Source organism: Coregonus lavaretus (genome assembly GCF_964263955.1).
Source record: "Coregonus lavaretus genome assembly, chromosome: 22".
Taxonomy (NCBI): Eukaryota; Metazoa; Chordata; class Actinopteri; order Salmoniformes; family Salmonidae; genus Coregonus; species Coregonus lavaretus.
The window spans coordinates 12,287,216-12,350,373 of NC_140009.1; the positions used below are offsets into that span (position 1 = coordinate 12,287,216).

At 42.2% G+C, this 63,158-nt stretch overlaps 3 protein-coding genes across 4 annotated transcripts in view; 2 read left to right on the forward strand and 1 right to left on the reverse strand.

Moving 5' to 3' along the window:
• LOC311150024 (sodium/potassium-transporting ATPase subunit beta-1-interacting protein 4-like) overlaps positions 1–7,757 on the forward strand; it is a gene marked incomplete at both ends in the record, with an annotated part of 99,230 nt that extends 91,473 nt beyond the window's left edge. The window contains one exon of the mRNA XM_084187267.1: positions 7,669–7,757. Within this exon, the coding sequence (XP_084043393.1) occupies positions 7,669–7,757 (89 nt within the window). The remainder of the gene's footprint in view (positions 1–7,668) is intronic.
• Positions 7,758–19,444: 11,687 nt separating this feature from the next.
• Positions 19,445–22,923, reverse strand: LOC311149513 (baculoviral IAP repeat-containing protein 7-like; the record flags this gene model as incomplete). The annotated part of the gene is made up of 7 exons (XM_084186698.1): positions 19,445–19,647; positions 19,720–19,785; positions 20,354–20,563; positions 21,273–21,318; positions 21,496–21,574; positions 21,689–21,788; positions 22,425–22,923. The coding sequence occupies 7 exons, from the start codon at positions 22,921–22,923 to the stop codon at positions 19,445–19,447; spliced, it is 1,203 nt and encodes a 400-aa protein (XP_084042824.1).
• A 4,158-nt stretch (positions 22,924–27,081) lies between these two features.
• LOC311150004 (YTH domain-containing family protein 1-like) lies at positions 27,082–40,473 on the forward strand. Of its 2 annotated transcripts, none has more exons than XM_084187241.1 (7): positions 27,082–27,439; positions 28,267–28,291; positions 33,824–33,921; positions 34,986–36,605; positions 37,140–37,187; positions 37,321–37,336; positions 37,605–40,473. In XM_084187241.1, the coding sequence occupies exons 1-7, from the start codon at positions 27,413–27,415 to the stop codon at positions 37,619–37,621; spliced, it is 1,851 nt and encodes a 616-aa protein (XP_084043367.1). In that variant the 5' UTR covers positions 27,082–27,412; the 3' UTR covers positions 37,622–40,473. The 2 variants fall into 2 exon arrangements, with proteins under 2 accessions (XP_084043367.1, XP_084043368.1); XM_084187242.1 differs by having other exon boundaries at positions 33,824–33,903.
• The last annotated feature ends 22,685 nt before the right edge of the window (positions 40,474–63,158 follow it).

Sequence of the window (63,158 nt, forward strand, 5' to 3'; positions counted from 1 at the left end):
CTGCCAGACTTCATCAGCATCGTTTTGCCAGCTCAAAGTTTTCCCTCTCTTTTCTCTCCATCCTTCTCCTCACTTCTTATCTTATTTTTCTCCTCTCCTACTCCTCCCTTCTCTCTTCATTTCCTCCTCGGTTCTTCTCTCTTGCATCTTTCCCCCTCTCATTCTCTAAGCAGGTGCATGGAATGATTATGTGTCAGGATCCATTTTATATCTGAAAATGTAAAGGGATCTATCTCTGGCTCTCTCTAATCAAATCAAATTAAATCAAATTTTATTTGCCACATGTGCCGAATACAACAGGTGTAGACATTACCGTGAAATGCTTACTTACTGCCCTTAACCAACAATGCATTTATTTTTTAATAAAGAAGTAAAATAAAACAACAACAACAAAAAAGTGTTGAGAAAAAAGGCTATATACAGTGGGGTACCGGTGCAGAGTCAATGTGCGGGGGCACCGGCTAGTTGAGGTAATATGTACATGTGGGTAGAGTTAAAGTGACAATGCATAAATAATTAACAGAGTAGCAGCAGCGTAAAAAGATGGGGTGGGGGTGGGGGGGCAGTGCAAGTAGTTCGGGTAGCCATGATTAGCTGTTCAGGAGTCTTATGGGTAGCAGCTGTTGAGAAGCCTTTTGGACCTAGACTTGGTGCTCCGGTACCGCTTGCCGTGCGGTAGCAGAGAGAACAGTCTATGACTAGGGTGGCTGGAGTCTTTGACAATTTTGAGGGCCTTCCTCTGACACCGCCTGGTATAGAGGTCCTGGATGGCAGGAAGCTTGGCCCCAGTGATGTACTGGGCCGTACGCACTACCCTCTGTAGTGCCTTGCAGTCGGAGGCTGAGCAGTTGCCATATCAGGCGGTGATGCAACCAGTCAGGATGCTCTCGATGGTGCAGCTGTATAACTTTTTGAGGATCTGAGGACCCATGCCAAATCTTTTCAGTCTCCTGAGGGGAAATAGGCTTTGTCGTGCCCTCTTCACGACTGTCTTGGTGTGTTTGGACCATGATAGTTTGTTGGTGATGTGGACACCAAGGAACTTGAAGCTCTCAACCTGTTCCACTACAGCCCCGTCGATGAGAATGGGGGTGTGCTCAGTCCTCTTTTTTTTCCTGTAGTCCACAATCATCTCCTTTGTCTTGGTCACTCTCTCTTTTTCTCTCTCTGTTTTTCTTTCTTTCTTTCTCTCTCTCTCTTTCTTTCTCTCTCTGTCTCTATCTCTCTATTTGTCTCCCTCTCTGTGTGTAGTTATTGAAGGCAGGGTGAATAAGTTTGAGGTCTCTGGTTATTCCTAGCTGCCTCATTAAGCCAGGCTCTGGTTGATAAATATTCAGGCTCTGTATACCTCACCCACAAAGGAGAGGTGGGATACCTCACCCAAACAGGAGAGGTGGAATACCTCACCCATACAGGAGAGGTGGAATACCTCACCCATACAGGAGAGGTGGAGTACCTCACCCATACAGGAGAGGTGGAATACCTCACCCAAACAGGAGAGGTGGAGTACCTCACCCATACAGGAGAGGTGGAATACCTCACCCATACAGGAGAGGTGGAATACCTCACCCATACAGGAGAGGTGGAATACCTCACCCAAACAGGAGAGGTGGAGCACCTCACCCATACAGGAGAGGTGGAATACCTCACCCATACAGGAGAGGGGGGGAGCGGAAGATGAATGGAGGAAAGAGGAGGACAGGAGAGAGAGCAGAAATACTCAGATACTTACCGCACCTGAGGACACACAGACACACACAAACGCACACACACAGACACACACGCACACACACACACACACACACACACACACACACACACACACACACACAGACACACACACACACACACACACACACATACAGACACTCACACACAGACACACACACACACAGACACACACACACACACACAGACACATACAGACACACACACACACACAGATACATACAGACACACACACACACAGACACACACACACACACACAGAGACACACACACACACACACACTCACACACAGACACACACACACACAGACACACACACAGACACACACACAGACACACACACACACACACACACACACAGACACACACACACACACATACACTCACACACACAGACACACACACTCTCCGGCAAAGAAGAACCGGAAAGGACAGAACAGTGAGCATCACACTCGGCTCAAGGATCAGCTTTATTTCTCTCAGGCCTTACTGTATGTTCCTATTAGCATGAGCTGGAGTGCTGAGTGTGTGCATGTGTATGCGCGTCCAGTTATCAGCATAGAGCAGACACCCAGTCGGAGCGAGTGGAGGGGAAAAGCCTCTTTGGAAAGTAGGTCAGAGAGTTACCGCGTAGCATAAGCTTTATCCTAGCGTTAGCTTAGCATTAGCCTAGCGTGACGGCTAACTGTGGCGCTCCTCTGTGCTGACTCACTGTCTCAGTAAATCCCCTGGAGTCAAATTAGAAAAAAGAAGGGAGGAAGAGAAAGGGAGATAAGTAAACAGAAAATTGATGGGGGGAATGGACCTGGGGTGCGATAGGGTGAGATAAAAATGGATGGTAGAGAAGGAGTCAGTGGGCAACAGAGAGAGAGAGAAGGGAAGGAAGGAGAGGTGACTGGATGGGTGTGTAGACCTGTGATGGGAGCAGGTAGAGCGACATGGTGTTAGCATGGGCCATACCCCACTGTGCTTAGTCACTGTCTCAGTAAAGACCATCACCATCACAACCAGAACTGGCTCACTGGGCAGGGAGGAGGGAGAGGGAGGGAGGTTGGGAGAGAGGGAGGGTGGGAGGGAGGGAGAGAGAGAGAGAGAGAGAGAGAGAGAGAGGAAGGAAGGAAGGAAGGCAGGCAGGAAGGAAGGAAGGAAGGAAGGAAGGAAGGAAGGAAGGAAGGAAGGAAGGAAGGAAGGAAGGAAGGAAGGAAGGAAGGAAGGAAGGAAGGAAGGAAGGAAGGAAGGAAGGAAGGAAGGAAGGAAGGAAGGAAGGAAGGAAGGAAGGAAGGGAGGGAGGGAGGGAGAGAGAGATGGAAAGAAAGAGGAGGGGGGGAGAGAGGGGAGGGGGTGAAAGTAAGTAACAGTGAGATGGATGGATGCGGGTAACAGAGCCAGAGAGAGAGAGAGAGAGAGAAAGAATGTGAGGGTAAAGTGGGAGACATTGGACGATGGCGGGAGGGAGTGTGCAAATAGTGAATGAGATGGAAAAATTGGGACACAGCCTTATGATGAATTCTCTTTAAAGCCAATGGTCTGTAGTGCAGTAGCTAAGTGGCAGCATATCCTTCATCATTAGTTTATTGGCACATGTCCGGTTTCCATGGCCGGTTTCCCTTTGTATAAACTTTGACACAGGGCCAGTTTCCATTGATATTAACTGTATTGGCAGGGGCCTGTTTCCATAGGGATTCTTTGTCAGTCGTCCCCAATGCATGGTGATCACTCTGTTACCACGGTGATGTGATGGGCAGCTTCATTCCCTCCTTCACTCTTTGTGCTGATGACAAAGTTAAAACACTTAAACACAAAACAACACTTACACACACTCACTCCCTCCCTCCCTCTACACACTGTAGAGAACATAGCATAGACTCTGATGCATGGCCAGGGAACCCCTCAGAAGTGCAGTCAGGCAGCAAATGTGTGTGTGTTTGAGCATGTGCATGCGTGGATCAGGCTCCAGCCATGACTGCGTTTTTGATCTTATCATGACCAGGTCCACCAGACAGACTCAGTGTCCAGCCCTGTCATTCTCTCCTCCCTTGTCTCTCTTTTGTTCCCCTCTTGTCCTCTAACAACTCTCCCCATCCATCTCTCTCCTGCCATGTTCTTTTTTATTTTTCCCTGTTCTTTATATCCTGCTTTCTCTGTGTTTATCTCTCCTTTATCTCAGTCTGTCTCCACCTCTCCTCTCTCTCTCCTCTCTCTCTCTCTCTCTCTCTCTCTCTCTCTCTCTCTCTCTCTCTCTCTCTCTCTCTCGCTCTCTTCCTCTCTCTCTCTTTCTCTCTCTCTATCTCTCTCTCGCCCTCTCCTTCCTCTCTCTCTCTCTCTCTCTCTCTCGCCCTCTCTTCCTCTCTCTCTCTCTCGCCCTCTTTCTTCCTCTCTCTCTCTTTCTCTCTCTCTATCTCTCTCTCGCCCCCTTCTCTTCCTCTCTCTCTCTCTCTCTCTCTCGCCCTCTTCTTCCTCTCTCTCTCTTTCTCTCTCTCTCTCTTTGCCCCCTTCTTCCTCTCTCTCTCTCTCCCTCTCGCCCTCTTCTTCCTCTCTCTCTCTCTCGCCCTCTTCTTCCTCTCTCTCTTTTTCCCCTCTTCTTCCTCTCTCCCTCTCCTCTCCCTCGTCTCCTCTCTCTCTCTCGCCCTCTCTCTCTCCCTCTCTCTTTCTCTCCTCTCCCTCGTCTCCCCCCCCTCTCTCTCTCTCTCTCTCTCTCTCTCTCCTCTCCTTCGTCTCCCTCTCTCTCCCCCTCTCTCCTCTCTCCTCGTCTCCCTCTCTCTCTCTCCCTCTCTCTGTCCTCCTCTCCCTCTCTTCCTCTCTCTCTCTCTCTCTCTCTCTCTCCTCTCTCTCTCTCTCTCTCTCTCTCTCTCTCTCTCTCTCTCTCTCTCTCTCTCTCTCTCTCTCTCTCAATTCAATTCAATTCAATTTGTGTTATTGGCATGACATAACAATGTACATATTGCCAAAGTGTACTTTGGATATTAAGTGATACATTTACAATGTTAACGTAACTTAAATTATAATAATCAAGACTGTCAATGGGACAACAGTAACAACAATAATCAAGGGTCAAAATAACCATACATTGAACAATAACAATAACAATGGTATAGAGGAATGTAGTGCGCTGCCAACCACAGCTCTCTGTGTCCTCCCCAGCAGGACGGGTAGCCTATTCTAATCAGAGAGGTCTTTGAAACCAGGAATAAGGTTTCAAATTTGGGGAAATTACACTCTCTAATTGTTTTATATTATTGACATTTTGTCAGGAAATGCAGCTCTGTCTCGGGTTCTGCTGTGGTGCAGTGGCTACATGGCCTTTCCTCTACAGGGAGCCAGGTTTTCCTCTCTCTCTCTCTCTCTCTCTCTCTCTCTCTCTCTCTCTCTCTCTCTCTCTCTCTCTCTCTCCTCTCTCTCTCTTTCTCTCTCTCTCTCTTTCTCTCTCTCTCAGAAAGGCAATGTGAGAGGTAGTTATAGACAGTTAGATAGATGGTCCATGTCTCTGTTAGTTAAACGTAACCCCTGTGACGTTAAACATTTCCTCTCCGTAGTAAAAACAGTAATCTCCCTACATTACTGCTTATTTATTTACTCCACATGAACTCATTGAGCCACATACCTGCCATATCTGGCATGCTTTCATGTAGAGGTGGTACGGTCAACTCTGCTCGCATGATGAGTAGCCTTACCTTGCTTGAAACCTGAAGACTTGGCCTTGGCTTTAGCTCAGTGGAATAACATCTGAGCAGTGAGGACGACCCAGATTCAATACTAGTGTGTAACGCTGGGATCCGTTCATTTTTCAAGACTGCTCTGCACACCACACTAAATCTACAGTAGGTGAACACCTTCAGTTGATTAAAGATATACAGCACTGGGAGAGATTACTTCTCACATTCAATATAAAACCTATTTCCTGGTCGCTACTCTACACTGCCACAAAGGTTAGTACATGTATCACTGGAACAGCATGAAAACAGCTGTATTTGAACCATATTTAGTTCAAATTCATTTACACATCACAATTATATCACAACCCCTGTCTACCAGCTCTCACGTCAGAATTAGATGTTGGTCCATGTTTCTCAAACGTCAAATTTCGAAGTGTTTAAGGTTAAGTTTAGGCATTAATTCTTAATTTCTAAGGTTAGGGTTAAGTTCAGGCATTAACTCCAAATTCTTAAGGTTAGGCATTAACTTTGAATGGTTAAGGTAAGGGTTAAGGTTTGGGATAGGCTTAAAACAAAAATATCAAAAACAACTTTCTATCGCTTGATTTGAATTTGAAGCCTTTGGAATCAGAAGCTGATGCTTACGCCCATTCACCATCCCCGTCCACAACACCCTAGCAAATCCGAAACCTGTGGTCCTCTGTAGCTCAGCTGGTAAAGCACGGCGCTTGTAACGCCAAGGTAGTGGGTTCGATCCCCGGGACCACCCATACACAAAAATGTATACACGCATGACTGTAAGTCGCTTTGGATAAAAGCGTCTGCTAAATGGCATATTATTATTATTATTACTTGAAGGTAACAGCGCTCACTGTTGCCCCCTAGTGGCTGGTTTCCACGTCATCTCATGACGTCCTCAGACATGGATGGACATCGAATACTGACTTGTATCACGGGTGACCTGGCTGGTCTGGCACAGTGTGGTTTTCACAGTCACTATCTCGCTCGATCTCTCCCATACCCTCTCTTTCTTTATCTCTCGTTCTCCCTTTTTTCTCTCTCGCTCTGTGTCTTGCTGTTCTGCTATGCAGGAGATCAGGGGGAGAGAAAATGACATCCATCATTATCTCTTAACCTTATTCTTCAGCACACTGCTTATCAAGGCAGGACATGGAACCCTGATTGCTTGTAATAAGAAAATCACTTGCCGTGTGCGTGCATGTGTGCGTGTGTGCATGCGTGCGCACGCGTGTGTGTGTTTAACCTTAGTTTGTGTCACTCACCTTACTGGAGCGGCCACTCAGCCTGTGTGTGATGGACCAACTCCAGTGGCTGGACTTGGGCTCTGTATATCGCAAACTGAGAATCCCAAGGAGCCGGAATGGAGACAGAGGAGAGGAGCATGTTAACTTGTCACTCCTCTTTTTGAATAATCTGCAGATAACTAGCCCCATCAGGAACTATAGTTAATGCAATGAACTTCAAATATTCTATTTGCCTATTTTTATTTCTTATAAAATAACTGTTCAAGAAAGTGGAGCCACTTCCGGATTAGTTATCTTCATGAAACACCACCAACATTACGATCCTGCTCTAACGATGTGTCAGATTCCCTGCATCCTGTTGTTTACTGGGCTCTTGTATCCATGGTGATAATAAATGCACATTCTGTTTTCACACACGCTCCTTTAACCTAATCTCATTGGCCCTGTGTCAGTCAGAGTGAAAAGCAAGTGAAGTATATCTCTTTCTCTTTCTGTCTCTCTGTCTCTCTCTCGCTCTCTCTCTCTCTCTCTCTCTCTCACTCTCACTGACTGTTTGCTCCGCTCTGTACTTCTCTTTTCTGAGTAAATAAACAGAGAGTTGGTCTCTCGGTCAGTCACTTAGTGGTCACCCTCTGTGTTTCCGCGATAAAGACCTTATTTTGACTCTCACCTCGTCCCCTACGCTCACAGAAGTGTGCCTCTGCCTCAGATAGTGCCACTAGTCAATAGAAATATGGAAAGTTTGTGTGTTTATGGAACATCAAAGAGCTAGCTGAAATGCCACCTCCATCTGTTTTTGGCATGCCAACACATTCTAACCTTTGACCCCTCTCATACTGTAGGTCTACCTCTCTGTTTTGTTTTCTCTTCACTTTCATTTGTTTTCTTCCATTCATTTATTTTGAGAATCCATTTTTGTCATTTGATGTCGTTTCATTTATATTTCTTTCTGCCCATCACTTTCTGTATGTCATGTTCTGATTTCATTTGTAATTTTTTGCATTTGATCCTTTTGTTTTCAGTTGATTTTGTTGGTGGATTTGACCCATTCCCCCTCTACCATGTCAATGAGAAACCATCCCATCTCCTCTTAAAGCCCATGTACCTGTAAGTACGTGTGTGTGTTTGGCCTGTGTGTGTTTCTCTGCGGCTAGTCTTTGATATTAATTAAGATGAAACTTCTCTTCGTTAACACAGCATTAATTGGAATAAGCCCTTAATTACTCCACTTTAATAAGCGTTTCAGCTTTTGCCTAACGAGCAAGTAATTAAAAATGACAGTGGATAGATGGTGCCATGGTGTGATGTCATAGGGTTCAAGGGCATTTTATATGGACCCAGAGAAAAGAGGACAGAACTATGGACTGTCTCAAATGGAACCCTATTCCCTAAAATATAGTACACTACTTTTGGCCAGTGATAAAGATATGTGGCTCTGGCAAAAAGTTGTGACATTTATGGGGAATAGGGTGTCATTTAGGACATGTTGGTAAGTGTTAGTACTTTTTCTTCGCGAACACGTTTATTCTCATGTTCTCTATCCCTCACTCCCAAAAAGAGCAGCCGTCTCCTGCTACTGTATGCCCACATAAGGCTCCTTTTCTGGGGGGTGGGAAATTTGAGAAGTAGGCTGGTGTGTGGAAGTCTAGAGTTTGGGTTTCCTGTCTGATCCTGTTAACCATACACTCAAAGACCTGAACATACCAGCTCAGGGTGTTTTCATTGAAGATTAGCCCATATCAAATTAATCAAGCTTTGAATTGTATAGGTTTATGTTATTGTGTCATGGCAGAATATTCTTCTGTGACTCGTATAAACTTTCTTTGTGTTTCTGCTAGCTCTGCTAGGGAGAATGAATAAGTCTGACTGGAGTAAACAACACTATTAAACCTGCTATATCCTGTCTGAGGGCTAAGGGGAATATGTAGGTTGGTCATGTGTGTGTGTGTGTCTGTGTGCACGTGCGAATGGTTACATGGGTGTGTGCGTGCATTTATGCACATAGACACACCACAGATTAGAGACTCTGCCTTTTAACCACCATCCCAACTTTCATTTGAATGATATATTAAATTATGCAGGAAGCGTCATAACAATATGTGCAGTGGTGGCAGCTAGCCTAACGGTTAAGAGCATTGGGCCAGTGACTGAAAAGTCGCTGGTTTGAATCCCTGAGCAGACCAGGTGAAAAATCTGTCTGTGCCCTTGAGCAAGGCATTTAACCCTAATTGTTCCAGGATCATCATCAATAATGGTTGATCCCTGGCCATGACTTCACTCTCCGAGGGTGTCTCTAAGGGAGTGGGATATGCATACAAATAATTTGCAATTTACACACGTGTGAAACAGGACAAATGTAAGCACCCACCTATTTATTATTATTTTGTATTATTAATTTTTTTGTTCCTGACCCAAATGGAAGTGAATATATTATTAGCCTGCAGGACACCTCTCCTGACAGCTTCATCAGCTCTGTTGCAAATAAAACGGCAAGAAAGTTTTACCCTCCTCTAACACTAGGGATATATAGCCTCGGTCTCAATAAATGTACCTGGTGTGTGTGTGGGAGTGTGTTTCTCACTGGTCACCCACTCACTGACTCCTGTGTTCTATCTCCTCCAGGTCTACGTAAATAGGGCGTGAGGCGACACCGTGGTTTCCCATGGAAACAAAATGGCTGCTCTGACTGACACAACAACAGTCCCAGAATGCACTGCAGCAGGCCAGACATTCCTCTGATTCTCTACTTCTCAATTTAATCTCTTCAGTACTTCAAACATGTAAATTACTGGTGTTCTGTGTAGTAATGGGATGGAGGGGATAGGATTAGGGTTGGGGGATGGGGAAGGAGGGAGGGAGGGGGCGGGGGTAATTACAGTGTAACATGGGCCTGAACTCTTTCTGTGTACTCAAATATCAATTATTTATCTAGAACTACAAACGGCAACCAACAACAGAGATTTACAGTACCTGCTGTTAATGGCTGTATTTCTGTCCATCGTTCAGAACTAGTGATCTACAGTATGTCAAGATCATAGCTACAGTTGAAGTCGGAAGTTTACATACACCTTAGCCAAATTTTTTAAACTCTGTTTTTCACAATTCCCTGTCTTAGGTCAGTTAGGATCACCACTTTACTTTAAGAATGTGAAATGTCAGAATAATAGTAGAGAGAATTATTTATTTCAGCTTTTATTTATTTAATCACATTCCCAGTGGGTCAGAAGTTTATATACACTCAATTAGTATTTGGTAGCATTGCCTTTAAATTGTTTATCTTGGGTCAAACATTTTGGGTATTCTTCCACAAGCTTCCCACAATGAGTTGGGTGAATTTTGGCCCATTCCTCCTGACATAGCTGGTGTAACTGAGTCAGGTTTGTAGGCCTCCTTGCTCGCACACGCTTTTTCAGTTCTGCCCACACATTTTCTATAGGATTGAGGTCAGGTCTTTGTGATGGCCACTCCAATACCTTGACTTTGTTGTCCTTAAGCCATTTTGCCACAACTTTGGAAGTATACTTGGGGTCATTGTCCATTTGGAAGACCCATTTGCGACCAAGCTTTAACTTCCTGACTGATGTTTTGAGATATTACTTCAATATATCCACATAATTTTCCTTCCTCATGATGCCATCTATTTTGTGAAGTGCACCAGTCCCTCCTGCAGCAAAGCACCCCCACAGCATGATGCTGCCACCCCCGTGCTTCACGATTAGGATGGTGTTCTTCGGCTTGCAAGCTTTTCCCTTTTTCCTCCAAACATAACGATGGTCATTATGGCCAAACAGTTCTATTTTTGTTTCATCAGACCAGAGGACATTTCTCAAAAAAGTACGATATTTGTCCCCATGTGCAGTTGCAAACCGTAGTCTGGCTTTTTTTATGGCGGTTTTGTTTTGTAGCAGTGGCTTCTTCCTTGCTGAGCGGCCTTTCAGGTTATGTCGATATAGAACTCGTTTACTGTGGATATAGATACTTTTGTACCTGTTACCTCCAGCATCTTCACAAGGTCCTTTGCTATTGTTCTGGGATTGATTTGCACTTTTCGCACGCTGCGTGGTCCCATGGTGTTTATACTTGCGTACTATTGTTTGTACGGATGAACGTGGTACCTTCAGGCATTTGGAAATTGCTCCCAAGGATGAACCAGACTTGTGGAGGTCTACAATTTTCTTTCTGAGGTCTTGGCTGATTTCTTTTGATTTTCCCATGATGTCAAGCAAAGAGGCACTGAGTTTGAAGGTAGGCCTTGAAATACATCCACAGGTACACCTCCAATTGACTCAAATTATGTCAATTAGCCTATCAGAAGCTTCTAAAGCCATGACATCATTTTCTGGAATTTTCCAAGTTGTTTAAAGGCACGGTAAACTTCTGACCCACTGGAATTGTGATTAAGTGAAATAATCTGTCTGTAAACAATTGTTGGAAAAATGACTTGTGTCATGCACAAAGTAGATGTTCTAACCGACTTTATAGTTAATTGTTAACAAGAAATTTGTGGAGTGGTTGGAAAACTAGTTTTAATGACTCCAAGTGTAAACTTCCGACATCAACTGTAAATATAATTACAGTACCAGTCAAATGTTTGGACACACCTACTCATTCCAGCGTTTTTCTTTATTTTTACTATTTTCTACATTGTAGAATAATAGTGAAGACATCAAAACTGTGAAATAACACATATGGAATCCTGTAGTAACCAAAAAGTGTTAATCAAATCAAAATATATTTTATATCTGAGATTCTTCAAAGTAGCCACCCTTTGCCTTTATGACAGCTTTGCACACTCTTGGCATTCTCTTAACCAGCTTCACCTGGAATGTTTTTCCAACCGTCTTGAAGAAGTTCCCACATATGCTGAGCACTTGTTGGCTGCTTTTCCTTCACCCTGCCGTCTGACTCATCCCAAACCATCTCAATTGGGTAGAGGTCGGGGGATTGTGGAGGAGAGGTCATCTGATGCAGCACTCCATCACTCTCCTTCTTGGTAAAATAGCCCTTACACAGCCTGGAGGTGTGTTGGGTCATTGTTTTGTTGAAAAACAAATGATAGTCCCACTTAGCCCAAACCAGATGGGATGCGTATCGCTGCAGAATGCTGTGGTAGCCATGCTGGTTAAGTGTGCCTTGAATTCTAAATAAATCACAGACAGTGTTACCATCAAAGCACCCCCACACCATAACACCTCTTCCTCCATGCTTTACGGTGGGAACTACACATGCAGAGTTCATCCGTTCACCCACACCGCATCTCACAAAGACATGGCGGTTGGAACCAAAAATCTCAAATTTGGACTCATGACCAAAGGACACATTTCCACCAATCTAATGTCCATTGCTCGTGTTTCTTGGCCCAAGCAGGTCTCTTCTTATTATTGGTGTCCTTTAGTAGTGTTTTCTTTGTAGCAATTTGACCATGAAGGCCTGATTCATACAGTCCCCTCTGAACAGTTGATGTTGAGATGTGTCTGTGACTTGAACTCCGTGAAGCATTTATTTGGGCTGCAATCTGAGGTGCAGTTAACTCTAATTAACTTATCCTCTGCAGCAGAGGTAACTCTGGGTCTTCCATTCCTGTGGCGGTCCTCATGAGAACCAGTTTCATCATAGCGCTTGATGGTTTTTGCGACTGCATTTGAAGAAACTTTCAAAGTTCTTGAAATGTTCTGTATTGACTGACCTTCATGTCTTAAAGTAATGATGGACTGTCGTTTCTCTTTGCTTATTTGAGCTGTTCTTGCCATAATATGGACTTGGTATTTTACCAAATAGGGCTATCTTCTGTATACCACCCTTACCTTGTCACAACACAACTGATTGGCTCAAACACATTAAGAAGGAAAGAAATTCCACAAATTAACTTTTAAGAAGGCACACCTGTTAATTGAAATGCATTCCAGGTGACTACCTCATGAAGCTGGTTGAGAGAACGACAAGAGTGTGCAAAGCTGTCATCAAGGCAAAGGTTGGCTATTTGAAGAATCTCAAATATAAAATATATTTTGATTTGTTTAACACTTATTATTCCATATGTGTTATTTCATAGTTTTGATGTCTCCACTATTATTCTACAATGTAACATACAGTAAAAATAAAGAAAAACCCTTGAATGAGTAGGTGTGTCCAAACTTTTGACTGGTAGTGGATATATATATATATACACTACCGTTCAAAAGTTTGGGGTCACTTAGAAATGTCCTTGTTTTCGAAGAAAATGCCATTTTTTTTGTCCATTAAATAACATCAAATTGATCAGAAATACAGTGTAGACATTGCTAATGTTGTAAATGGCTATTGTAGCTGGAAACGGCAGATTTTTTATGGAATATCTACATAGGCGTACAGAGGCCCATTATCAGCAACCATCAGTCCTGTGTTCCAATGACACGTTGTGTTTGCTAATCCAAGTTTATCATTTTAAAAGGCTAATTTATCATTAGAAAACCCTTTTGCAATTATATTAGCACAGCTGAAAACTGTTGTGCTGATTAAAGAAGCAATAAAACTGGCCTTCTTGAGACTAGTTGAGTATCTGGAGCATCAGCAATTGTGGTTTCGATTACAGGCTCAAAATGGCCAGAAACAAATAACTTTCTTTGCACAACTGAGCAAGAGGACAAATACATGAGTGTCTAGTTTGAGAAATAGACGCCTCACAGGTCCTCAACTGGCAGCTTCATTAAATAGTACCTGCAAAACACCAGTCTCAACGCCCATCTTAATCTTTTATTTTTATTGGCCAGTCTGAGATATGGCTTTTTCTTTGCAACTCTGCCTAGAAGGTCAGCATCCCGGAGTCGCCTCTTCACTGTTGACGTTGAGACTGGTGTTTTGCAGGTACTATTGAATGAAGCTGTCAGTTGAGGACCTGTGAGGCGTCTGTTTTTCAAACTAGACACTCTCATGTATTTGTCCTCTTGCTTAGTTGTGCAAAGAAAGTTATTTGTTTCTGGCCATTTTGAGCCTGTAATCGAACCCACAATTGCTGATGCTCCAGATACTCAACTAGTCTCAAGAGGGCCAGTTTTATTGCTTCTTTAATCATTAAAACAGTTTTCAGCTGTGCTAACATAATTGCAAAAGGGTTTTCTAATGATCAATTAGCCTTTTAAAATGATAAACTTGGATTAGCAAACACAACGTGCCATTGGAACACAGGACTGATGGTTGCTGATAATTGGCCTCTGTATGCCTATGTAGATATTCCACAAGAAATCAGCTGTTTCCAGCTACAATATCCATTTACAACATTAACAATGTCTACACTGTATTTCTGATCAATCTGATGTTATTTTAATGGACAAAAAAATTGATTTTCTTTCGAAAACAAGGACAAACTTTTGAACGGAGGTGTATATATTGTGCATTCGGAAAGTATTCAGACCCATTGACTTTTTCCACATTTTGTTACGTTACAGCCTTATTCTAAAATTGATTAACCCCCCCCCCCCCCCCCTCCCCCATAAATCTACACACAATACTCCATAATGACAAAGCAAAAACAGGTTTTTGGAAATATTTACACATGTATATATATATATATATATAAAAAAAAAATGAAATAACAAATTTACATAAGTATTCAGACCCTTTACTAAGTACTTTGATGAAGCACCTTTGTCAGCGATTACCGCCTCGAGTCTTCTTGGGTATGACGCTGCATGCTTGGCACACCTGTATTTGGGGAGTTTGTCCCATTCTTCTCTGCAGATCCTCTCAAGCTCTGTCAGGTTGGATGGGGAGCGTTGCTGCACAGCTATTTTCAGGTCTCTCCAGAGATGTTCAAGTCCGGGCTCTGGCTGGGCCACTCTAAGGACATTCAGAGACTTGTCCCGAAGCCACTCCTGCGTTGTTTTGGCTGTGTGCTTAGGGTCGTTGTCCTGTTGGAAGGTGAACCTTCGCCCCCAGTCTGAGGTCCTGAGCGCTCTGGAGCAAGTTTTCATCAAGGATCTCTCTGTACTTTGCTCCGTTCATCTTTCCCTCGATCCTGACTAGTCTCTCAGTCCTTGAGGCTGAAAAACATCCCCACAGCATGATGCTGCCAACACCATGCTTCAACGTAGGGATGGTGCCAGGTTTCCTCCAGATGTGACGCTTGGCATTCAGGCCAAAGAGTTCAATCTTGGTTTCATCTGACCAGAGAATCTTGTTTCTTATGGTCTGAGAGTCCTTTAGGTGCCTTTTGGCTAACTCCAAGCGGGCTATAATGTGCCTTTTACTGAGGAGTGGCTTCCGTCTGGCCACTCTACAATAAAGGCCTGATTGGTGGAGTGCTGCAGAGATGGTTGTCCTTCTGGAAGGTTCTCCATCTCCACAGAGGAACTCTGGAGCTCTGTCAGAGTGACCATGGGGTTCTTGGTCACCTCCCTGACCAAGGCCCTTCTCCCCCTATTGCTCGGGCGGCCAGGTCTAGGAAGAGTCTTGGTGGTTCTAAACTTCTTCCATTTAAGAATGATGGAGGCCACGGTGTTCTTGGGGACCTTCAATGCTGCAGACATTTTTTGGTACCCTTCCCCAGATCTGTTCCTCGACACAATCTTGTCTCGGAGCTCTACGGACAATTCCTTTGACGTAATGGCTTGGTTTTTGCTCTGACACTGTCAACTGTGGGACCTTATATAGACAGGCGTGTGCCTTTCCAAATCATGTCCATTCAATTGAATTTACCACAGGTGGCCTCCAATCAAGTTGCATAAACATCTCAAGGATGATCAATGGAAACAGGATGCACCTGAGCTCAATTTTGAGCCTCATAGCAAAAGGTCTGAATACTTATGTAAAAAAGGTATTTATGTTTTTTATGTTTAATACATTTGCTAAAATTTCTAAAGACCTAGTTTTCACTTTGTCATTATGGGGTATTGTGTGTAGATTGATGAGGAACATTTTTTATTTTATCCATTTTAGAATAAGGCTGTAATGTAACAAAATGTGGACAAAGTCAAGAGGTCTGAATACTTTCCGAATGCACTGTGTATGTATATATATATGTGTGTGTATATATATATATATATATATATATATATATATATATATATATATATACACACACACATACATAGACAGTTCGGCCTTCCCCTGGCCTCTGGTCTGAAAGACCACTGTCTGTGGGTTAGTGTGTTACTATGGCTCGGTGTCAGATCGTCAGTGTTGGGCTGAATTACAGTTGAGCCTGTGGAATGGAATGGGCTGTTGTGTTCTGACTGTTTACTTTAGGCCACGATCTGTGCACATAAATACACAGGCAAAGCAGAAAGGGGGAGAGGAGGGAACGGGGGAGAGGGGGAGGTAGTGAATGAACGGGGGAGAGGAGGGGGAGGGAAGGGGGGATAGGAGGTGGAGGTAGGGAAGGTGGGAGGGGAGGGGAAGGTAGGGGTGGTAGGTAGGGGAAAAAAGCTGCCAAACCTACAGGGGAATCTTTCAAAAATAGAACCAGAAAAAAAGAAAGATGGAAAAAAAGTTTGAGTCAGGGTTTTGAAATGCTTAAAGTTTTACAGTAAAAGCACACAGGCAATAATGTTTGAGTTTGAGTCTAATTTTTGTTAATCTTACTTACGGTGCTGTGACTGACTGACTCCTGTCCAAAGCAATTTTGGAAACCGCTGATATACAGTGTTTCAATAGACTGAATCCTAAAACTGTAGCGATGGGTGGAATGAAAGGAAATAAGCTTATTTTAATCTGGTTTTACAGTTGTTGGTGTGGAAGCTTGAGGTTTGTATCAGGAGTTAGATGTGTGTTAAAACCCCAGTCCAGAAACCCAACTGCCTCCAACTACTGTGAGGGTTGAGTGTAAGGTTGAGTGTTTGACAATTGATCATTAGTTATGCACACAGTGGCTGACTGTATCTTTTCAATCCTAAATAATGTGTGATATGAGAGGTAGTTTGACTACATTTCCCGTCCATGGTATACAAATATATTGAATGGAGTGTAAATGGTTTTAAATGTAAAAGTAGCACAAATATAGCAAAACAAGAAGACAGAAATATACACAACCTGTTTTTTGTATCATTCCATCTGTAGATCGATAATTCAACTGTAATCAATTTGAATGGTTTGTTTCATAGCATTTTTTTAGTTTTTTTTTAATGATAACTGTGGATATGCTGTATTATACGGTAATAACCTAGTGTATGTTTGGGTCTATGTGGGATTGGGGAACATTTATCCCACAATCCCAAAAGACAAACTTTAAGATGGGGGCTAGTTCTTGAGTATTTGGACCATAGAATTAGGAATTAGAATACTAGAATGGACATGAACCGTCTTATGATGGGATAAAGGTCAGCCATTTTGGTCAGGGAGTTGGTCAACCATGGTTTGCCAGTGCTGTGATAAGATAATGTGTAAAATAATGAATATGAAGAATTTTAGAGGAATGATTCCATAAATTTTTAAACTAACTGCCAATATCCCAACATTCAATTCAAACAATGCACTCAATCCACAGCCTTACACTGGCTGAAATCAGGTGATGATAAGACTTAGACAAGTTGGAAATGCAACAAGTACTGATATTGTATCATATAATAGCACTCTCAGCTTTACAAGAAAACAACAAAATGAGACATTTATGGTCTGTTTACATATATTTTAGAGGCTATTTATACAGAAAATGTGGTATAAAACCCGTATAAACTGTATTTATTTCTCCCTGACCAATATGGCTGCCATTTTCACCCCATTCTGGAACTTTGAGGGTTTAGCCCCTCTAGTAATTTAATAGGATCTCTATGATTTGGACTTTCTGTTGCAGATTGTGAAACTGCCTGGGTCTTTGGCTGTGTCCCTTTAGGAGTATGATGGAGTTGCCCTTAGACACTGATGTAAGCTCAGTTTTGTGTTTAATCTCTCATTAAGATTTGAAGAGGGGCGACTGATCCTAGATCTGTGTCTAAGAGCACCTTCTACCTGGCCCGTCCCCTTCTGACATGTTACTGTGTATCACTACTGCCACCTGCTGTTGAATGTGGTCATGTACACGTTATAAAATACTGCTGAATATGTTTGTGTTCTTGACTTGAACAAACCCCTCTGCTTTGTCATTTAGGGTTTCATGGCATATTGTTTATTGATAGCATACAAAAAAACAGTTTAGGCTATTTTCCATTTGCCTACTGGACACTGGAGCCCATAGGAAGGTCCAGTGTACTGCCCTGCATGGATGTACGTGTATATGACAGTATACTTTATCTCAATGTTATCCACTCAGTCTTATACTCGACATCATTCAGAAGAACAAATGCATTCCTTTGTCATTTCTGTAGCCTCTAAGTTCAATTATTATTTTTTAAATCATTTGTCTGGATGCAATTTGTCTTATCTGCTGTGACATGAATGCAATGATTTAACCTTCTTTTTTATCAAAGCTTGTTTTCTACTTAATCAAAAGAGCCTTGAACACAGAAAGACTTGAATTTGGTTCCATCTCTTTTGTTTCCTGCAGCAACTGATCAACATGTTCTTATCCCCATGTGGTATTGTGGGTTTGAAAAACAGGCTTCTCATTTGATGATATTGAAATCACAGCTCTCTCTCCAGTGAAATGGGCTTCATAGGAATTATATTGCAGAACGGTGGTGCAACAATAATGATTGTAAACCATGGACTGCGTCTCAAAAGACATCCTAAATTAGTGCACTATATAGGTAATAGGATATCATTATTTCATAAGAGTGCAATGTTAAAGAACATTCATATAGAGATGTGTTGTGCAGAATAGCCATTCTTCTGTCATAGATAATGCCAGCGCTATGCATTACATTTCTATCTGTAATATTGTATGTTGCACTCCAGTGAGTATACCCCAAGTTTATCAATACCAAGCCAGGCCTGTCTGTCAGTACTTATGAACATACTGTAAGATCAGCTACACTTTAATAACTGTAGCCAGGATCATTACCAGAAGTGAACACACACTGCACCTCATCTCTTGATAAAAAATGTATAGCGTGAAGACACCTAAAGTAATTTGATTTATGGGAACAGTTCTTCCTTTTAATGCAATACAGACTCTGCAACAGGGAATGGAAGAGCCATACCTGGCATTAGTTGGTTGGAGCCTATTGTGGAGGCGTAATGGATACCACAGATAATTCTGTTTCTTTGTATAGGAAAGTCAGGAAAAAAGCTTTTTGTATTTCTCTTCATTTTGTGTCCTCTGTAGTCCCCATCACATGTGACTCAATTATGTAATCCTATTTGTCCAAACCCGTGCTGTGTTCAAGAGTGTAAATAGAAGTTTGTTAATAAAACAATAGTGTACTTTTAATCATCGGATTCTGATTTATTTGTTTAAGGGATTATTCATCTTTTGTGCAAATATTCAAACTGTAATCTGATGTGCAGTTGGACTGATTAACTTGCTCTTCGAGTTGATCACTGTAAACATCAATAATGACAAAACACTGGCTATAGCATATGTGTTTATTGTAGTAATATAAATATATAAATTCAACAACTTCTATTACAGCCAAAAAGAGGCCACTTTTGGAGGGTATTTTGAGCAGGGCAAATCAACAGCATAGTGGTTTTGAGGTTGGAACAGTGGGTCAGATCTGTCAGGCATCCAAAATCCAGGGAACATTTTCAGAACGTTCTCACAGCACCTATAGAACAATGTGAGCTACTTCTAGGGTTCTAGAATTTTCTTCATTTGTCGAAGGTAAACAAAAGCCTAAAAGGGAAACAAGGAAATTGTGTATTGTTTCTCAGTGTATTAGGGATACTATAGGGTAATTGTGTCATACAAATATACACACAGGGGTCTCGTACTTGAGTGTGTGTCTCTCAGGACATGAATGCTCGGACACTGCCTCTGATGGTGGCTCTGCAGATGGGGCAGTGACGCAGGCTGGCAGCACAGTCGCTACACACCACCAGGTGACCACAGGGGATGAAGACGATGGAAACCCGCTTGTCCATACACACCTTACATGTCCGCTCCTCCTGCAGCTGACGCAGGAGCTCATCAGGGGTGGGGTCGCCCACTGCTGAAATACACACAGGAGTTTGGTCGTGTGGGTGGGTGGGTGGGTGGGTGTGTAATACACATGACCTCTGACCTTTTTCTGTGATGGGTGTCTGTGTCCTGACCCCTCCTGCACTGAGCCCCTGCCTCTCCACCGGCCCTGATGGGGACACAAAACACCAACAGTAAACAAGGGTGAGACATGGTTACTCACAGTAACATTATCTATTTACATCTTTAACAAGAGTCTCCATTTGTTGTTTCTCCGTGTCAATCCAGTCATTTCAGATGGACAAGAATATCAAAGGGTTGTGTTAAAATATGAACGTGGTCAACATCAGAGTTAAAGATACCAACATTGGTCCAGCAGGCTATTTTTAGGACTCCCCCAGAGGTCAAAGTGTAATTAGAGCCCTGTAGGTTCAAGTTATGGTATGTACCTCCGCTCTGTGGGCCCTTAGCCTCTACCCAGCCCATAACCATCTGCTGGTCCCTACCTCCAAACAAGTATCTATGGGTAGAAGCAGTGGGTTCTTTCACACAAGGCATATGTTTAGGACCCCTACTGACCCCTGTGAGCTATACCCAGGCAGGTGCTGCTACTGTACACCCTGGTAGTGGATGATGTGAATCCCCTCCCCTTACAATGTTAAGTGCTTTGAACATCAGGAAAGCTCTATGTAAATCTAATCCATCATCATTAATATAATCACCATCCTCACCCTGACCTCTGCTCTGCAGCCCCCTGGACCTGTCCTCCTCCTCAGCCGCCAGTATGTCAGTGACCAGGCCAGACACAGAGGTGTAGTGCTGGCTGTTCAGCAGGTACTTGGTCTGGACCAGACTCTCCACCAGGCCAGCCTCAAACCCCATCTGGAGCACGGTCTGGACCACAGGAGACATCATGGCCGAGGGCACGCCCAGACCACCCACCACATCTGGGGGAGGGGAGGGGAGGGGAGGGGAGGAGAGGGAGGGACGGGGAGAGAGAAAAAAAAAAAAACTGTTATTAAGCGGGAAGTTGGGAAAGAGACATAGTTATATAGAGAGAGTTTCACTGAAAACCAATAGCACTGCATTTTTTCTTCAGCGTTACCAAGATGATGTGTCTCTCCTTGAGATAAGCTAAAGCAATTACTTTTCTCTGCTTTATTCAGTGAAACTGATGAAAAAAGATGGATAGCAGATTAAGCAACAGTATGTGATGCTATTGTGCTATCATTTTATCATTTGATAAATGGCACAGTAGAGAGAGCAGTACCCCAGGGTGTGCGAGTGGAGAGAGTAGGCAACCCAGAGCCCCGCATCACCTCTCTGACACACATTAAACCACAGGAACAAATTGAATTTTCAATCTTGCTCTGATAGATATAGAGAAAAGCATCACTGAGGGATCCATCTGTTTCTCTGACTGTCCTCTAAAACAGCTGAAACAGACAGTATTTGTGATTATCTCGCTACACACACACACACACACACGATTAAGTGCCCACTTGTGAAATACTACATCCTCTTAGTCTGTATCCAGGGGGAAGCAGCGTATTGGTTTCCAAGGCAATCCATATTTATTGTGTTTGTTCTGCACAGGTTAACACATGGGGCGGATCACCCAGTGATTTCATTTAGAGAGGGGGGGGGGGGACTCACCATTTTCTGAGTTGATTTCTCTGGACACCGGAGTCTGTGATACACCCTGGAGAAAGAAATCAACACTGGGGATCTATTCTGTGAGTTCCCTAACACACTACAGTGACCACAGCGGTTATGTTGGCACATTACTAATATACAAATGATCCTGTCTTTTGGTATGACAGTGGAGGACAGTGAAGCACAACAGTGAGGGATGAATGTTAGGGATTAAGGTACTTACCACAGTCTCTCTGTGGAAGTGGGTATCCTGGATGTTGCTGACGTAGTCACGCCCTCTCGTCTGGATCAGGAAGTCACATCTGAGGAATGAAAGAAAGAAGTAACATATTGACACATCAGAACTGTGGACACAGGGTCAAATGCATTACAGATTGCATTTTGACAGGTTATGTGTGTTGTTGCTGTTGTGTTACCGTGGGAACCACTTGGCATGCTCCTGCCAGGGGTCATCTCCAGGTTCCCAGTTCCTCAGCCCTCCATCACAGTAGAAACATTTCACGTTGTCACCGTGTCCTAGGAGGAGGGACATAGACCAAGTATTATCACAGCACTTCTGACACAAAGACTTTACATGAAGATTAGACACACTAAAGGAACACCTTTTTTTTCCTCTCTCTTGCTCTCTCATACACCCCCCCCCCCACACACACACACACACACACAAATGCATACAGTACACACAGGCAGACACCCCAACATTCCTACTGTGAGAATGTGGATTGTGTTATTGCATTTCCAAAACTGAATTTCAAACAAAGGAAAAGTTGTTTCATTCTCTCTTATAGTCGTTTTATTTTCTAAGATTTTATGAACACAACAGTCTAAGCATAACAGCGATGTTCTCCTTTACGCAGTCCGAGTCCTGTCCAGCTTTTTCTGTCCACAAACACATGACTCAGCGTGACTATTGTCCCATGAACTCACACACAAAGACTGGAACCTGCTATTTCTGAATATCCAATAGCCAATTGCCAAGGCTTGTGTAACTTTGTCCAAAAGCTTCACTAAACATTAATGGGACTTTGGGGGAACCAAAAGAATGAAGCAAGTTATAAAATGTTCCCAACAGAATTTAGAAAAGTGGATATACACAACACACACTGATATCACAATAGGATTTCTCTCTCATCAACAAATACTATTGCGCACCTGTGTAGAAGAATCCTGCCCTCGCCAGAACATCGGGCTGGACCGCCGCACCGGTGGGCCAGTTGTGGAAGGTGGTGAGCCGGGATTCCTCTAACTCCATCTCGGGGTAAACAGCCTGCCCGGCCGCCTGGTCGTCCACAGTCATCCTCTGGAGCTGGCTCAACAGCTGACCGTCCACGGAGTCAGAAGGGGACCCGGGAACGACATAAAGTGGGATATTCCCAACGGCTCTACCCAGTACCAAACTACAAGTGGGGAAGTGTCTCTTGTGTTCGACGATAGGACTGTCCCCATGGACCCAATACCTCAGGATCCCTCCACAACAGAAACACTTGACCTTATCCTCGGGACCCAGAAAATAGAAGCCGGCTCTGGCTAGGTTGGTCGCGGTGACCGGTGCATCGCCCGGCCAGTTTTCAAAAGTTCGAAGCCTCTCCTCCTCGCCTCGCATCTGGGGCGTCTTCAGAATATACAGCATCTCGCTCCTGTCGTCCGTCATGCTGGTGGTTGTGGTCTCTTCTTTTTCCTTCGGTCCTGTGCCAGTCATCCCTTTTCCTTTCCATAGTGGACTGTGCGGGTGGGAGCGCGAAGCGCTCAGTGCTGGACATATATTCCCTGCAGCTGTAAGCACGGCTTGCGCAGTAGCCCACATCAGGCAGCGTTCCAGAACTCGCTCACTATATGCCAGAAGGCAGTCCCATGCGGTCAAAACATAGAGATAGATAGAGGAATCATCTTTAAATCTGTGCCATTATAGCATCTGTGACAGCATGGGCAGCGCCATTGAGGCTACAACCCATAGGATTCCCCACCCAGTTGACTAGTTTGACTACTTTAAAATTGCGGAATCATGGTGGAAGCCCTCAATGGCGCTAGCAATGCTAAATCGGCCTTTTGGCCACTAGAGGCCTCGATCATTCTCTATGGGTCAAACCTCGAATAGCAGAAAACACACTTCTGTTTCCCAGTGCTTTTCCAGACTGTTTGACGGGGATAGCCATCACCAAAAGAGGAACAGTGCATTAGTGACATGTGTCCAAACGGGAATCCACCAAGTTAAACTTGCTAAACCTACACATTAAATAATGTCGATTTATTGCTGCAGATTTTGCACAATGACCGCGACTGTAACCAATCTAACAATGTACACTGAACAAAAATATAAACGCAACATGTAAAGTGTTGGTCCAATGTTCCATGAGCTGAAATAAAAGATCCCAGAAATGTTCTATATGCACAAAAAGCGTATTCCTCTCAAATGTTGTGCACACATTTCTTTACATCCCTGTTAGTGAGCATTTCTCCTTTGCCAAGATAATCCATCCACCTGACAGGTGTGTCATATCAAGAAGTTGATTAAACAGCATGATCATTACACAGGTGCACCTTGTGCTGGGGACAATAAAAGTGTGCAGTTTTGTCACACAACACAAGGCCACAGATGTCTCAAGTTTTGAGGGAGCGTGCAATTGGCATGCTGACCGCAGGAATGTGCACCAGATTTGATGCCAGAAAATTGAATGCCCATTTCTCTACCATAAGCCACCTCCAATGTTGTTTTAGAGAATTTGGCAGTAGGTCCAACCAGCCTCACAACCGCAGACCACGTGTAACCATGCCAGCCCGGGACCTCCACATCAGGCTTCTTCACCTGCGGGATTGTCTGAGACCATCCACCCAGACAGCTGATGAAACTGTGGGTTTGCACAACCGAGTCATGTGAAATCCATAGATTAGGGGCTAATGAATTTATTTCAATTGACTGATTTTCTTATATGAACTGTAACTCAGTAAAATCTTTGAAATTGTTGCATGTTGCGCTTATATTTTTGTTCAGTGTATTTATCTTGTGTATATCTGTTGCATGGTTGACACTGTTTTTAATGTTTTTATTGTTGTAACCCTGGCTGCACTACACATTTCCAAATTGGGACTATAAAGATAACAATTGATTAAGATATTTTAAGAGAGCTTTTATTTTCATAGGCCTATAAGCTAAGCCTAAGGCGAGGCTAGATAGCCTATAGGTGTAAAAACATAGGCTAGTTGGGAATTAAAAAGGTTGGGCCCTTCCCAGTAGGTCTACACTCTAAAAAGAAAAGGTTCCTGAAGGATCCTTTAGGGCAGGGATCATCAACTACAGCCGTGGGACAATGTTTTCTTGAGCGGATGGTCGGGGGGCAGAACATAAATAAAAATAATTTGTAGACTGAAAATTGACTGCAAGAAGCCCAAACAGATATAATATTTGACTATAACAAAATCATTTCAAACCTTGTGTCGCTCTATTTTTTTTATTATGCATGGGAATACTTGTGGACATATTTCCAAAATTTAAATCACTTGGAGCTGATTTCACAGTCTTTTATGTCCAACAATGAAAATAAAAACGGAAATATCACATTTACATAAGTATTCAGACCCTTCACATAGTACTTTGTTTACGCACCTTTGGCAGCGAATACAGCCTTGAGTCTTCTTGGGTATGACGCTACAAGCTTGTCACAAGTTTCTCCCATTTTTCTCTGCAGATTCTCTCAAGCTCTGTCAGGTTGGATGGGGAGTGTCGCTGCACAGCTATTTTCAGGTCTCTCCAGAGATGTTCAAGTCCGGGCTCTGGCTGGGCCACTCTAAGGACATTCAGAGACTTGTCCCGAAGCCACTCCTGTGTTGTCTTGGCTGTGTGCTTAGGGTTGTTGTCCTGTTGGAAGGTGAACCTTCGCCCCAGTCTGAGGTCCTGAGCGCTCTGGAGCAGGTTTTCATCAAGGATCTCTCTGTACTTTGCTCCGTTCATCTTTCCCTCGATCCTGACTAGTCTCCTAGTCCCTGCTGCTGAAAAACATCCCCACAACATGATGCTGCCACCACCATGCTTCACCGTAGGGATGGTACCAGGTTTCCTCCAGATGTGACACTTGGCATTCAGGCAAAAGAGTTCAATCTTGGGTTCATCAGACCAGAGAATCTTGTTTCTCATGGTCTGAGAGTCCTTTAGGTGCATTTTGGCAAACTCCAAGTGGGCTGTCATGTGCCTTTTACTGAGGAGTGGCTTCCGTCTGGCCACTCTACCATAAAGGCCTGATTGGTGTAGTGCTGCAGAGATGGTTGTCCTTCTGGAAGGTTCTCCCATCTCCACAGAGGAACTCTGGAGCTCTGTCAGAGTGACCATGGGGTTCTTGGTCACCTCCCTGACCAAGGCCCTTCTCCCCCGATTGCTCAGTTTGGCCGGGCGGCCAGCTCTAGGAAGAGTCTTGGTGGTTCCAAACCTCTTCCATTTAAGAATGATGGAGGCCACTGTGTTCTTGGGGATCTTCAATGCTGCAGAAATGTTTTGGTATCCTTCCCCAGATCTGTGCCTCGACACAATCCTGTCTTGGAGCTCTACGGACAATTCCTTCGACCTCATGGCTTGGTTTTTGCTCTGACAGGCACTGTCAACTCTGGGACATACTGACAGATGTGTGCCTTTCCAAATAATGTCAGATCAATTGAATTTACCACAGGTGTACTCCAATCAAGTTGTAGAAACATCTCAAGGATGATCACTGGAAACAGGATGCACCTGAGCTCAATTTCGAGTCTCATAGCAAAGGGTCTGAATACTTATGTAAATAAGGTATTTCTGTTCTTTCTTTTTAATACATTTGCAACAATTTATAAAAACCTGTTTTCACTTTGTCATTATGGGGTATTGTGTGTAGATTGATGAGGGAAAATCATTTAATCAATTTTAGAAAAAGGCTGTAACGTAACAAAAAAGGGAAGGGGTCTGAATACTTTCCGAATGCACTGTAAGTTCTTCAAAGAAGATAACATGAGGCCAAACCAATACCAACTGTACACACCTTTGTGTGCTTCCTCGTCAGTATACCTGCAGGCAAACACACACACGCACACACACAAAAGTGAGCCATGCAGCCATCTGTACCCAATGCAGATGGACTACTGATTGTCAATGGGTTCCCTGCCCTACAGAGGGGAGAAGAGAGAAAGGGGGACTATAAGTAGAAGACCAAAGAGCCTTCTTCAAGGTGGTTAAGGCATACAAGGCCTAGGCCTATACTTTAATAGAAAATAGATCCATGATTTATAGCCAGGGGTCTAGGGTCCATCCCCCAGATTTTTGTTATTAGAGACTTAGGCCTTAAGCTCATGATCTTTAATTCTACAGTTTGCATAGCTCATGATGGAATTAGAATTATAAACATCTTCCCTGTCATTGCCTACATCTCTTACACCATGTCTTACACTTCCAATTTAAATCTGTTAGGCAAAGGGTTTAATCTGGATAGCCTAATATTTATTTCTGCATGATTTAGGCCTAGGCAAAATATTTTCTTTGTAGCCTATAGTATAGGCCTAAAAGCCCTGTGTCTGAATGGGACTTCTACATATGTCTTGGTGTCTCGCACAACAACAGCAACATTTGACTATTTATTGAAATGACTGCCCCTCATTGTACCATGCATCGTACCTGTTTTGCATAAACTTCCTATAAACTGTCCCTGGCATTAGACTCATTCTAACCTGGCAACACTTGTCCGCCATGCAGGGCCACCCACCTTTCAAGAAACCCGGTGTCGCTGACGTAAAGCTCTGTCTAGAACCCGGATGGAACCAATTGGATAGAACAGCCATTGGGGGAAGTGCTGCACGATAACAGGGCTGCAAGCTAACTGTGGAGGGATCTCCGGAGTGGAAAAAAATACGTAAAAGATTCAACTGTGGACAGAGATTGTGCCGGATCCAAAAACAATATTCTGTGGAGATCTATAAATATTATCTGGACTTATTTAAGCTTGGACATTGAATCCGAGCGGACCGGATAAGACACTTGGACTGTGGGAGTTGATCTGGGGATACGAGCAGTGGAAAAACACTTTAGCTAGCCTAGCCAGCTAACTGAGCTGGGAACCATCGGAAACCGGAGCATCAGATACACTGACCTGCTAGGCTCCGTGCGAATCCAGGGACTTGCTTAATGAATTATGTCTGCCACGAGCATTGACCCTCAGGTAACGTTAGGCAGAACGATGCATCTCGCCGCCTGGCAGTAGCTAGTTAGTTAAATATGTCAGCTAGCTAGCTAATTAACCTTACTTAGCCAGGTAACGTTAGCTACGTTTCAGACTAATTTGATACCGCTTTTAATTGTGCCAGGCGGTTTGTGCAAATGAAGAACGTTTTGCAACCACATATTCGTATAGCTTGATTGTACGATGTTTGAGGGCAAACAAGTAGCTAACGTTAAGCAAACTATTTGCTAGCGTAGTAACGTTGGCTAGGTAGCTAACAGCTTGCTAACCAGCTAGCTAGCCAACTCTTGTTTATAAACCTGGGGTTAGCTAACCTGATAAGCTAATATTTAAAGGGGTCATTGGTTAACGTTAGCTAGCTAAATGGGCGTAGCTCGTTAGAAAGCTAACTAGCTATCTTGCAACGTTACATCGTTGCTTAATGATCCTGCTAGTCATATTTAGGCTATGCATTTAGCCAAAAAGCTAGCTAACCAACTCACTGATGGGATTTTCCCATGGTGTTACGTAGCTAGTTAGACGGAACTTTTAGCTAGCTAATGTTAGTCTGATTTTAGATTTTAGTCATTTAGCAGACGCTCTTATCCAGAGCGACTTACAGTTAGTGCATACATGTTTCATACTGGCCCCCCATGGGAATCGAACCCACAACCCTGGCGTTGCAAGCGCCATGCTCTACCAACTGAGCTACAGGAGGATACATGGTAGAAACTTGTCAGCTAGTTAATCAATGTTTGGTGAAGCTCCCTTTTGATGGCTAACATGCATGTTTCTTTTATTCCCGGCATGATCCAATGGGAATGCAGAGATCAAAGGGACAAGCATCTAAAGGTAAGAATAATTGGATTTCACATAGCTAACACATGTATCAATCAAGTAGGCCTATCTATAACAAAAATAAAAACAGCTATGTATTTAGCTGCATTTTTAGAAAAAATGGTTATATCTAGCTAGAACCTAAAAGGGGTCTTCGGCTGTACCTATGGGATAACTTTTTGTAGAATCCCTTTGGGTTCCATGTAGCCCAATAATGGACTATAAGGATAACGTCAGGCTCTTTATAGTCCAAGGACCTTACATGTTATGTTAGGAGAAGCGAATTGGCTCTGACAGCCAAGTACTAAACGTGAATCGATTCTCAATTGCGGTATGGTTCTAGAAACATCAAGCCCTCTACTTTCATATCACATCAAAATAAGTTCACAAATGCAAATATATACTTACTGTAGGCCTACGCTGTTTTAACAGACTTACAGCCCACAGTATTTGTAGTGCTGAGCAATCAGTGTTTTTTTTTGTTCGGTTTCGGTTCAATTATCTTTTCTAAACAGATTTTGGTTTTGATTATTTGTGTAAACAATAAATGCACTATGCATTAAGTGGATAGAACAATTATTAAAAGACTGTTGATGGTAGTGACTTCCCATTACGGCGTATTACTTATTATACCACAGCATTGTTGAATACTCGTTTCTGATTGGCTAGAGGGCATTCTAGAATAGACATTAAAACCAGATAACGGGACAGTTGGAAAAGATATCGGGACACCTTGCAATCAGGACGCAATATGTGCCTACACATGCAGACTGTACTTGCTACAAAGTTACAGAAAGCTAAACCAACAACTACACAAACTGAAATTGGATACATTGTAAACACAGGTCCAACTAGGAAAACTTAGCTAGCTAGCATTGATTTGTTTTTGCAGAGACATACATTTTGGAGCATCTGATGACCTAGCATGGTGAGTGATGAACATTAATTTCTCTGGTGCCTACTGTCATGATGCAAGTGGCGCTATGCTGTCAAATCTTCCCACGTTTCTAGTTTGACCAGCTGTTTTCAGCAACTGGTATTTTTTTTATACGGTTGTCATATTGGAATGTTTGCTAGCAACAAACTATTTAGCTAGCTTCTAGCCTAGTCTTTTTGATATGCAATGCGATCTCCTCTTAATGAACATTGTCAAGTGTCCTGACGAGATGGCAAACATTTCTGGCTATGACAGGCAAAATCGGGCATTATCAACTAATTGTTATGGATTTATCCAAATGAATGTCAATAGAAAACAGCTACTTTGCTGTTATTCTGGCTGCAGGGCTCGTGACTGTTAGCCATAGGTAGCTGTCTAGCAAGCAAGGGATAACAGCGTTGCCACGAGCATGGTGACGGAACATAAAGAACAAACGACTTGGTCGTAACCATAAATATCAAACGAACGACTTGGTCGTAACCATAAATATCAAACAAACGACTTGGTCGTAACCATAAATATCAAACAAACGACTTGGTCGTAACCATAAATATCAAACAAACGACTTGGTCGTAACCATAAATATCAAACAAACGACTTGGTCGTAACCATAAATATCAAACAAACGACTTGGTCGTAACCATAAATATCAAACAAACGACTTGGTCGTAACCATAAATATCAAACAAACGACTTGGTCGTAACCATAAATATCAAACAAACGACTTGGTCGTAACCATAAATATCAAACAAACGACTTGGTCGTAACCATAAATATCAAACAAACGACTTGGTCGTAACCATAAATATCAAACAAACGACTTGGTCGTAACCATAAATATCAAACAAACGACTTGGTCGTAACCATAAATATCAAACAAACGACTTGGTCGTAACCATAAATATCAAACAAACGACTTGGTCGTAACCATAAATATCAAACAAACGACTTGGTCGTAACCATAAATATCAAACAAACGACTTGGTCGTAACCATAAATATCAAACAAACGACTTGGTCGTAACCATAAATATCAAACAAACGACTTGGTCGTAACCATAAATATCAAACAAACGACTGGGTCGTGTGTCTAGCAACCGAAATATGAGAGTATGAATTTGCTTATATAAATGAAAACATCAACAAAATGTTTTTCTTTCTACCGGTAAATGTGTGCTTAGTATTGTTTTCTTTGGCAACTGTGGTATAAGCGGGATAAAACGCTTTAACAAACGCAACGGAATCAACTTTGCTGTTATTCTGGCTGCAGAGGTCACTATCATCCAGAAGGAGAGGTCAGTACAGGTACGTCAACGCTGGGACCGAAAGACTGAAAAACAGCTTCTATCTCCAGGCCATCAGACTGTTAAATAGCCATCACTAGCTGTTCTCCACCCAGTACCCTGCCCTGAACTTAGTCACTGTCACTAGCCGGCTACCATCCGGTTACTCAACCCTGCACCTTAGAGGCTGCTGCCCTATGTACATAGACATGGAACACTGGTCACTTTTTAATAATGTTTACATACTGTTTTACCCATTTCATATGAATATACTTTATTCTAGTCAAGGCTATCCTATTCAACTAATACTGTATATACAATTCTATCCTACGTATTCTTCAGATATACTACATATTCTATCCACATACTGTCCATAATGTCAATACATCCCATCGGATATATCACACACACACTCCGGACTCGACATTGCTCGTCTTAATAGTTCTTAATTCCATTCTTTTACCTTTATATTTGTGTGTATTGTTAGATATTACTGCACTGTTGGAGCTAGGAACACAAGCATTTAGCTACAGCCGCAATAACATCTGCTAAATGTGTGTATGCGACCAATAAGATTTCATTTGTGACTGTGTAGCTAGTTGGCTAGCTAGCAGCAAGCAAGGGATAAGAATGTTGCCACTGAGCATGGCAACGGAACATAAAGAACTGACGACTGGGGTGCGTATATATCAAACTAATCAAACGAAGGATTGTGTCTCTAGCAACCAAAAGATGAGAGTGTGAATTTGCTTATATAAATGAAAATATCAACGAAAAATAAGTATTTATACCATTTTTTATGTGCTTTCATATTGTTTTCTTTGGCAACTGTGGTATAAGCTGGATAAGCGCTTCCGTTCTGTACATTACCTTGGAAAAATGGACTCTACAAAGGGACTCTGCTCCACCTCGTCCCACTGCATCGTCCATTATTTCCAAGGTAATGTACAGAACGTTGGCGTTTATCCCTTACTTAACCATAATTTATTCACTTTACTTTAATAAAATATTTCAGTTGTGTATATTACATTAGTTTTATTTGATGACTATTATTTAATTCCAATTAATCTCATCTCTATAGAGCTGCTGCCTATGCTGTCTGACAAAATCACTATTTTAGTAGTTCAAAGTAAATAAGGCATACTTTTGACTGCTGAATACCAACTATAAATCACTTAGATCATGTCTTTTCAGGTAGAGATACCCTCTTGATTGCGCATCTTCTGTCTCTTCTCTCCGTGTCAGCCCCACACAGACCGGATAAGTAGGCACGCAATGGATTATGGTCATTGTACTTAATTACCATGTTTTCTGCGCTAAACTATATAGAATATTGGCCTGTTGGAAACTACAACTCCCTATTACATTTCACAATGGGCTTGATCTGATTTATCTCTAGAGAAACTGTGCATTGAGCTCACAGAAAAGAACCGAACGAAATTGAATTCAATTAATTGAACCTACATTGGTAAATGAGTTGTTTAAAACCCCCAAAATAACCAACATTTCGGTGAATCGCTCAGCACTGTTTTTCAGCGACAACACGTTTGTGACATCCGTCTTCTCTTTATGCACAGGTGTTCGGAGAGGAACACCTGTAATAGCTCATTAGAACAGGTTGTCAACTGTCTTCCATCTGTTTTCTGTAAACAAGCACTAACATGGAAATATGGCTGAGTGGGAACCCCAACTCTATAAATGTGTGCAGTAATTTAACCTTTTTGATCATTTCTCGCTGATATGAAAGATGTGTTCCTTATGTTTCCAAAACCGGACCACAAGCAATACGTGGCTCTTAGCAAAAGTGGCTCACCTTTTTAGCCAGGTACATTTCTATGGCAATGAATCCTTCAGATCTAACCTGCTCCGAGGCAGGCTAACTCAAGGCTAACTCCATTTACCCTGAATGAAATGACAGAGCCATGAGTTGAGGACCAATTTAATCAGATTCTCTCCATCTTGCAAAGGACGACTGATTAAATATTTTAATAATCAAATGTTTTTTTGTGTTATATTTTACATTACTACTTTATGACATTACACATTTAGTAATGACAGAATGCATTTGAAACTTCATGCACCGTAACACTTTTGTATGACTTAATATAATTATTCTATCGAACGGAGTGGGGAAAAAGGTGCATGTGGTTGTGCATTGATAAGCACACCGAAGTCGGCATTAACGATAATTAATAAAATAAAGACTGCACTTCTAAAAGCCTGATTGATGTTTCAGCATTGTCTCAATGAAGAGTTTGGCGTTCAACTAGCTATGTGTGATATGCACGCGCAGTTACAAGCCTGCTAGAGTTAGCGGCAGGCGGACGAGCAATATCCACTGTCAGTACGGATGAAGCCATAGCTGGAATGTGAAGCTAACTGAAGATGGTTAGCTTTAGAAAACGCTGAGTAGATCTAGCTTGCTTCATAGGATATCCCTCTGGAACCCAAAAGGGTTCGCCCACAAGGACTGCCCAAGAACCCTTTTGAACTTTTTTTTTGAAGAGTATAGCTTGCTACTTAGGGTACATTTTCATCTGCACTGGTGGTCTCTAGTCACCTGCACAAGGTTACAGTTTTCACCTCACAGGACACTTATCTGATCTAGATAGTGCAGGCCTAGCTGTAGAAAGAGTTTAGCTAGCCTGGTACCTTTTTGCATGTCAGTTAGCTAAACAAAGAATAGTCAACAACCTAATCTACATTTGTTTTGCATAGAGGCCAACTAATGGTCTGAGTTGTTGTTCACAATGCCAGCTGATTTATTAGCTAACATTTTGCCATACTTTCTGGATGAGTTGACTTTGACATACAAACTTAGACAGCACAGCTGCTATTATTTATTCAAAACAACCTCAAATTCCCTACACACACTTTAGTGACTCGCTGATTATTCGCTGCTGGTAGGCTGTGAAGTTGATTGGTGTTGATGATTATGTTGTTGTGACTAGCCTTTAATTTTGTGTTAGGGAGGGAGGCTGGCAGGCAGGCAGAGTGACACACAGCACAGGCCTTGACTCATACTGACACTGCCGGGGGGGTGTAGGTCACAGCCTGATTCACTTCCAGGATACGACCGGTCTCCCAGCAAGCGCCAGGTGGCTGTCAGTCAGTCGTATCACGATGATGCACGCAGGTTATTTGTGGAGGATGACACCACACGCGTGTGCTGAGTGTCAGAGTTAAGGAAGGCAGAGTTAAGCACACTTCCAAATGCCCTTCACTGAACTGACAGTGCATTGCCACTCACCTGTTATTGTTGAGAAATAAATCATTCCTGATTTTACTTTTTGCCAAAAATCCTAACTCCTGTGTTGTTGTTTTCAGTGCAAAATGGTTCGCTGCATCAGAAGGAGACTGTCCACGACAATGACTTTGAGCCGTACCTCACTGGCCAATCAACCCAGGTGCGTGACTGGCCGCAGGTGATAATGCTGACCAGTCTTTCATGGGATAATGTTAACATTTTCTTATTATTCAATATCTGCACAGTCTTTAATGAATTTACATGGCAGGGGGTGGCAGTTGTTGTGTTGAAGCTGCAGTTGGATGAGAGTTACTCTCCATTTGTATCAAACTGATTTTAAGTGATAGGTTGGTCTTTTATTAAAGATCTTTATATCAAGGTTTCAGATTTTCCCAACATAGGCTAGGTCCCTCAAATTCAAATCTGGGACTCAAAACCAGTTCCACTGCTTTTCCCCCACCATTCTTCCCTCTAATTAGGGACTGATTCAGACCTGGGACACCAGGTGGGTGCAATTATTATCAGCTGTACTCAGGACCTCGTAGGGTAAGATTTGAATACGCCTGGGCTAGGCCTGGGCCTACATTTATTGGTTTTCAGTGAAGCAAAATTCTAGGTGGATGTTTCCAGTAGAAGAAAACTCAGGGTCAGTTATTGCATTTTAAGATTGAAGTGTCTTGAATGCCTTAGAAAGATAGAATTTCTCTATGCCCAAATGACACTGACATTATTTCCTCACATGAATCCATAAGGATTGTAACCAAGCTATTCACTTAGTAGAGGGCAAGACAGTTGATATGCAGATGATGATAGCGTTTGACCTTTTTTATTTTTAGTTGCTAAATGTGGCCTAATTGTCTACCCTCTAGTCTCAATTAGATTTTTCCATTTAAAATGGATGCCAGAAAGGTCTCATGACCTTGTCTCAGTTGAAGGGCGATTGAACGTTTCCAGTGAGGGTACATATTAACCGTTTCATTTTGCTCCTCTCACAGAACAAATCTGCCTTTGCAAAATGAAATATAAACCAGAGATGTTTGGTATTACTTTCTCATCAGGGCCATTCTTTTAACCCCACAGTTTTGGCCTTGTGGGCCCATATTCTTCCCATTTACTAGCTGAGTGTTTTGTGATCAACTGTTTATTAGTGTTGCATAATGTGACGCAAACGCCAAAAGACAAATGAAACAACTCTTTACATAACGGGTGTAGATCATTGATGTCCGTGTTCTACCTCCACAGAACAGCAGCTACCAGTCCATGACCGACCCCTACCTGTCCAACTACTACGCCCCCTCCATCGGCTTCCCCTACCCCCTCAGTGAGGCCCCCTGGTCCACCGGTGGAGACCCCCCAATCCCTTACCTCACCCCCTACGGACCCTTGAGCAATGGAGACCACCACTTCATGCCCGACACCGTGTTTGGCCAGCCTGGAGGGCTTGGCAGCAGCATCTACCCCCACCGTTTTAACTTTTTTCCTGAGAACCCGACCTTCTCCGCCTGGGGCACCAGTGGCACCCAGGGCCAGCAGACTCAGAGCTCAGCCTACGGTGGCAGCTATAGCTACCCTCCCAGCTCCCTGGGGGGCACACTGGTGCCTGAAGGCCAGACAGGCTTCCATAGCGACACCCTCAACAAGGCCCCTGGCATGAACAGCCTGGAGCAGGGCATGGTGGGCCTGAAGATTGGTGGTGACCTCACAGGCCAGGGGTCAGTGGTCAAGACTGTGGGCTCTGTGATTGGCGGACCGCCGGTGGTAGCACAGGGGAACGGGGGTACGCCCATCAGTATGCCCCCGCCCAAGCCCGCCTCCTGGGCGGCCATAGCTAGTAAGCCGGCCAAGCCCCAGCAGCTGAAGACCAAGGTGAAACCAGGCATGCCCAGCCCTGGGGGAGCCCTGCCCCCTCCGCCCATCAAACACAACATGGACATTGGCACTTGGGACAACAAGGGGCCTGTGAATAAAGTGGCCCAAGTCCCCATGCAGCAGCAGCAGGCTATGAGCATGCCCCATGGCCACCACATGCAGCCCCAGAACCCAATGCAGCAGCAGATGCAGCCCATGGCCTTACAGCACCAGCCCCCCCACCACCATCACCACCAGCACCCTCCTCAACCCTACCAGAACCAGACCCAACCCCCACCTCCCCAGACTCGCTGGGTCGCCCCGCGCAACCGTAACCTTGGATACGGGCAGGGAGGGGCCGGCATGGACGGTAGCAGCATGATTGGCATAGTCGGCGGGGGTAACGGCGGTCCCCCCGGTTCTGCTGTTATGGTCCCTTGTGGAGCGGAGAACCACCCGGTGTTGGAGAAGCTGTGTGCTGCCCACAGCTACAACCCCAAGGAGTTTGAGTGGAACCTGAAGAACGGCCGCGTGTTCATCATCAAGAGCTACTCTGAGGACGACATCCACCGCTCCATCAAGTACTCCATCTGGTGCAGCACCGAGCACGGCAACAAGCGCCTGGATGGGGCCTTCCGCAGCCTCAATGGCAAAGGACCCGTCTACCTGCTATTCAGCGTCAACGGCAGCGGCCACTTCTGCGGCGTGGCCGAGATGCGCTCATCCGTGGACTACGGCACCAGCGCCGGCGTGTGGGCGCAGGACAAGTGGAAGGGCAAGTTTGACGTGGACTGGCTGTTTGTAAAGGACGTGCCCAACAGCCAGCTGCGCCACATCCGCTTGGAGAACAACGACAACAAGCCTGTGACCAACTCCCGGGACACTCAGGAGGTCCCTCTGGAGAAGGCCAAGCAGGTGATGAAGATCATAGTGGGCTTCAAGCACACCACCTCCATCTTCGACGACTTCTCCCACTATGAGAAGAGGCAGGAGGAAGAGGAGGAGGTACGCAAGGTGGGTTAGATACACTGGTCTTGCTAAATCCAGTCCATCCACTCCTAGGCTTTATGGATCCTAAACAACCTGCTTCCCAGAGAGTGTTTGTGGTTTCAAATACAATCCTTTGTTGTTGGTAAAAAAACATTTGATTTACATTGTTTTGTCGTTAGTTATCATCTTGGTGAATATGAAGATGGTATGTCATCAGTACATAGAACAGGAATCTCAACCCTGTTCCTGGAGCGCTACCGTCCTGTAGCTTCTCACTCCAAACCCAGTTGTAACTAACCTGATTTTAAGTTTATCAACCAGCTAATAGCATCAGGTGCGCTAGATTAGGGTTGGAGGGAAAACCTACAGGACGGTAGCTCTCTAGGAACAGGGTTGGAGAGCCCTGATATAGAGCCTATCATTTCATAGCCCTCTTCAATAGATGTTCATAAGACGTTGCTCTCTCTAGGCCTGAATGTCTTCATGTGTATGCGACGCTGAGCCTGTGTGTGTGCTTAACTGACTCCTCTTCTTCTCTCCCTCTACTCCCGCTGTCAGACCTTTGAGCCGCCTGCACCCATCCAGAACCGGTCTCGGCTGGATCAGGTACATGTCCAGTTTCTCTGTCTCTCAACTGGAATCTGACATTACTGTTGTGATGACGAGGGATGGGAGGAAGATTTTGGTCACTGTGATGTTTCGATTGTGTTATTCATGTCCTTCTCTTGTCTCCCCACAGGAGCGCCAAAACAGGAGTAAACAACAGTAGAAGACATTTATCCTTGGCTTGATCAATATTTACACTAGGACTTTCGATTTAAGAGACAGAAGAATTCAGAAATTATATTTAAAAAAAATAAGTCTTTTTTTCTATTTAATCCTGGTGAATTTCTGCCACCACTGTGGAGACTTGTGCAGGGATAACAAGCTGAGTTAATGTATTACCTAGCCACCACCATCACATTGTTTTAGTTCTGATTGACTTGGTTTTTTACGTTCTCTCCATGTACTCTTTCTCCTCAGACTGGGTTTGTTTTTGACCTCTCCTGCCCCCTCCCTTCCTACTCTTACTCGCATTGAATCAGGGTTTGACAGCACCAAGGAGAAGAGAGAATATCTGCCACTTTATATTTCTGTACAATCAGGAACTGCCATGTCCTGCCCCTGTTTGTCCATTGGGGGGCGGTGTTGCCATCCTTCAGAGGTTTAACTGTCCCAACAGGGTTGGAGGATCCCAAAGGCAAAACATGTTTGGACTTAGAACTGTGTGCGATAATGAGACTTCAGCGGTTTATCTATTTTTCATTCACGATCAACAAAGTCTATATTTTATGGCTTACTACTGACAATTTTCAGTTCAGAAAGATGATTTTTCTGGAGCCTTAATATTTCGTTTTCTAGTTATTGATGACTTGTCAAAATAATCTTTAACAGACAGTGCTGGAGAAATCAGGGATAGTCTGAAGTCAGACTCAGGACATTTCAAAGGAGGATGTGTGCAAAGGCCTCTGGGAAGGAAGTAACTGATGGGTGTCCTCCATGATGATGGCGCTCTCACCATCTGAATTGAAAATGATACTATTTTACATCCCTAACACCCCTCCACTTTTTTTTTGATAAATGACATTCGTCTTGAAGAAGTTTTGTGTCATTATCGGGAGATTCTGTTCACGTACTCAAGCCAGTCTGAGAGAAATGTAGCATTCACCATTTTTTATTAATTATTTTATAATTAGAATGATGTGCTGTAACTGCTACATGTGAATTAATTGTTTGTTGCTCTTTTTGGAAAAATCACTTCGGTTAATTATCTGTTCAACATCATTCTGTCTTAATCCTTTGTTTTGTTTGACTTTTTCCCTTCTCAAAATTTGTTTTGCTATAAATCTATCATGTCCTTGGTAATGCTAAGATTTAACTTAGGAGTCTGTAGTCATGGAGATAACCTGAAATGAATGTAACTGATTTACTATCAAGAGTAAGAAAAGAATAAGAACTAAAAATGGTTTCTGTCTTTTTTGTTGCTAAAAATATTTTGTATATGTTTTGGAATGGTGTCATTGATTAATATATATGAAGATAAGTCAGTGGTATCAGGAAGTATCTATCCATAGAGATTGATTGGGGGTTGAACATTGAAAGATAAACAATTATCCCTCTAATTAATAGCCTACATTGCGCAATCATGCAGGCTACAATCACAGTCTGGTAAACTTGATTACATTCTGGTAAACACTATACAACTCTTTTGAGTAATGGTTGGCACAATGATTGATTTCTTTCTAGTACAGTTCCTTTACTGACCGTGCAGCAGTGTTTCCTTTGTTCTCTTATCTCAGACATGCTGGATTCCCATTCTGCACAGAGAGACAGGATATAAACTGTTCTGAGTGCAGTTCAATCCAGTTTCTTGTATTGTAGATTTATTCTGACCTGAGCATTAAACCTGGCATTCTGTGACATCACAGTGTGTGTGAGCGAGAGAGAGACATGGATGTGAATGCTGTCACTGCACATCAGTGGAGGAGCTATAGGAGGATGGGCTCATTGTAATGGCTGGAATTAAATAACTGGAATGGAGTCGAACGTGGTTTCTATGTTTGAAACTGTTCAGTTTATTCCATTCCAGCCATTACAATGAGCCCGTCCTCCTATAGCTCCTTCCACCAGCCTCCACTGCTGTACTTGAGTGTGAACCCGCGTTTCTTATGTTCATAGAGTTGCAACAGCGTTGTTACTTGCAATGTGCGTGGATCAGTTCCAGACTTGCTGGATGTTTGTCACCACAGCCCAATCTCAGATGTTGGTTTTGTCTGTACTCTGTTGCATAGCTGCTCCTTCACCCTGGCCAGTGTAGTGTAGCTCCTGGATGTCTGGAGACATGACCTCATACAGGGGTGCATCTCAATAGTCTAAAGTGGCTTCCTTCATCTGCAGTAATGTGAAAACACAGGGTTAAAGCCATGTGGGTGGATGCTTTCTGTGGTGTTTTCTTTCACCAGTCGTCTTTCACACCAGTATAGATGAAGGAAAGGAGACCAGTAGAGGAAGCTACTTTAGATTATAGACATTGGTGTTGTCTTTCTTTTGGTCAAGAAGCATGAAATGGATGTGTTGCCGATAGTTCAGGACTTACATGCACGCGTCGAGTTTGCTGCAATAGAGGGCCATGTGTATGGTTCTAAAATAAAGGATATATCTACTACACTAAAGGAATACATTTTTAAAAAATAACAAAATTATCGTATAGACTTGCAAGTAAACCAATTTAGCTATATCAGTGGGGATAACCTGCAAGGTTTTGAAAGCTCTATCTTGGTTAATTTTATTTTTTTCCTTTAGAAAAAAATCAAGCCTTAATAAACTGTATATTTAGCAACAATCACTTTGTCTTAATCTCTTCATTACTGTTGACCATTCTGAAAACACTATTTTTGTTAACTTTACTGTTTTTGTTCCTTTTATGTTCCAGAAAGGTCTTCAGGAGCCGGTTTTTCTAAAGTTATCTGATCTGATTACCCTTATCGGATAGGATTAAATGTTAGAATGTTGTTTTTTCCAAAACTGAAAAATTGTATTCTGATCCTCTGGATAAGGATGTGGTAATCCAATCTGACCTTTTAATGTAGGTAATTTTGCGTTTTTTTCAAAACTTGAAGGTAGTGATTAGGAGAGTTTTGATCCCAAAAATCTGGATTATCTTGATCCCACTAGAAGGTTGGATTCAGGGTGGATTTAGAAAGGTGAAAGTCACTACAACCGAGAAATGTCAAATTAACTAAGGTGAGGAGGTTTAAATGTTTTTCTTACATCTGAAAACCAAAGGTGTATTATGTTAAATTGACTGCAGTATAGGTATGTGGTAAATTGTTATATTGAGAAGTCTCAAATAAATGCATCTAATTATAAGTGATATGCAGGCTCTATTATTTTAATGTGTACTGAAAAATAACACTGTATAAATGCAACAATTTCAATGATTTTACTGAGTTACAGTTCATATAAGGAAATCAGTCAATTGAAATAAATTAATTAGGCCTTAATCTATTGATTTCACATGACTGGGCAGGGGTGCGGCCTTGGAGGGCTATGGAGGTCCTGGGCTGGCGTGGTTACACGTGGTCAGCGGTTGTGAGGCCGGTTGGACATACTGTCAAATTCTCTAAAACAACATTGGAGGCAGCTTATGCTAGAGAAATGAATGTTCAATTCTATAGCAACAGCTCTGGTGGACATTCCTGCAGTCAGCATGCCAATTGAACGCTCCCTCAACTTGAGACATCTGTGGCATTGTGTTGTGTGACAAAACTGCACATTTTACATTTACAGTTTTAGTCATTTAGCAGACGCGCTTATCCAGAGCGACTTACAATTAGTGAGTGCATACATTTTTCATACTGGCCCCCCTCAGCACAAGGTGCACCTATGTAATGATCATGCTGTTTAATCAGCTTCTTGATATGCCACACCTGTCAGGTGAATGGATTATCTTGGCAAAGGATAAATGCTCACTAACAGGGATGTAAATAAATGTGTGCACAAAATGTGAGAGAAATAAGGGTATGGAAAATTTCAGGGATTTTTTTTTTCAGCTCATGAAACATGGGACCAACACTTTACATGTTGCTTTTATATTTTTGTAGTTTACTCCTTTCGGTTTCCCTATGGCAGTGTAGAAGTAGTACAACAACCTGTCCAGTAGATGGTAAGGTGGAGGCCTGTTCAAAGCACTGAAAAACTGGATTTGGTGAAATTGTGGTATCTGGATCAGAATGATCCTATTGTTTTCTGGAAAACTGTCTCAAAAACAGACAGATTGATCTGATCCTGGATAGCAAAAATAGGATTACGGCTCATTCTGACCCCCACACACATACAGGTAACTGACAAAATAATGGAAACACTTGAGTAAATTAGGGATACAAAGTATATTGAAAGCAGGTGCTTCCACACCACTGTGGTTCCTGAGTTAATTAAGCAATTAACAGCCCATCATGCTTAGGGTTATGTATAGAAATGATGGGCAGGCCAATATTTTGGACATTATTTTGGCTACCATGACTATGCCCCCATCCACAGGACACAAGTGGTCACTGAATGGTTTGATGAACATGAAAACGATGTAAACCATATGTCATGGCCGTCTCAGTCACCAGATCTCCACCCAATTGAACACTAAGGCCCATGGGAGATTCTGGAGCGGCGCCTAAGACAGCGTTTTCAACCACCGTCAACAAAACACTAAATTATGGAATTTCACTTGGTAGAATGGTGTCGCATCCCTCCAATAGAGTTACAGACATTTGTAGACTGTTTATGTTGGTGTTTCTTTTATTTTGGAAGTTACCTGTGTGTTGTATTGAATTGAAATCAGCTGGGTGATGATTTTGTCCGGCGATTATAATGTCTTGTTGGACAACTATGCCATAGTCTTGGTCTATGTCGACGTTATAACATACCGATATAGAAGCATATGAAGACAATTTGACTAGACTAGAGTGAGAAAAGGTGCAGAGCACGTGATGGTAACTTCCTTGTCCGGGACAGTAGCTATTATTAGGCTATAGGGTAATAGGCCTACATTTCCACAGATAACGAATGCGCTATTTTGAATAGATCAGTAGACCCACAAGATAAGTAAAATAAAAATGTAAAATATATTGGACGTTAAAAGTATCTTCAACTGTGAAATTTAAATGTATAAAGGTTTATTTGGTTTCTGGTTGACTGAGCGGCCCGTGAATTGTAATATCAGCATGACATATGCCTAGGCCTACCTACGTGAATGAATTAAAACAATGCTTCTCCTGCTTTCTAGAACCGGCATGGGATGGAACGAGATTCAGCCCAGAACAGAGTGCGGTGGAGAGGAGTCGATGCCTATGATGCCTGGGCAGCGCAGGGACTAAGTAGGTCTAACTAAGTCTCCTAGCTGTCATAGGGTACAATATATAGGCCGAACTGAACTATCAAAGCTGGATAAGAGCGTATGCTGAATGACTAAAATGTAAAATGAATAACTTTGTATAAGCCCTTTGATGATGTAAGGCCTAAAGGTAGGCTAGGTCTACTGTCAACGTTCTATTCCTAAATGAATCCATGCAACCTGACGGGAGCTCTCCGTGGTACTGAATAGGCTACACTACACTACTGAGGAACTAATAGGCAGAGTCCTTCTCAATTTGTTACAGGCATTCCTACTACGGGATCTATTTAAGAGGTTGCTTTTTATAACAGATATGCCTAATGTCTTGTGTTCGTCGAATCGTTGACACATATGCCTTTTTTACTGGTAGGCCTATTTCACATAAACATTTATCTGAAACCTTTCCCCTTTCCCAAGTTGTAACAAAATTACACAGACAATGAAATAATACATGCACACTCAGCATTTATTTATTGGTTTTATTGAACACAACATTCCAAGTGTATGCTACATAGGCCTAGCATTGAAAATAGTTTCAAGAACATGACATTGTTAAAAAAAATCTGAAATTTTCATCAGAATAGTTTTTTCCTACGATTGAAACAACCACTTACCTGAGAGATCTCCATAATACTCTTTCAATAATTCAGAAACCCTCAAATGATCCGTATCCTCGGATTCATCATCTCCATCAAACATGAATAGGCTATATATGACATTCAGTCTAAAAATGTTATTTTTTGTGAATGGGAGGCCTGCTGCAAATATATAACAAATTATTTATTTGATGTTGTTTTGTAGACTTTTGTTTTACAGCAAAACCTTTTTTCTAATAGGCCGCATTTGAATAGACTAGGCTACTAGCATTTGTACAACCAAGCCAGGGATGCATTGTTAATATGGTTCCTATAGATGGCATTGACTCGTTAGTTCATGACAAGGCGTTATGGCGGTAGCCTGACCATACAGGCCTCCGGAGTGTAGAACAATGTCTGTCGCTTTAATTCACTTCATTCATTCGTTGTCAGTTGGGCTATTTAAATATTTGTTCAATATATTTGGAAGCTGTTGCAATATGTAATATTTGGGGATTTTGACAAGAATTTCTAAACAAAAAAGTAGCCTAAACGAATACCAATACCTCATGACATGAAGGCTTAGCCTATGGATAGTTGGTCTACATGAAATGCAAGACAAAGTTCTAAGAGACTCAGAAATAGTACAATTAATCAGTTGTGGTCACTGTTACCTGTCGTTGACAGCTCATTTGTGGGCCTTTTTACCAGACGAAACTTAAAATCACATTGATGGTATGCATCTTGATGGTATTCTATTTATAGCTCTAGATCCACACACATGCTAACTTTGCAGGCTACCTATTTAATTGGGGAATATTTATGTGCAGGGCATAGTTGGAAACATATTTAGAGGGAACAATTTTGTTATCATAATTAATGTCTCCGGTTTGTGACGCAGGCTGCTGGATCTGGCGGGATGGCGCCTTTGCCACATTGCGTTTTGATTAGCCTATAGGCTACTTGTTTCAGTTGGAAAAATCGGTCTATTTCGATTATACCATGAGTTATCTCGTTTGAATGTAGGCCTAGCTGGTGTATTGAGCAATAGGCCTCTCTTTGTGCTGCCATGGAAGCGAAATGCAACTTATATAGCCTTGATATTGTAACTATATTTCTCCCATTTAACTGATCGAATTCATAATTCAGTCAAAAACTATTAAATCATCTAAGCTAAATTAGACATATTCCACTGTGCAAAAACTGGTTGAATAAACGTTGTTTCCACGTCATTTCAACAAAACAGAAAAATCAATGTGAAGATGTGGAAAACTGGATTTGCAAAAAGTCATCAACGTACAGGAATTTCGTATTTTTCCCCTAACTTTTCACCTATTCAATGACAAGGTGACTTTTTTCCCCACGTTGAATTCATGTTAGTGACAACTCGACGTTGAAATGACGTCTGTGCCCAGTGGGCTATTTGAAAATATATTTATGAATGTGGTTCTAGTAGCCTAGTTTTGAATGTGTCCAAAATAAGTGTAATTCTCTCTGGTGTAAATGCAATTTTGGATATTGCCCTCACATTTATCCTACTAGCTTTTCATGGATCTCCGACATTCACATTACAGGTGTGCGTTGAAATGTACGCATAGAAAGGGTTGCTGTTACATCAATGCTTCATGACCACAGGGCCTTGCTTAGCCAAGAAACAGACCTGTTACGTTCATTGAAATGCACCAACACATTATTTAACTGGAGGTCAGATGTAATAGGTCTGTTTTCTTATTCATGCTGGTAATAAACTAAACGCAGATCTGGTTTGGATGTAGATGTAAAACCTATGAATTTTCTAAGAGCCAGAAGCCACCAAAACCACCCACTACTTTACGCATTGCGCATGCACTCAGAAGAGTGAACACACACACGCACGCACACACACACACACACACACACACACACACACACACACACACACACACACACACACACACACACACACACCCTGTCATCTCAACGCAAATATGATATTAATGGCTAGTATAACTGTGAAAATGTTTCGTTTCTGTCTTCAGCATATAATGGGGGTAGATTGAATGCCTATATCAGTGAACACGATGCTGTGTAGATTCCTCTCTTGGCATTCACCGCGTGCCTTAATTGTATGGACATTAAATCAAGGTCCGCTGTGAACACGCAGAGTGATAACCCTTCGTGATGACGCGCGCCCTCGCACGGATACAAGCACTGGTCACCCCCCATGGATACGAGCACTGCAATGTCGAACCCCTAACCCTATTGGACACACAACTCCGCGCGCACCCAAAGGAGCAACCCAAGACACGAGCTCTCAAAGAGGACATGCAAAACTTGGACTGAGATCATAGCGCGCCAAACACTCGGATATGTACGCAAGCACACACGTACACACACACACCGACTACTGTAAATATTATGAATGTTTCTGACCAAACTAAACACACAGGATATGTGATTGAAATCCTACGCTATCATATTCTGCGTCAAAACGCACCATCATCACATTGCACTATAGCATGTATATGCACAGACTAACAAAGGCAACAGCGCAGCACCTACACTTTACGCCACTGCAGACAGGATAATGCTATTCGTCTGTCATAAAACTTAATAGCTCAATGACATTAATCCTATGCTCTAGTTTTCTATGCAGCTGTGCGCCTTTACGCATACGTCAATGGCTGTCCATGTTCAAAACGAAATATCTTTGTCCATCAAAAAACGAACAAAAACAAAACGCATGTTCTCAAAGCAGCTCATGGCTTGTCCTCATAGAGAAACACAATCGGATGGTGTGTCACAGAGTCGCTATTTGGTTCAAATTATATACATCCCATTGTGCTGAGTAGGAAATAGGAATGCGCTCTGGAGCATTGCTGAGATGTAGTTCCTCCACTTGTCCGTTACAAACGCCCTCCGCTGAAACGTTGGATGGCACTTCCCTCGCATTCTGTTGACAGGCTATATTAGGCCTGTATGATTACATACAAAATATGTCTCTTAAAGCATTCTGGCCGCATGTGTAACATCGCTTTCCCCTATTTGACCGTCTTGAATAACAAGAAAGCTATTTTCTTCACGTCTCTATGAAAAATGCCTCAATTTATTTTCTTCTAAATTAAGAAAGGAAAAAATAGAACGGAACCCCGTGCGCGCCATCGGTGTCTTCTCTCCCCGGAAAGTCGCGCACTCGGTCGGTGTCTGTAAAGGTCTGGAACCCGTTATCTCGCTGTCTGTTCCTTTTTAATCTGTCCGTTTCTCGGCACTGCACGGAAACACTGGATGCATGCATGTGTCTCTCTCTCGCGGGCTCTCTGATCCACCAGTCTCGCGGATTAGAGCGCGCCTCTCTTTTCCCATCCCAGACAATCGCGAGCCTCTGCTGATTGGGCTCAGCGCAAGAGGATTACATCCGCACACAATGACGTCATGGCCCGGGCCCAAATTCTCTTCCCCCATTCAACAAATCCTCATCAGCGAGAATGTCCTTGAAACCGCGCGGCTGACATTCTGCACGGCGTCATGCGTTAGCACATAGCCTGCCTACATAATACACAGTGATTACGTCTCCGACGAATAGGCATATGCAGCTTGTCCATCTAGGCCTATGTATGTCTGCTGCATTTGAAAACACTCACAACATTGTCCTATCAACCCTCGATACATGCATATTTTCGATTTGAGACATTTGCCATGATCATTGTATTCAAACATGTATAGTCTATGTTATACATATTTCTGTGGCCTTTAACGTAAAATGGCTCCTTTACATTAACATTTACATCATTTAGCAGACGCTCTTATCCAGAGCGACTTACAAATTGGTGCATTCAACTTATGATAGCCAGTGGGACAACCACCTTTTTTTTTTTTTTTTTTTTTTTTAAGGGGGTGGGGGAAGAAGGATTACTTTATACTATTCCAGGTAGTCCTTAAAGAGGTAGGGTTGAAGATTAAACAGAGAATATGCCTGAAGTTATAGGAGGGGGTGAATAAGGTACTGCTACAGTAAGTGCAGGCCTATTTCATATTGTATAGCCTTAATGTATGGATTTTTATGTTAGGTACAATAAGGTACCTAAACCCGATAGGTGGACAAGATCACACACATGTATTTGTGAAATAAAAAAATATTTGGTCAGCAAGGGTATAAAGGCTACTTTAGGTGTTTTTTCTTGTACACTTCAATGACACCAAAGGAGCCACCTACCTTTGATTTATTTAGCAAAATAGCCCGATATCCACATACTAACTTTTGACGTACATTTATTGTTGGATTGGATTAACATTGCCTCACATTTATGCTGAAGTGAATTTACATGTTATCTCTTCTTTAATTGTTATGTTGCCAAAAGACGGGGGTTAACATTGGTCTGTATATACATAATACAGACCCCTTTCTTAATAACAGGTGTATGCTAGTCTATTAATATTATATTTAAAGAGTACAAATAGCATGATTGAATATTACACCTGTTTGTTTATGTCGTTTGGAGCAAAACTATATTGGTGTTAAAACCGTGTATGAATATAAATATAAATATAAATATAAATACTATTTTAAGGCTTCGAATTTACGAATGTAGTTACGAATTTTACGGCCCTCGATATAAGGCTGTGTGTTGTTTGTTTTGGTTATACAATAGTAACTCACCCACACACACACACATACATACATAGGCTACATACATACACAGCAATTTAAGCGTCTTGTTTGTTTAGGCCTAGACATTAGCAGAGTAATATGCCTATCTAAAGATATAGGCCAAAGATATAAACATTTGGGCCCAATTTGAAAACCACTGTCTGAATGCAATTGAAAATAATGTATCCCCACCTCCACATGACCTCTTATGATAATATCTGATAAAAAAAATTATGCAATTAGTATTAATACTATAGACTAGCGTCTGAGTGTAGGCGATAGCTATGGTCTTGTTATTGCATAATAACACAATTTAGTGTGAACTAATCAAATGATATTTCGTTTTAACAAAGCCGAATACTTTTACATTTTAATTTATACTGCACTGAATGAAATTCCCCTGGACTATATCGATTGCTATCCCGGAAGACAATGTCACACGGTGTATTTCAATGCCCCCCCCCCCCCCCCCCCCCCCTCTCTCTCTCTCTCTCACATACCACCCACTGTCGATTGAACAAAGAGATGGAGAGGGGGAAACGTCAGAGCTGGTTATTATTAAAACCGCGTCGCTTTACCCGCTTTGCCCTCTATTATCGAGCCTATAGATTCGCAAACGCAGTCTCTTCAAATGGATGTTGTTAATTATCTATTTAAGCCTATACTGTTTCAGCCACGAGCCCCATCGGAATCTACATGTGCTATATAAACGACATTTTAAGTCCACTAATGCAATTCCTGTTCTGTTGCAGTTTTGTGCCTGAATTACCTCTCCTGTTTCATCTTATTCAAAAGCTACATTTCTACCAATGCTTGGGAAAGACGGTATCCACTATAATAATAATAAAAACATTATTAGCCTATTGGCTAGGCCTATAGGGGAAAACAATTATGTCCTTAAAAACAAGACGGCTTCAATCAAGGTCGGCACAGACTTTTCCTTTTCTTACACATAATGCTCCCTCCAACAATCCTTCACGGCTGCTTTGGCGGTCTTCATTGCATTCAGAGGCGATCTATCGCCATACAGCCTCTCTTGAAAGAAAAACAGCACACAGTTTTTGACGGTCTGAAAAAGCACTTGTTGTCTCTCGGGAAAAGAGAGAGGGAAAAGAGAAGGACAGCGGCTAATAAATGTGTCCGGTAAGTTTTCTTTCTCCTCTTCTCTCTCTCTCGCTGCTTGGCTGCGCGGCTTCCACATCTCAAGCTGAATGAAGGGGAGTTGTCCCGGTGCATTACAATGACTTTCAGTCCTCATTCATTCAGCCTCTGTCTAACGGTCTTTGGATAGCAAATGCACCCCATCGGGGGGTCGCAGCCCCCTCATTACACCCCCAATCCCAACACGCAGCCCCCACAATAGCCCCAACAAAAGAGAGAGGGGAGTCGGCCCCAGTTGTGCGCGATGGGGCCCCTGAACTTTGGGGGTACGCTGGGAAAGTGCTATCCTGGGTTTGAGATATATGACGCGCGTGTGTTGAAGTAGGCCTATTTTGGGTATTTATCCCCTAAACTTAAGATTTAGGGGGAAAAGGGGTTGTACATTGTATATCCGTTTGTATCTCTCTCTCTCTCTCTCTCTCTCTCTCTCTCTCTCTCTCTCTCTCTCTCTCTCTCTCTCTCTCTCTCTCTCTCTCACACACACACTCTTTCTCTCGTTAGTTTGACCCTTTTTTGGTAGGCAGTATAGGGAGATGCGCAGAGTATGTTACCGCTTTGCAGAGTGAGTGGGTGTGTTGGCGATGCCTGCTTTGTGGTTGAGCTGATTGCTGGTATCCAAGGTGTAATGTCTAACCTACTGCTCTGACTCCGTGACTTTATTGTTTAGTTGTGTTTGAGGTTACAAACTCGACACAAGGTTTCATCACTTCAATAGACAGATGGAACAACTTGATTTAGCATTACAGTGAAATCCAATATGGATTCTTTAAACTGAGATTCATGTCTAAATAAACGTAAAATGTCAAACACTATGGACTAACCGTTCATAAAATAGCACTTACAGTTATCGAACAGCAATAATATGCCTGGGCCAACATCAAAATGCAGTAGGCCTAAACGTTTAGAAGTGTATTTCTCCTTGTTTAGAACCTTGTGGACAATGTGAGAAGTCACCGGTCCAAATGCATGGTCGCCATTTATTTTCCATGCTTCTCTCAGGATACAGTAAGGCAAATAATGTTAGATAATGCCATTCGCACGTCTTGGTTTCTCTGCGCAAAACGCACAGCTATATGCACCTGCTGCGTTTCACTTGAACACAAAATAGTTTCTACACAAAACCGGATATTTGAAGGTAGATTTTATAACATCGAAACCATGCGGGAAATCATTTGAATTTAGAACTTTGAATATATAAATAGGCCTACACATGGACTTATGTTTCTCTAATATGCGCGTCCACACTGCTCTTTTAACAGTAGGCTATGGCATAGCCATTGGCCTATCACAAGATAAAAAATCTGTCAAAATACATGTTGGTAAAATAGAAATGATGTTAACGACAAATAATAGGCTAATAATAATACTAATAATAATTAACACAGGCCTACTTATTAAAAATAATTATAATAGCCTATCAAATTTGTGTTCTGCCTATTTATTATAGGCCTATATCTAGCTCTATAGACCTACTTAATGATTCAAAGAAAACCATCAACTAAATGTGGACGCCATGTTGACGCTATGTTGAAGTTCTCTTGGAGGTTACTTTCCCAGGGAAATCATAACGATTTCCGAAATTCTGTTGAAGGCCCGGATAGGCACAGCTGGGTCCCTGCTTATGGACCTATTCAACCAGGGGAGGGAGAGGTCATCGTTACGGCCTGGTGGGCAGGACACCGCGGAAAAGCTCATTATGCACAGTCTATAGTCCCTCATTGTCAACCTATAGGCCAGGGGTAGGCAACAGGCGGCCCCGTGCCAAAACCGGCTCACGAGGGATTTTTTTGTCCCCCCCAAAGTTTTTAGTAAAATATTTTTTGGTATAAAAAAAAGACTATAAAATCACCAGGAATTCAGCAAAAATGTGTTTAATTTAGGAAATATATTCCCAAGGGACATATGTGATTGTGTCTCAATGTAATTCAAGGTATGAAAGTATTGTTATTTTCAAATACAATCTCTTTTAAGGCTAAATTGTGGTCAGTTTGCAGTGTACAAATTACTATAATTATGTTCAGGCCACCTGACCATCCACTCCGACAAAAATTGTCCCTTGCAGCTGAATCTAGTTGCCTACCCCTGACCTAGGCTATAGACCAATCATCTGACAATCAGAAAGACTTTATACATGTTGATTTTTTCTGTGTGTTGAGTTACAGTCTTTCTGTATGTGTAATCATAGGACATTTAATGCAGATTTATATTTCAGTGCTTAAACAATGGGATGGCTTGTGCTGAGTCATTGTAAATGTAATTGAAAAATACAGTCAGTCATGTTATCTTGTCTTCCATAATTAAAGCACTGTCAAATCCATAAAAAATTTAAACGAATAAAAGACACCACTTTTTTTTTTAGTGACGGGGGTCTGTTACGTTCCGCTTATTCCACCAAAAGAGCGTTATAAAATGAACACACATTTTTATAGAAACCTTTTTTTCGTAATCTACACACTTCTCTGGAGCCTACTTGTTTGGAGAGGTATATATGGATAGGTATTATTTTGCGAACATTTCTTTAGTGCAGGGCCAGAATGGCCCTTAAGTATTGTCCGCGGATCGAAAGAGAAACACCTTCACAAAAGAATCCATTGTTCGCAGTGAACAATCCAAGGGGGCTTGTAAGCTGTCCTCCACGATCACGCAGGCGGCCGGTGATTTGAATGCAAGGGGCCCGGCCTCACTCACTCACTCTCCCCGCCAATGAGAAATTGTTGAAATGGAATCGGCGAGATAACAAACACTTGGTCAAACCGTGCACACCAGTGGAACTCCATCCCGTAGCCCCATCACACACACACACACACATACACACACACACACACACACACACACACACACACACAGTCTTCAACTCACGCCAAACTCGACATGCCCACTTTTAGACTTTTTAGTAGGGAGAAAGGGAAAGTTGCTGTAATGTGGATCAACTTGTGTCATTGCCTATCACGTTGTTAGGAGCTGGCTTGTTTACAACTAAACTCAGACTGCGCTCTTTGTCCACGTGGCCACAGGTAAGCACATTGCACGGGGAAATTGTGATTAATGTCCAATTAAAAAGAAAAATGTTATGTTCCATTTTTTGCAATTTACAAAATGCAACTGTAATTGTAACTTAGATCGTAAATAAAACACCATAAATAACTGCCAATGGAATACACAATCAAAGTCAAAATAAACGAATATTTAGGCCTACACCAGTCATGCTTCAAATTAGTGATTGATTTCATATTACATTAAAACGGTGCCATTAAGGAGAAAAATATCAGACCTTTTTATCATTGGCTACTAATGATTAGGAAAACAACACGACTAGTAGACCTACTAATCGATCTGCTAACAAAAATAACAACAATAGTGAGTCGTTTTGCAATATTTTTATTGTAATAAACTATTCATAAATATCTATATATTCAATGTAGCCCAAAATTTAGCATGCTTAAGTTGAGTAGTGTAGGCTACCACATTTCTGCTCTGTGGTAGGCCTATAGTTCATTTAATCGAGAAAATAATATGACTGACTAGCAATACATTTCATCCTTTGAAATGCATCGCAAAATCCATAATATTGTGTCCAGTGTTTTAGGGCTGGGTTTAATTTAATTTCAGCCCAGTCAATTCAAGAGATTTAATATAATTCTAATTCAAGAATAAAAAATAAATACAACATTCTGTTCTATGACAATTTCATCTAGAATTTTTTGGTCATTGATTCCATTCTCAAGCAATAGCTTCATGCTTTCGTCCTGCAACTATAGTATCAATCAAATGTGATACGATACTAAAAGCTATCCTGTACAATCTCTATCATACCATCAGCTGTATGTCTCTGAGTCTGCATTATATCTCTCTGCAGCCCATGCACTCACACACACACACACACACACTCACAGGCAAACACACACACACACACACTAGTGAATCATCCTGCAGATCTATTAAATCTAATTTCAAATCAAACCATTTGCATTCTTGTAGCTCGGCTTCATTTTGACTGGGTTATGGATTTCTGTATTGCAGTAGTTATTTGTTGTGTGTATATTGATAGCTCTCCATTTAAACCAGTTCACCAACATGTGTGAGCATCAATATTGATGTTGGGGTCCTAGACTCTGTCTAATAAATGTCATGAGCTGTTTTCATGGATCAGCTGAATACTGTAGCTGGGGTACTATTGGAAATATTCTGCTTTGTGTGTGTGTGTGTGTGTGTGTGTGTGCTGAGCCAATGCAGAAGCTGGACTCTCCCACTGTAAACCAATTGCATCTCTCACAATGAATTTAGTATGGAGTTTGAGATTAGAGTCTGTTCTGACACCATTTGATTGGCTATTTATGCTATGCTATACCTCTGCAGTGGTTGAACAGGAAAATACAGTGTACAGTGAATAATTGGGTACAGTAAAGGGCGTCATTGATATTGATTGCTGCCAGTTGTAAAATAAGTCGAATCAGAATGAGTTCAGAACCTCTGAGGGAATACAATGACAGGGTTGGTACAGAGGCAGGGAGTTAACATGACTCCAGTGCTAAGGTGAGTTTGCATACAAACTCTGCATGTCAGCCATTCAGAGAAACACACACACACACACAAATACTCACGCACACACACACACCATTATTTTCCCTTACAAGTGGATGCCATGTGGGTTTCAAAGCACAATCCACCACACCATGGAGAAATAAAAAAGGAATGCTAACATTGAAATGGTTGTTGATGCCTTGCATTTTCTTCATATTTCGACTGTCAGCCCAATCCAACTCCTCACCTGAAGTAAATAACAGCCATGCATATCGGAGCCACCAGAATCTCTCTCTCTCTCTCTCTCTCTCTCTCTCTCTCTCTCTCTCTCTCTCTCTCTCTCTCTCTCTCTCTCTCTCTCTCTCTCTCTCTCTCTCTCTCTCTCTCTCTCTCTCTCTCTCTCTCTCTCTCTCTCTCTCTCTCTCTCTCTCTCTCTCTCTCTCTCTCTCTCTGTGTACAGTGGCTTGCGAAAGTATCCTTCAAGTTGGATGGGTTCTGCTGGTGTACAGCAATCTTTAAGTCATACCACAGATTCTCAATTGGATTGAGGTCTGGGCTTTGACTAGGCCATTCCAAGACATTTAATTGTTTCCCCTTAAACCACTCAAGTGTTGCTTTAGCAGTATGCTTAGGGTCATTGTCCTGCTGGAAGGTGAACCTCCGTCCCAGTCTCAAATCTCTGGAAGACTGAAACAGGTTTCCCTCAAGAATTTCCCTATATTTAGTTTCCCAGTCCCTGCCGATGAAAAACATCCCCACAGCATGATGCTGCCACCACCATGCTTGGTGGATGGTGTTCTTGGGGTGATGAGAGATGTTGGGTTTGCTCCAGACATAGCGCTTTCCTTGATGGCCAAAAAGCTCAATTTTATTTTCATCTGACCAGAGTACCTTCTTCCATATGTTTGGGGAGTCTCCCACATGCCTTTTGGTCGAACACCAAACGTGTTTGCTTATTTTTTTCTTTAAGCAATGGCTTTTTTCTGGTCACTATTCCGTAAAGCCCAGCTCTGTGGAGTGTACGGCTTAAAGTGGTCGTATGGACAGATACTCCAATCTCCGCTATGGAGCTTTGCAGCTCCTTCAGGGTTATCTTTGGTGTCTTTGTTGCCTCTCTGATTAATGCCCCCCTTGCCTGGTCTGTGAGTTTTGGTGGGCGGCCCTCTCTTGGCAGGTTTGTTGTGGTGCCATATTCTTTCAATTTTTTAATAATGGATTTAATGGTGCTCCGTGGGATGTTCAATGTTTTGGATATTTGTTTATAACCCAACCCTGATCTGTACTTCTCCACAACTTTGTCCCTGACCTGTTTGGAGAGCTCCTTGGTCTTCATGGTGCCGCTTGCTTGGTGGTGCCCCTTACTTGGTGGTGGTTCAGACCCTGGGGCCTTTCAGAACAGATGTACAGTTGAAGTCGGAAGTTTACATACACATTAGCCAAATACATTTAAACTCAGTTTTTCACAATTCCTGACATTTAATCCTAGTAAAAATCCCCTGTTTTAGGTCAGTTAGGATCACCACTTTATTTTAAGAATGTGAAATGTCAGAATAATAGTATAGAGAATGATATATTTCAGATTTTCTTTATTTCATCACATTCCCAGTGGGTCAGAAGTTTACATACACTCAATTAGTATTTGGTAGCATTGCCTTTAAATTGTTTAACTTGGGTCAAACGTTTCGTGTAGCCTTCCACAAGCTTCCCACAATAAGTTGGGTGAATTTTGGCCCATTCCTCCTGACAGAGCTGGTGTAACTGAGTCAGGTTTGTAGGCCTCCTTGCTCGCACACGCTTTTTCAGTTCTGCCCACACATTTTCTATAGGATTGAGGTCAGGGATTTGTGATGGTCTTTCCAATAACTTGACTTTGTTGTCCTTAAGCCATTTTGCCACAACTTTGGAAGTATGCTTGGGGTCATTGTCCATTTGGAAGACCCATTTGCGACCAAGCTTTAACTTCCTGACTGATGTCTTGAAATAGTCAATATATCCACATACTTTTCCTTCCTCATGATGCCATCTATTTTGTGAAGTGCACCAGTCCCTCCTGCAGCAAAGCACCCCCACAGCATTATGCTGCCACCCTCGTGCTTCACGGTTGGGATGGTGTTCTTTGGCTTGCAAGCACCCCCTTTTTCCTCCAAACATAACGATGGTCATTATGGCCAAACAGTTCTATTTTGTTTCATCAGACCAGAGGACATTTCTCCAAAAAGTACGATCTTTGTCCCCATGTGCAGTTGCAAACCGTAGTCTGGCTTTTTTTATGGCGGTTTTGGAGCAGTGGCTTCTTCCTTGCTGAGCAGCCGTTCAGGTTATGTCGATATAGGACTCGTTTTACTGTGGATATAGATACTTTTGTACCTGTTTCCTCCGGCATCTTCACAAGGTCCTTTGCTGTTGTTCTGGGATTGATTTGCACTTTTCGCACCAAAGTACGTTCATCTCTAGGAGACGGAACGCATCTCCTTCCTGAGCAGTATGAAGGCTGCGTAGTCCCATGGTGTTTAAACATGCATACTATTGTTTGAACAGATGAATGTGGTACCTTCAGGCGTTTGGAAATTGCTCCCAAGGATGAATCAGACTTGTGGAGGTCTACAATTCTTTTTCTGAGGTCTTGACTGATTTCTTTTGATTTTCCCATGATGTCAAGCAAAGAGGCACTGAGTTTGAAGGTAGGCCTTGAAATACATCCACAGGTACACCTCCAATTGACTCAAATGATGTCAATTAGCCTATCAGAAGCTTCTAAAGCCATGACATCATTTTCTGGAATTTTCCAAGCTGTTTAAAGGCACAGTCAACTTAGTGTATGTAAACTTATGACCCACTGGAATTGTGATACAGTGGATTATAAGTGAAATAATCTGTCTGGAAACAATTGTTGGAAAAATTACTTGTGTCATGCACAATGTAGATGTCCTAACCGACTTGCCAAAACTATAGTTTGGTTGAAAAACAAGTTTTAATGACTCCAACCTAAGTGTATGTAAACTTCCGACTTCAACTGTATATATACTGAGATCATGTGACAGATCATGTGACACTTAGATTGCACACAGGTGGACTTTATTTAACTAATTATGTGACTTCTGAATGCAATTGGTTGCAACAGATCTTACTTAGGTGCTTCATAGCAAAGGGGGTGAATACATATGCACACAACCACTTTTCCATTATTTATTTTTTTGAAGTATTTGAAAAAAGTTTTCTTCATTCTACTTCACCAATTTGGACTATTTTGTGTATGTCCATTACATGAAATCTAAATAAAAATCAATTTAAATTACAGGTTGTAATGCAACAAAATATGAAAAACGCCAAGGGGGATGAATACTTTTGCAAGGCACTGTTTGTGTGTGTGTGTGTGCGTACATTTGTGTGTGTGTGTGTGTGTGTATGTGTGTGTGTGCACATTATGTCCAAAATATCATCATTCAGCCTTTGTAAGAAGCGGGTATAGACAGATGAGAAAGCCTGACGTATATGGTGTTTTTTTGTTTACTTGTTTATTGTTTTGTGATGTAGAGTAGCCAGGCACTAGAGTTGACAATACACACATGAGAAATATGGGGAGGTGTGTTCTTACCCTGAAGTTGCTTTTATGACAGTCTCTTTGAAACAATAACTTTTTCTACACAGTCTCTTGGCATATATGTGTTTTTTCTTTTTCTTAAAAAAACAACAAAGCAATGGTGAATTGGGAGTAATGTTTATTTCTAAGCCATTGTGAATGATATTCACACACACACACACACACACACACACACACACACACACACACACACACACACACACACACACACACACACACACACACACACACACACACACACACACATTGCTATAATTTAACCCCTGTGACCTCCACCATCCCCCACCCCCCTCTGCTGATTGGGTAGGGCTCCAGTTGAGAGGTCGGAGCTGAGAGGTTTTGCATACAGCTGTGGTCACATTCGGGAGAAGCTCCTCCCATAAGAGAGACAGAGCAGGGACAGACAGACAGACAGACAGACAGACAGACAGACAGACAGACAGACAGACAGAAAGGCAGAAAGTGTGCGTGTGTGTGGACAGTATGTGCACAGGTTACAGTACATTGAAATTAACATTTTAATTTAAAACATTTCATGCATTTATTTATGTAGTAATTTTAGTTATTACACCACAATTCAGTTACTATCACGTCTTCACATATAGCAATGTTTTCCTTTTAGTCCTCATATGTGATAATAATATGTGATTATTTTAGTCATCATATGTGATAATAATATGTGATTGTTTTAGTCCTCATATGTGATAATAATATGTGATTGTTTTAGTCATCATATGTGATAATAATATGTGATTGTTTTAGTCATCATATGTGATAATAATATGTGATTGTTTTCGTCATCATATGTGATAATAATATGTGATTGTTTTAGTCATCATATGTGATAATAATATGTGATTGTTTTAGTCATCATATGTGATAATAATATGTGATTGTTTTAGTCATCATATGTGATAATAATATGTGATTGTTTTCATCTATTTCATACAGAATCTCTAGTTGGACCTGCTGCAGAGCAGGAGAAACAGGGAGATGGATGTCTTTCTGCAGTGTCATCTCCATGACCTCTCCTCACACTGTACCCCCTGTCCATTTGGAAGACATAAAGAAACAGGCAAAACTCTGTGGAGATACGGGCACATGAGGTCACAATACAAGTCAGTGCAATGAAAATCATGTAAGTTATGTAAATTACAAAATTAGGTTGCACTAGTCAAATAAAATAAAAGACAATTTTATTTGTCATATGCGCAAAATACAACAGGTGTAGACCTTACCATGAAATCCTTACTTACAAGCCCTTAACCAACAATGCAGTTTTAAGAAATTAGAGTTAAGAAAATATTTACTAAATAAACTAAAGTTAAAAAAAAAAGTTACACAATAAAATAACAATATACAGGGGGTACCGGTACCGAGTCAAATTCATCATTGTAATTTATAGAATTAGAATTTGAATTGATGTACAGTGTTAGTATAAATGACTTTAACCATGAGTTGTGCTTGGCGATAGTTCTGATTATTTGTTTTTACAGCCAATGCACCTGCTGGCAATGACACAAGTATGAGGGATTAAACAGCTAAATATGCACAGTATGCACTGTTGAGTGGGTGTAAATACTGTATCGTGACATAGCTGCCATTTTATACATGTATTTATTTGATTTAGGTGTATATTGTATTTTGTTTAATCATAGATATTTCAGAATATAAACAGTAATTCTATTCAATAACTCTTCACACAAAAAATCTAACTTTGTGTCTGGGGGAAGTGTTTAAGTCTTGCATAAGGAGATCAGAGTGGATGATTGGTTGTATTGACTGGGCTGTGCAGTGCAGTGGTTATCAGTCCTGCTCTCAGGGCTATATCTAGCCTTCTATTGTTTATTCTGCCATTGGTCCTGCCTGCCAGGCACACAGTGCAGATATGAATGTGATATGACAATAAAGTGGCAATTATTATACAAGCAATGCCTGGTCTCTTTCAACCCTTTACCAGAGAAGAGAGAAAAAGAGGTTAGGAGGGAGGAGGGAAAGAGAGCGTGGTGGGAGGAAGATAAGGTAAATGGTGATGAGTTCTATGGTCGCGGGGTCGGAAGGGGTAATTTGTTGGAATAATCTGGAGTCTGTTAATATCATTGTCAATAAAACTTGTCGGCAAAACATGGCTTACTGACAAAGGGTTTATATTTACGCATCTTCATATCATCTACTGTAATCTTCTATCAATTCCAGTCACATAGGCTCGTTATCGTTTTTGTTGTAGTTGTTGTTGTTGGTGTGTGTCTGTGTGTCTGTGATGTATCTGGATGTGAAGGAGGTTGTGTGTGAACAGTAGAGTTTAAGGAGGTGATGCTTTTGCAAAGGCACGTGTACAAATACATCCTCTTTCTTTCTCCCTCCCTCGCTCTGTCTGTCTTTTCTCCTCCTTTCTATCCTCTCTTTTTATAAGAAGGTGTGAAATTATCTAAATTATTCCTGGCTATTATATCCAATTAATGCCGGCTTGTGGTGTTTTATTGTGCTATAAACTGCTATTGCTTGTGGTTCAGTGGACAAACACAGTAGGTGTGAGTAAGGCCAGCCACCAGGGCTGGCTGTGGATCAGTTAGGGAGGGACGGAGGGGGACTTGGCCACTGCCCATGGGGGCCCAGTCCAGGCCACTCTAAATCAGTTAGTTTTGGAGGAGATCCTAGTCCTCCCTTTAAGAGGGGCCATTATAGGCTTGTTAAAGACTTGGCCGAGAGGGAAACACAGTTTACAGCTAGCTAACCACACTAAATTCTGTACGCTCTCCATCTCTCACTCTTTCTTGTTCTCGCTCTCTGTTTTCTGTCTCGTTCTCCAGCTCTCTCTCTGTTTCTTATCTCGCTTTCTCTCTTGTTCTCCCTCGCTCCTGATTGGTATGAGTGTGTGTGTGTGTGGTGTGTGAAGCTTTAGGGTTTCTTCATGTATAGGCTGTTACATCAGCTATAGCCACAGGCTCTTCTCTGTAGACACTCTACTAAACTCTGGACAAATAGAGTGTCTCTCACAGCTCAGGCAGTCAGAGCTCTTTGAGCTCTCAAACCAGCAGTCTTTTAAAACACGGTTTTAAACAAGAACTGCCATCTCACGATGTCCATGGACATCTCTGAGCTCAATTTAGCCTGTTACTGTAACACGTTTTGACCTGGGGCATAGTTCTACTGTATCATGGTCAAGGCTTTTCTTGCACTACAGTTATTGAGTAATACCATTAATAAATACAAGACCTTCACTTGTGATGGAATTTGAGTAATTGTTCTATTTATGTGGGAGATTATTTAGCAGGATGTTTTTCTTTGTTTGTTTGTTTATTCACCAACACACCTCTGAGGTTACCATTGGCTTCTGTCTGATCTCCATGATGACCTGTGGGCACCATGGTGATATCGCCTTGCCTGAGATGCAGGCTAATGGCGCATTCTGATCTGTCGTCAAGGAAATGTTCTCCCCGGTCACCCTGGAAACCATGCCTCCCAGTATCCTTTGTGCTAGTGACAGGAATGTGTGTCAGCCACCGCTGTAAACCATGTGCCTGGTCATGAGCATGGGAGTCAGAGGGGACTGACAGGGAATGGACCAGGGTAAAAATGACAAGGCTCTGACTCCCGTAACTAATTTGGGCTCCCCCCATACGCGTTGATGATATGAACTAGATTATCCATATAATATATGTATTAAAATGTTAGCTTTATGTTGGTGCAGCATACTTTTCTTAGCACAAAATATCAAAATATAAGATAGGCCATTGCATTGGTCAAATAAGTATATTGTAATCTCTCCATCCTGACTTATACATGTATATACAGTATTATTTATTATAACAGGAAGAATTGGAAAATCGAATATTCTTCCGCATTATTCAGTGATTCCAGTTCCAATTCCCTTGGTAAGAAAATGAAGGCTATACTGTATGTTCTGCCCATGGAGAACTGATCAGGTTGCTGCTGAACAACTGAGCCCTCTGTTCATCTCACTCCCCTCTGTGCTCGCTGAAGCGTGGCGCGCGGAGTGAGTGAGTGAGTGAGTGTGTTTGTGTGTCGTCCTTGAAGAGCGTGTGTGCATGTCCTGAAAGTGTGTGTTGTGTTTTCACTGTGTGTACCTGTGTGTCTGTCTACGTCTGTGTATGTCTCTGTCTCTGTGTGTCATCCTTAGTGTGTGTCACCCTGTATGTTGAGTGAAGGGCGGACACACACTCGCCTAGCTCCAGAAGATCACCCTTGGGGGTCACGTCATGTTTTAGTTTCCGTGTGTGTGTGTCCTGACCCACACGTTGGCCAAATGCAATCTATCAGAGAGAGATTGTCAGCCGTGATGAAAACAGTGAATCCAATACCAGCTATAGCAGACGTATATCAGACATCTGGACATGTTATTTTCTGAACATAACTAGAAATGCTCAAGTTTTCTTTGAGTTTTAAAGTAACAGAAATAAGAAATGAAAAAGTGTGTGTGTGTGCTACTAGGTGTGTGTGTGTGTGCGTGTGTGTGTGTGTATGTGAGTGAGTGGGCGGGCGGGCGGGCGGGCGTGTGTGTGTGTGTGTGCGTGATGTTATGGGGTTGATGTGATGAGATCAGATTCATTTGGGTAATTAACAGGGCCTTGAACCAATTTCCTCAAAGAGAGAGAAATAACTTGCCTTGAACTAGTTGAGTTCACATGTAGATCACATTGTAGACTACTGATTCAACTCTCTCAGTGCTGTTCTTTCACCCCTGCTTGAAGTACAAAGTACAAGTGTGGTAGGAAATGTGTTGGGAAACAGTTTAATAGAATATCATATTCTGAATAATACTGAATATATTTCATTTCTATGGTCCTGCGTAGAGGAAAGTGCCTGTGTGTGCAGGGCCTGTCCCATTGAATGAACCAAGCCCTCAGGGTCAGCTAGCCAAGTCAGCCAAAACATTACCCTGTCGTCCTCTCCCTTCCCTGCCCCTATGCATGCACTCATTGGCCCTTGCCCCTTCCTCCTCCATCCCTACATGCACTCCTCACCCATCTCCTATCGCCCCCACCCAATATAGAAAATGGGAACAATGTACTGTAGATTCTGTCTCTGCAGTCTGCAAACCCACGAGTCACAACAGAACATCCATTTTACGTATGAAGATGAAATAACATATTGTTGACGTTGTTTTAACATTTGCTTAACATGGAATTAATGAATGTATTTATTAATCTGTGTTTCTCCTCAGGTGTAGTGCTCTTGATTCTTCTAGAAAGCCCAGGATCTAAAGGTTGTAACAGTTGACTGATGGACAGAAAGACCTATATGCATGTACTTTTTCCTTTTTTCATCCACTCCCTCACTTCCTTTCTCTTTTCCTCTTCTCCTTTGGTCAGCTCTACCCTCCTCTGTTCCACTGTCCTCTTTTATCCTTCTCTGTCTCCTGCCTTTACCTCCTTTATCTCTCTCTCTCTTTCCCTCTCTCACACTTTCTCTCATATTTATTATTTTGTCCTCACCTCACCATTCCTCAGATCTTGTTTCCTATATAGCCTGGCTTCTTTTGAGTAATCTGTTCTCTCTTGTCATAAACTCTCCTCTCCTCTCCCTCTCTTCTCTTCTCTTCTCTTCTCTTCTCTTCTCTTCTCTTCTCTTCTCTTCTCTTCTCTTCTCTTCTCTTCTCTTCTCTTCTCTTCTCTTCTCTTCTCTTCTCTTCTCTTCTCTTCTCTTCTCTTCTCTTCTCTTCTCTTCTCTTCTCTTCTCTTCTCTTCTCTTCTCTTCTCTTCTCCTCTCTGTCATCCCCCCATCCTACAAGTCTCAGTTAGCAGTGTCTCTCTCCTTCCTATGTGTGTTGGCATGAGCCTGGCTGGCTCTGCCCCCCCCCCCCCCCCCTCCCCCTTACCCGCACTTTATGCTGATTGGACCAGCTGTTCCACTTAAATTCACCATGGCAACCACAACCCATTGCCTAGCAACCCCAATCTTCTCCCTGAGTCCTGGCCAATGCTCTCCACAGGCAGAGAGAGACAGGATTGAACATTCCCTTAGATTTGTTTGTGTGTGTTTGTGTGTGCATGTGTGGACGTGTTTAACTATACTATAAGTCCCCACAAGAATAGTAAACAAACAAAAATTTTAACAACTGGGGACATTTTGTTTGTCCCTTCAAGGTCAAATGCTATTTCTAGGGGGTTTAGGGTTAAGGTTAGAATTAGTGTTAGGGTTAGAA

Bases quoted from the DNA above. Each gene is read 5' to 3' on its own strand.
- LOC311150004 (XM_084187241.1), top strand. From the start codon at position 27,413: ATGTCTGCCACGAGCATTGACCCTCAG. The intron at 28,292-33,823 runs GTAAGAATAATT...TGTTGTTTTCAG, and splicing joins AAAGGGACAAGCATCTAAAG to TGCAAAATGGTTCGCTGCAT. The intron at 33,922-34,985 runs GTGATAATGCTG...CTACCTCCACAG, and splicing joins AGGTGCGTGACTGGCCGCAG to AACAGCAGCTACCAGTCCAT.